Source organism: Suricata suricatta, chromosome 9 (assembly GCF_006229205.1).
Source record: "Suricata suricatta isolate VVHF042 chromosome 9, meerkat_22Aug2017_6uvM2_HiC, whole genome shotgun sequence".
In the NCBI taxonomy this organism is placed as follows: Eukaryota; Metazoa; Chordata; class Mammalia; order Carnivora; family Herpestidae; genus Suricata; species Suricata suricatta.
This window is the reverse complement of record NC_043708.1, coordinates 21,333,326-21,405,414: the sequence shown is the minus strand read 5'-3', so window position 1 is coordinate 21,405,414 and position 72,089 is coordinate 21,333,326. Positions and strand designations below refer to the sequence as shown.

Sequence of the window (72,089 nt, the reverse complement as noted above, 5' to 3'; positions counted from 1 at the left end):
ATTTTCCACCACAGGGAAGTACATATTTAAAACTAGGCTCTCAATTGCCCTGTGTCAATAAGACCACATGGAATTCAGCCTCTTATTACAGTATTGCAGTCCTACCCCCCCATCATTGAAAAGATCAGATTTAGAGTATCTTTAATTAAAGTGCTATCAATAAATAAAAAGACTGAGTGACACTGGATGGTAGCAGAGGCAATTAAAACAAAGTTACTTGGTGTCCTATTTATCTGTCATGGGGGCTGATTTATAAGCTTCCTACAAGAAGTAATTTAATGACTCTTTAATAGAAGGAGGCTTGATAAAATACCAGCAGATGGTATTGTGGGTAATGACCCAGGCTATAATGATTTTAGTAATGACTTGTCTTATCTATTTACCTGTACTCAAACAAAGGCTGAACTATGCACAAATACATGCATACACATTGCCTTCTGGTGGACTAGACTGTCTAAAAGCCATTTAGTAGAGAAAATGTAAATATAATTAAGTAATTAAAGTATATAAAACTCAAGAAACATGCAAAACTGGGAATGCAGTAGTAGTAGTAGTAGTAGTAGTAGTAGTAGTAGTAGTAGTAGTAGTAGTAGTCATAATTGAATATGATAGTAATGATGATGATGATACAATCCAAATAGGAACAACTTAATACTTTCATTCTCACTTACCTTCACTTTTATATAATAAATTATATATGTCACCTTCCTAGAGTATAAGCCTTTTAACCACTCCCAGCAAGTTTCACAAGGATCCTGAGTTATCTACTGCCAAAAAGGATGAATAGAAATAGCTTATTTCCTTCAAATAGCCCTTTGGCATCCATACACAATAGAGGCAACCCTTACAAGTGGTAAGGACTTGCACAGGATTCATACCAAATAACATCTCTTCTACTGATTAATGTCTCCTTGTCCCTATTGTCTCAATTAAAGATCCTAAAGCTACAGCCACATCCTTAATGGCTTCTCCTGATCTTGCAGAGATAAATGTACGAATGGGAATGACACAATGACATCCTATCTACTGTTTCATTTTAAGTATTGGTGGTTTCTAAGAACCAGAAGTCTAGATGCAATCCAGAGGATCAGTCAGGAGCAGGAGGCCAGGGCATAAGAAAGAAAATCTACAATGACCTGATTCCATGACAGCTCTAGATAATGGGATCAAGGAGCTTTAAGGACCTGTTGTCTCTTATATCTTGGCCAGAGTTGAGTCAGTTTTGGGCACCATCTATGTCTAGTCTCTATGGGTAGAAATAGTGCAGGATTTCAGGGAAGTTGAGCTCACCTCTGACCTCTGCTCCTGGTGCCCCAGACAGTTCTAGTCGCCTCTGGCCATAATGAGAAGGCCTGTGAGCTCATTTCTGGGCAAGTTTTCCATGGAACAAAGACAGGGTCCACTGGGGCTAATATGTGAGGGAAATTTTAGGGCCCTGTTCCCTAAGAGAGCTGGAAAAGACATTACTAGGTACTGAGAAGAATAGCCTGTGGGCTTTTAAAATAAAATTAAAAAGGGAAGGCAAAATGAGAATTTTCCCAGGAAAACTTGACTTGGCATACTTTCTGTGGGTGGAGAAGCAGACACCAGCGCTGACCTTGCTCGACGTCTTTGGATCAGGAAATAAGCAGAGCTAGTCGTCTGGGCTCTTGCTATGCACTCTCAGTCGGCACTCCCTCAGCTTCCACTGGGACCCATTCTAGGTTTGCCCTCCCTGAGGGTGACCCACCTTGCAAAATTTACAAGCTGGTTTTCTAAGCTGTCCAAACAGTAGCCATAGCCACATGTGTCTATTGAGTATTTGAAATGTAGTTTGCTGGAGTTGAAATATGCTATGAAATATAAAATATATAACAGGTTTCAAAGACCCAGTACAAAAAAGAATATAAAATACCATCTAAATGTTTTTATATTGATTACATATTGAAATGAAACCACTTTGGATATATTAGGTTAAACAAATATACTATTACAATTAAGCTGTTTCCGTTTACTCTTTATTAAAATGTGGTTACCATAAATTTTTAAGATTACATTTGTAGCTTGCATTTGTGGCTCACATCATATTTCCTTATGACCACACGGATTTCTATCCTCAAGACTTCTGTGTCTAATATGGTAAATTCAGCCATGAAAATGACAAGGATGAGTTTTCTCAAATAGTTTTCTTGATTTTAAAAGAGTTAATGTAGACAGGTATGTGGGTGAATAGGTAATTCCCTTGTCCTGGAATTGCTTCCTTCTTCCTCATTCTGGAAACTCTTATTCATCTGTCATGACCCAGATCAAATGTCTCCTCCATCAGGAAGCTTTCCCTAACTCTCCCAAGCAGAGGTAGTCCCTTCTGTGTTGTTTCAGCACTCCATACAAATCTTCACCAGAACACTCTAAATCATACCATGATATACCTTAATTTGCATGTCTTCCCTTCTAAGCTATGAACTCCTTCAAAGTAAGGATTTGAAAATAGTAATGCAATAGTAGTCATATTAACAGTGTTTTCTGATACCTTAATTTACTCATTTATAAATTTATTCATTCATCCTAAAATCAAGGCTTCTAGGCCATATAATCAGCAGCAGGGATCTTCCTAGACCCTTTGTTCTTCAAATAGCCTATAATTATAGACCTTGAAGCGAATTTTCCTGTGATGAATTGCCATCCCAGCTACTTCCAATGAATTTACCTAGAAATAACTATATTTATGATACCTGATCACAGAGTTTTAGTCATGTCCCTTGATGGCCTATGTAAGTGTCCTGGGTTTATCTCCTTCTACGAGTTACACATAATCTCACCTAGGCCAACTTTGTGCCCTGTCCCTGTGCTGTTTCCTGCTCTCTTCTTTCTAGTGCAATTCTCAGAGTTCTATCATAAACTGTCTCCTTACCTCAGCCCTGTCAATACTCTCCTGTTTTGTTTTGTTTATTACATTGCTTTGATGTTGACTTTCCTTAAAGATAGTGAAATATGGGATTCATTAAGAAGATTATGAAACCATGCTCCAAAGACTTAATGATTTAGCTCCAAAGACTTAGTGGTTATATATTTTCCTCTTTTCCTACTACTGCCAATCAGAGGGCTGATAAGTCAGCCTTCTAAAACATCCAACCCAGGTTGTTAATTTGGTCCTGCCCATGACTTTTTTAGTTACTGTCACATGGAGTGGCGTCCTGTGTGTTGGAAAGAAGTCATGACTTTGCTTAACTAACTGGAAGTATTTCTCTTCTGCATAAACATGCCATGGAATGCCAAAGAACAGATCATGCTTCTGCAGCCAGCATCCCTTTTTCTAAAGTTTGCTGTGTAAGTAACCCATATCACTTGGCTTTTGAAAAAATAGGTTCCAGCCTTTGTAAAGGGTTGCCTCAAAAAAGGAAGCAGCCTCAGAGTTCTTGTGAAAGGTACACAGTCAAAACTTTATCTTCAATTATTATTGAGGTAGTAAAAAGAAATTTGATTGCCAAACAATTATCATTAAGTTAGCAAAACAAAAGCAGAAACAAACGAAAGGCCATTTTTGAAGTGTTTAACTTTCTTTAGTCTTGAGAAGGTAGTGACAAGAAACTTAATTTGACTCTCAAAGGAGGAAAAACATCTAATTGTTGCATGTCTTCATGTTTTAAAAATGAGATTGCACAATTGTGGAAATTTAGTTCCTAGCTTCCTTGCCTAATATCTATTTCTCAGGTCCACTGGGATAGTTTAGAGATAAAAATTTGGTCTGCCTGGAAGTCTCCCAGCCCTCCCACTTTGCCTGAAGAACATCTACCACTCTTCCTTTCTCAGCTTGAACGCCACTCCTAAAGAAAAGTCTTCTCTGATTTCCCAAGATGGAGAAAGTGGTGTATCTAATTCTGAGAACAGTGCCACATGGGCATTCAAGACATGCTTATTGAGTGAAGGAATGAGTGGTAGCAAGATATACACAAAATGTACTTGACCTGGAGATAAGTCAGGTCACCATTAACCACCATTAACTTTTCTGAGGCTTGTGTGGTCATCTGTTAAGCAAAAGAAATAATGATATCTATTTCATAGACCTTTCTGAGAGCAAGTTTATGTGTGCAAAAGCATTTTGTAAATGAGAATATCTTATACAACTTGAAGCTATAACCTCCCTTTTCCTTTTACCTACATGTTTGCTATGAGGGTTTAAATATAATGCATCATCTTGGCATGTGAGCCAAAACTATCTGGGAAGAAGGTTGGAGAGCCTGACAATCATATTCTCTGCTAAATGCAGTTCCACAGCAGACTGCATGCAATCCATAGCTAATATAGAGAGAATTCCTTTTGGGAAATCCAGCAGCCCAGGCCAGAAGTCTTAGAGAAACAGAGCAGCAGGAGTTGGATAAAGAAGATGGTTTTGTGCCTCTCATCACCTGTGACTCTGTCCAGAGTTAGTATTGACTAAGTTTTGAGACCTGTATTCAGTAGGGGAGCCCTGAATACTGTTCAAATGTCCACTGTATGGATAGTTTTGCCAAATGATTTGGTAGAGTATGAAGTTTATCACCTGGTGTGCTCAGAAAGCAGTTTCTAACAAAGTCAGAAGAAAGACATGCATACAGAAACTGTTCACTGGCCTCTTCATTCAGCATAGCATATAGAATTATTTAAGAAAGAGAACTGACTGTGAAGAAAAGGAGAGGAAAAATTGGATTTGCATGTTGCACCAACCAGCTTGTAGATAGATACTTTTTATAAGTTGTTGATCACATTTCAATTATCAGTATTTATGAAGTAGAACTGAGTTGTAGAACAGAGCTTAGTATTAAGACAGCTAAAGAAAGAAAACCAAGTCAAGATAGATTCACCACCCAAATCTGCTTAGTTGTGTGCATGACCCTGGCAAGTTATTTAACCTCTTGTGCCCCAGTATCCTTATATGAGAGATGAAAGGTCAACATAAACAAATCCAGTAGAATCGACCATTGGGTCATAAGGATAAAGGATAAATTCTCTCAAGTTTATGTAGTTGACATAAGTGTCTTTGTGATTATCTCTTACAAGGAATAGAGTATACAAAAAATTTGTATTATAAAAAGGCACAATATATTTTACATGCAGTTGAGAAAAGACAAAGAAGAGCAGAGTTACATGAGGACAAGAAGTCAACTGGGAAGTCCAAGAATGGGGCAACATTTTTGTTTCTCTTGGGCAACAGGGGTATCTGTATCTTGACCTCTCTTTGTATCTATTTTGATCAGCCTCCTTTGCTTTCACCTGTTTCAACATGGCATTTTATGTAATCCATATCACTACTTCTTAACACTCAGGAATATTGGCTCAGATGCCTCTTCTTTAATCCAACCAGTTATGTATGCCATTAAATAAAGGATCTCATATTTTTTATTTTATTTAATTTTTTTGAGATAAAGTGTAAGTGGGGGAGGGGCAGAGGGAGTGGGAGACTTAATCAGGCTCCACACCCATTATGGGAGCCCAACACGGGGCTTGATCTGAAGACTAGGAGATCATGACCTGAGCCAAAATCAAGAGTCAGAAACTTAACCAACTGAGCCACCCAGGCACCTGTAAGACCATAAGATACAAGAGGGTAGTAGGGCTTAGTGTTCAGGCAGAGTTTTTAAAAAGAGGATGGTGGCAGACATAGAAGTCATTTTAGTTGCCAAATCTAGTCTTTAAGAGCAGTTTTGGGCTTATGAATGGTGCTGAGGATTTGGAAGGAGGCATGAACTGAGGAGAAACATGAGGAAAATGGTTTTCTTTATTTAGGAATGAGTCCAATAAAACAGAAAACCAGGATTAACCAAAATGTGATACATCTCCTCCCTTTTCTTGTGTCTTCCCTCAATAGGAAATGATGATTTCAGTCATGTATGACTCACAAAGGGAAAGGAAAGTCTTCAAGTGGGTCTCTAATTGTGGTTTAGGAAAAACGGTTTATAAAAAAATCTGTACCTGATTTTCCCCTTACCTGCTGGTGTACTCAGCTGTACTCAGTCCTTAGCAACAATAACCAATATACTTATTTACTCTTATATTTTAAATGCCCTTTAATTGTCCTGTGCATTGCTTCTGCTTACCCTCTGCCAAATAGATTGCATGATTCATGACAAAAGTACAAATGGTCCTGCCCCATACTGTGGTCCACTCACCTTCTTTTCTCACAATTGTCTCCATCTTTCACCACAAAGAACCTTAGTCACATAGAGAATACACTCACCTCAATCCATATTTCTCCCCAAAACAATTCTCCTTTGGCTACCCTGTGGATCAAGAGAAACAGAGCCATAGCATAGCTCACTCTTGAGAGGATTGTTGGGGAAGAGGACTGAGCAAGCTCTGAGAACTGGCTTTAGCATCTCATGTTCCAGATCAGTATAGAAATGGGGGGAGGTCTGGTGGAAGGAGCACACCCTTGGGCTCTACACACTTTTCACAGGACTCTGATCCAGGCGGGACCTTTGGTATTGGGGCTTCTAAACTCAAGGGAGGGAAGGAAGCAGGCACTTGCATAGACATCATTGGCCTTATGGGATGGGGAGTCTCTGGAATTCTGCTCATGCTGTCAAGCAAGAATAGAAAGGATCATTCAGCAAGACCAATATAGCATAAAAGAGTATTTTCTAGATGGATTCAGCCATTATTATATAGTACCTCAAAGATGTGATGTCATGTCAACACCAGAAATTTAACGTATTTGAAATCATATTCATCATCCTGTTTCTTAAACATTTTCCTTCTTCTGCTTCCCTTCACTATCTTATCCCTGCTAAGAGTATCACTGTTCTCCCAGTAACTTTGATTTCATATCTCTTTGGGTTCTCTCTTTCCTCAACTCTCTAACATTAAGTGCTGTCACCAAGTCTTGATTGTTCCTCTCTTTTACATCAAATACCTCTCCTCTTTCCTGTCCTTGCTGCAGAGATGTAGTTTTGGCCCTTATTACTTCCTGTCTAGACCATTACAATAAATTCCAGTCAATTTTCGAGTTGAATCCAACCTAAACAATAACAATACTTCTGTCTTAATCTCAGGATACAAATCTGTTCACATCATTTCCCTTCTTAAAAAGCTTCAGTGACTTCCCATTGACCAAGAATGCATCCCAACCTCTTACCCTGTTATTCAAGTCCTCTATAATCCATCCCCAGCCATGCTCTAGATAGCATTTGTTTTAATTTTTTAGGGTGATTTTTATTATTATAGAAATCACTCCAGGTAATTGTAAAATTTTGTGTAAAAAAACATGAAAAATGATATAAATCTTAATGTTAGTTTATCATTCAAAGATATTTTGGTCTATCTACATATGTCCTTCTTTACAAATATGGAAATACCCTTCTTTATTGCTAGTATATTGGTAGCAATTTTTCATATTTGAAAATAATTCTTAATTATTAAATAAATATTAATAATTATTATTAGTATGTAATAAATCTGTGCTTATGTAAAAGTGTATGAAATTTATAAAGCATAAATAAGCAAACAAGTACATTTATTCTATACTTAGATAATATAAAACTAAAATTATTGTCATTTTAACATATATGGTTATTGCTTATTTTCTTTAATTATTATATAATGACATTTACCTGAAGTTATCTTTTCTTTCCTTTTCTCTAGTGGTTTGTAAGATTTGCATCATATTTTCCTTCTAGCACTGACAAAAATATTAATATGTATTTTAAAAATACATTAGAACTTATTTTCCCTAGTTATTAGTATCATGAAAGAAAAGCATTCATTTACTTTATGATTCTTTGATTTTCTTATCAGTTTCCAGTTATTGTTGATTCAATCTGAATTTTTAAACTGAATTATTATTTGGTTATTTTTGCTTACTATGAATCTTTTATTTTAAAGATGATTTTTGATGCTCAAACTATTTCATCACCAATAAATAATTATTGATATTCAAATGGTTTTATTGCTCAAAATTAATCTTTTTCTTATGTTTACTTATTTATTTTGAGAAAGAGAGAGTAAGCACGAGCTGGGAAGGGGCACAGAGAAAGGGAGACAGAGAATCCCAAACAGGCTCTGTGCTGTCAGTACAGAGCCTGACACAGGGCTTGAACTCACAAACTGAGAACTCACAAACTGAGCTGAAACCAAGAGTCAGATGCTAAACTGACTGAGCCACCCAGGCACCCTAAAATTAATCTTTTTAACTATGGCTTTCTTATTCTTGAGTTTATTATTTTATTTTAACTGTCAGTTTCAATTCTCCCCCCAGGATGTATGTTCGGGAAAGGTACACTGATGACTATCCTAGTCCCTGTAGATAGGAAGTATCTCTCACTTGCCCAAACACATTCCATTTGTGAAACACATGGTGGATATAGAATTCTTGTGTAGCAATGTTTCAGAATCCAAAACACTTTTGCTCATTCTCCATTCTTACTGTCTTTAGTATTTTGGAAAAGTATCATGACAACCTTATCTTAGCTCTTTTTAAGCCAACTTATTTCAAATTCGATGTTCTAAATTTCTTTATTTTTGATTTTTAAAAATTTCAGCAAGCTGTTTCTAGGTGTTAGTATATTTCCATTAAATCTGCCTGATAATTGTTGAATCATCTCAATCAAAACCTGGATCTTTCTTCAGTTAGAAAAAAATGTCTTTCTTTACTTCTTTACTTACTCTTTCTGTTCTTTTATTCTGTGCGTTGCTGATTTCCATTCTATCATATGAAGCTGTTTTCCTAAATATGTGTTCAATTTATTTTTCTTTCTCTCTCTCCCAAGAATTCCATTTTTTTATCCTATAGGTTCTTAGAGAATTTTTCAAAGTTTAAAGCAGCATTATTCAGTTCTCAAAGTATTCAATTTTTCACTGACTCTTTTTAATTAAGCATTTTTTAAAAAATTCCCATGAAATCTTTCATGAGTTCAGAATTATTTCCTTTTCATAACTTCTTACTCATTTTTATAGCTGTGACAACTTCTTGAATCATCTTGTAATAGGAATAAGAACATTGTTAAATTCTTCCTCATCCACTTACAGAAAGGTGGTCTTATCCTCTGAAAATCATTATCATTTTGATATGTTTGGTGACATTCCCTATGTATACCCTTTTATAGATGAAGAAAAAATTCTATTGTACCTGCCCTTTGCAAGAACAGAAGCCCAAGGAGGTAGAAGTTCCTCCATTTCTTCAGGATAAAGCTTTTGATCTTCTGGATTTTGTTTCTTGTGGCTGCCATTCTGAATTAGCAGCCCATCAATAGTAGACCCTCTACTAATCTCTGCTAATTTCCACTTTTCCAAGTAGAGGACACTTGCTGTTTATAAGAAGGGAAGATGTAGGTCATTATTCTATATTTTATTTAATCTATCATTTTTGGACTTTAGCTGAAAATTTTTGACATTTTAGGAATGTGAATTTCTCAGTTTCTAGTTTTCACACATTTTTGCATGACCTTGGCCATTTTATTGGAATCTGGTGATGAGGGAGTTGAACACCTCTGCCAATGCCACCATCTTTCCAAAGCCTTCCTTTCCAGTATTCTTTTCTTTCCTCTTCCCATTATATTTTCCATCAATGTGTTCATTATATGCCCTATGATTTCTGGAAAATATGCATTATTCTTATGCTTTTACCTTCTCCTGGGAGCTCTTTCTTGGCATCTTTTCTCAATCTATTTCTTCCTACTGAAATAACCAAGACTCAAAAACTTTTCAATGATGAGTATAATAAAATTTTTCATAAAGAAGATAATATAGAATTCTCTTTTCTGTGTGCTCTTGTGCTCTCTATTTGTTAATATACGTTAGAGTCTACCATGAATGACAGCTATTGTGGTTATACCTTTTTCTCCAATTGGAGCATTCAATCGTTAAGAGTAAGAATAGTGCTTTGTTCATGTTGTTTCCTCTATTAGATACAAACAGAAACTGTCACATAGAAGAGACTCAATAAAGAAGTATGTTAAAGTTCAGCTTTTATTTATTATACACTCTATATCAGGACATGTGTTACTTCTGTTCCCCACAACAAGCATTAGAGGTAAGTATTATTGTACCTTTTTGTAGAGAAGAGATAGCTGAGACAAAGACAAGATTAATAATTTTCAGGTTATACAGTTATGACTGAAATTCTATCCACACCAAAGTCTGACTCCAGGGGCCATGTGATTTTCTGCCACACCATTCTGATTCAATTAAATTTTAATTAAGTTTAGATGACCTCACCAGGCATAAAACTTGCAGAAGGAATATAATTGGATTAGATATGCAAGAACATTCCTCCCTCACTGAGCCTATTTTGATCAAAAATGAGAATTAGACACCAAGGTTTCTACTGAGTTGCTGTCTCTAGAACTTCTGAAGCCCTTTGTAGATCTCTCTTTTCTTCTCCCAAATAATCTGGTAATTCTCTGATTAGGATCTATATAAAGTAACTAGCCATACTATACCTTGGAATCTTGGAAATCTGAAGTAAGATTTATACAATATAGTTTTTCCTCGTATCATAATTACAGTGTCATCCTGGAACACTAAGCCTACACGTATTATGATCCAACTCTTCTGGGCTAGACCCACCCTTTGTGGAAGTAGCAGAAAAATAATATGCAGCAGCTGTTGTTCTCTGACCAGAAAAGTAGTAACTGAAAATGGTAAGGTCAGAAAAAAATCCTCCACAGCATAAATGGGCAGCCTGTGGGTTAAATCCAACCTCACTATTGTGTTTTGTTTGGATTAAACAGTGTTTTGAGGCTATTTGACTTTGTGGCTAATATTTAAAAGTTTGAAATTTTATAAAAATCTAGATTTCTGATTTCTTTTTTAAAAATATGAAGATCTGATCATACCAGACTTGCGTTCCTTCATGAAAACCATGTACTTAGTTGGAGAGCAGCAGATCTCCAACTGTGGACCAGTGTTTGCAATATACAACACATGTGGAGTAAATATAAAATATAGAAAGTTAGAGCTGGAAAGAACCGTCACAAAACTAAGGCAGCCTCTTCATTTTAAATAAGGAAACTTGACCAGGAAGGTCATACCAACCAAGGTCATATAACCAGCTAACAATAGGCTAGAATAAGAATCTAGGTATTCTGACGACAGGCCACCAATTTGTTTATTGAAAAACTTTATAATGCAATACATACCTCTCATTAAATTACACTAGTTGATAATTTAAAAGTGAGATGCATTTTAAAACACCTATATGTTGTTCCCATGTTCCCTTGGCACCTCCCCTTTCTATTTGAATTAGCTAGCATGTTGATTTACTGAATGACAAATAACTTCTTTGACACAGGGATGTTAAATTATTTGAGTGACCGTATATCTACATAGTTCTGAAAATAGAATACTGTACAAAATTGAGAGTATGTAAACAAAAGTGTTGGTCCTGTATAAATCTTATTGTAAATATGCATTATTTTGTTCCTTTGTTCAGAAAACACTTATTGAGTATCTACCATGTTCAAGAAACTATATTGGACACTCACTGGGAATAAAATGAACAATATGAATTAGATCTCTGCCATTATAGCCATAAATTTAACTATCATCTGTGATAGAATCTCCAACAGTGAATTATTTAAATATGTGTTGTCTAGATCCACATGTTTTTATAGATCACAGATATAGCAAATATAGCACACATAATCCATGATGAGTTTTTAAACTTATTATTATTAATGTGGTAAATTAAAATCAGAATCTCAAACAAAGGCAGTGAATTAATGAATCAAGTGATAGAACAAATTCCCTGGAACTCAGTAGAAATTTTAACATATAATAATCTACATTTCTAGCCAATAATTTGATTCTTTGTGTGAAGCTGACTTTTAAGACACACCATGATGCAAGAATATTTATATTGGAGCAAAGAGTACCTGGCCACCCATCAAGTCACAGAGTAGTTATTTTCTAAATACGCATGTTGAATCAGAGACTTCACCATAGTTGGTGGCAGATGTAATAAAGGAATAAACTCTTTTTTTTTTTCATTTCTCAGGAACAGTTCTCTCTCCACAAGATAAAGTCTGATAAACATGTATTGAGCACTATGAATCAGACATTATGTTAGCACTGGGAAAATAAAAGATGACTAAAATAGTTACTTTCCTGTATTAAATATTCATCAGAGAAAGAGATTAGGGGAGATAGAAAATATGCTACATGTTGTTTTATTATTTTTTTCAAAAAAATAGAAAATACATGCAATAGATATCCAAGAAAAAAAAACAATACTGAGTTAGAGAATCCAGGGCACACTTCAAGGGGACAATGAGTCTTGAGGAATAGATAGTAACTATAATCAAGAAAAAGAGGAAATCTTGGGATACTACAAGATCAAACCCTCACTGAGGGCGGATAACTAGGATTCTTTTTATTATAGAAGCTAAGTCCCAACTAGACCCCAAAAGGGGAATGAGGGATGGCTGAAAAAAAAAATAGGTTTGTTCTTTAACGGTGAAAAAAAAAGCTTAGCAAGAAAAAACTAAAGAAAAAAAAAAGATGGGTATTTATTGACTTATTTAGCCAGCTGATATTTAAGTATGACTAGGTGCGGGCACTGAAATGATGTCATTTGTTATCAGTAAAGCAGCTCCTTCAGTTTGCTTTACTTTGTCTTCACTGTCATTCCTTAACTCCAGTGAACATTGCAATCTCTTCTTTCTTGTCCCTACTCACACAAGTATTTCCTGATGCAGACAATTAGGCAATTGATTATATTTAGCCAACACTCAATTTAAGAATAATATGTATGAATTTAGTAAATAAATTCTTTTTTATTAGCTGTTTGAAACCAAGAATCTTGAAGAAAGAGCCAAATAACACATCTTTTATCTCAACTGTAGCAGCTTGCATATTACCTTTCACAAAGGTGATCAATATATACTAGATATATTGAAATTCTATCAGATTATTAAGTGAAGTAATTAGGATCTGTATTCTGGGTAGGAATTAGGAATGATAATTTATAACAACAATATTGGGACAAGGAGAGGAGACAGTGACAGACTGCATAATGAATATGAGGGTGCTATAACCATATCTAGTATTTTCAAGGTTTACAGGCTAAAATCTAGGAATAATGTTGACCTGTTAAAATGACAAAATAGCAATGCTTGATAGGAGAATCAGTTTGTGGAAGAAGATAAATTCTACTTCAGACACCTTGAGCTTTAACAGCTAATGAAATATTCAAGTTGTTAGTTCATACTAATAAATGCCTATGGTAAATAGGAAGCAGATAAGACTTTAGGTCTGAAGATCTAAATTTAGGATTCACTGTCATTAGCATAGAATTGATGATAATGATCATTAGATAAAGGATAAGATCCCATAGGAATGAATAGCAGCAAGTTCTGCTTTCAACAATAGAAATTGGCTACACATTCCAGAAAATCCTTTTACTACAAACTCTGAGAAATTACGGATAAAATAAACAAATTGACTTTAAAATACATAGATGAAAAACAAAAAAGTAAGAGAAACTCACAGGTTACAAAAGGAAGGAGGAGGAGGAGAAGAAACAGAAGAAGCAGTAGCAGCAAAAGAGAAGAAGAAGAAGAAGAAGAAGAAGAAGAAGAAGAAGAAGAAGAAGAAGAAGAAGAAGAAGAAAGAGAAGAAGTAGCAGAAGCAGCAGAAACAGAAGGAGAAGAAGCAGAAGAAGCAGCTGCCTAAAAGAGCCTGAAACTGAGTGTAAGCACGTGCTAGAGTCACAGACTGCCAGGGCATCTCCTGACAGCAGGAACCTAGAGCCCCAGTTTTAATGATAAAGACCTGGAAGGGTGCGAAAGGCCTCAGTCTGGATCACGGTAATAAGACAAATCTGAGACTCCTACATAAAGTTGGTTACTTGGAAGGATATTCCCTCAATAAATATGTAAGCCAGAAAAGAGTTCATCCACTGGGTAAAAGAGCAACAGAGGAGCCAGTTTGCCTTGGGTCTTGGTAGACAAGAAAAATGAGTCTCTCCTGGAAATTAATAGTGACAACGCTGCCCTCACAAAGGTTAGGGACTTGAACACTTAGTATCTTTACATGCTAGTAAACTGCAAGTAAAATTAATTTTTAAGGGCATCCAGGTTATTAGTGGCCCAGCACATGTGGCAGAAGGAAACATGGATCTTGTCGAGAAACAATTCCCTTAACCAGGTTCATCATAATCTCCATAAATTAATATGAGCCAAGAGGAAGAATATAATATAAAATGATCAAAAACACAAGTAAACAATGCACTAACAAAAATCAGAGTAAAACAGCCCAAGGTCTTCAGATGCTAGAATAATCAGATACAGATTATCTTAAAATATACTTTAAAAGTTTTGGCAGAAAGAATTAAAAATAAGAACATAGAACATGGTACTTTCAAGAAATAACCAGGAACATTTGAAAAATAAATCAGAAGAGCTTTCATAGATTAATAATATAAACTTTGAACTTCAGAGCTCAGTGGATTAAGCACAAGTTACACACAGTTGAGGAGAGAATCGGAGCACTCATAAAAGAGATTTGAGAAAACCAAATACAATGCAGCACCTTTGAAATAATAAAAAAGTGGGAGACTTGAAAGATAGACTAAGGACACACATGTATGTGTTTGGAGTTAACAAAGGGAAAACGTAAAGAAATGGAGGAGAATTGACATTCAAAGTAGACGTTTGAATTTTTCAGATTCATTTAACATAATGTATCTTCAATTCAAGACCAGTTAAAAGTAGATTAAAAGATACCCCCATTTAAGTACATGATGGTAAAATTTTAAAACCACATGACAAAGGGAAAAGCTAAAATGCAGCCAGAGAGAGAAAAAAATTAGAACAAATGGGTAATAGACTGTCAGCAGATTCTCAACAGCAATATTGGAAACACCAACAGAATAACATCTCCAAAATGTTATCTATAATTATATCCCTGCCTAAAATTTTATTCAAAAACAAGAGTGACAAAAAATATCCATAAGAAAAAAATATTTATCATGAATACACCCTCACTAAAAAAAAAATCTAAAACATGTACTTTAGGAAAAAAAGAAACTCATCTCATGAGGTTGGGCTAATATTAAAGAAGGACTGATAAGCAAATAAATTGGTGAATATATAATTAAATAAATACAAATGAACAAGCTCTTGTATGAAATGATAGTAATTTGAAGAATAACTAAATTATTGAACCAAAATAACATGTCAGAATATGTGTGAGAAATTTATTGAGAAAATTACATAACTTCATAGCAAAACATTACGGAATATCTAAATAAATGGAAAGATATATCCAAGGGATACAGGTGTGCTGTTCAAAGGGACACATGCATCCCAATGTTTATAGCAGCACTATCAACAATAGTCTAAGTATGGAAAGAGCCCAAATGTCCATTGACAGATGAATGGATAAAGAAGATGTGGCGCACACACACACACACACACACACACACACACACACACACAGTGGAGTATTACTCAGCAATCAAAAAGAATGAAATTTTACCATTTGAAACTACGTGGATAGAACTATAGAGTAAAATGCTAAGTGAAATTAGTCAGTCAGAGAAAGACAAATACATGACTTCACTCATATGAGGACTTTAAGATACGAGACAGATGAACATAAGGGAAGAGAAGCAAAAATAATATAAAATCAGGGAGGGGGACAAAACATGAGACTCTTCAATATGGAGAACAAACAGAGGGTTACTGGAGGGGTTGTGGAAGGGAGGACGGGCTAAATGGGTAAGGGGCATTAAGGAATCTATTCCTGAAATCATTGTTGCACTATATGCTAACTAACTTGGATGTAAATTTTAAAACATTAATAAAAAATTTTAAAAAATAAAAATGTTCTTTCTTGGAACTTGGAAAACTGATTCTAAAATTTATGTGAAAGAGCAAAATGCCAAAAAAAAAAAAAAAAAGATCCTCCTTAGAAAGAAAAGTATGTATAAAGAAAGTAGGGAGAGGCATTTGTAATAAAAAGCTTATTATTAAACTTAAGGGTTAGTTTTAATTCATATGAAACTGACATTTTTAAAGGTTAAAAACAAATATTGGTAACTTCTCATGGATCAACCTAATAAAGAGGTAATGCATTATTGGCTTAAAGAAAGACAAATAGACAAGGAAAATCAGAACAGAGAGCATAGGGACAGCCCCATGCAGGCATGGAAACTTGTCATAACTGGCATCATAGGTCATTTGGAGAAAAGGAATAAAGGATGCTGCAATAATTAATTATCTAATAGGAGAGTAAAGTCATATTATATTTCTTATACAAACAAACTTAGCTCCAGGTGGATAAAACACATACTTATGTTAGTGAGGTGGAGAAACAAGAACCCTCTTACACTGCAAACTGGTACAGCCATTCTGGAAAACAGTGTGGTGGTTCCTCAAAAAATTAAAAATAGAACTACCTACCCTACAACCCAGCAATAGCACTACTAGGAATTTATTTAAAGGATACAGGAATGCTGGTTCATAGGGGCACATGTACCCCAATGTTTATTGCAGCACTTTCAACAATAGCCAAATTTTGGAAAGAGCCTAAGTGTCTGTCAACAGACACATGGATAAAGAAGATGTGGTTTATACAGATAATGAAATACTACTTGGCAATGAGAAAGAATGATTTCTGCCATTTGCAATAACATGGATGGAGCTTGGGGTATTATGCTAAGTGAAATAAGTCAATCAGAGAAAGATATCTTATGTTTTCACTAATATATGGAACTTGAGAAACTTAACAGAAGACCATGAGGAAAGAGAAGGGAAAAAATAGTTTCAAACAGAGAGGGATGCAAACAATAAGAGACTCTTAAATACAGAGAACAAACAGGGTTGATGGGGGGGGGGGAGATTGGAGGAAATGGGTGTTGGGCATTAAGGAGAGCACTTGTTGGGATGGGCACTGGGTGTTGTATATAAGCAGTGAATCATGGGAATCTACCTCCGAAATCAAGAGCACACTGAATATACTGTTAGCTAACTTGACAATAAATTATGTTTTTTTAAATAGACAAATATTAAAACTGCTAGAAGAGAATATAGGAGAATACCTTTATAAATGTGTTTCCCCTTCTTCAGTATAGAATTTTCTGATAGGCTTATAGTTGCCTAGAATAAAGACTATGTTTTCCAACCTTCTTTACAGGTCAGATTGTCTTATGACAAAAGTTCTGGCCAAAGGTATATAAATGGAAATGTCCATAAAGCAGTTTCTGAGAATCTCCTCTTAAAAAGCTTGCAGACACATACTTTGCCCTTTTTCTTCTTTCCCTTTTCCTATCCTTCTGCCTGGGAGAGGCGTATATAAGAACTAAAAGGTATCATGAGGGTGGAGCAGAAAGCTGGAAGGAGAGCCTGGATCTCTAAGGACTTTATGGAACAGAACTTTCATACCAGCTGCAGGTTGCCTACCTCAGAACTTTTATGTAAGAGGGAAAAATAAGCTTTGTGTCTTACGTAATTATTATTTTAGGTCTCTGCTCCTCGCAGGCAGACCTAATGCTAACCAGTGCAATTTGCCACGACATTTCCTCTCTTCTTCTTGCAGAAAGACTAAAAGAGAGAAAAAAGAATAGGAATAATCATGTGGGAACATCCCCTTGCAGTGGACTAAATGAGAATAAGGAACAGTAAAAGAGAAAGAAGCTATAAAAGTTAGATGTGCCAAATGCTGTGAAATACAAAAAGTGAGTACTGAAAAAAAATTACTTCTGGACCTGTCTAGATTAGAAGGAGGTCACTGGTGGCTTTAGAGGACTGTTTCCAAACAGTGACTAAGAAGCCAGTGAAGCAACACAGCACTCACAGGATTATTGCCACTTGCACGTTATTTGGAGGCCTTCCAGTTCCACACAAAAGCAGCATACAAACACGCTTGGTGTTTCTGGGCTACGGGTATAACTAGATGTACCTGAATCATCAAGAAACAGAAATAGCCCTTACCCTGGATAACTTCCTGATGTCTTTTCTCACAATCATGACATACCCATCAGGAATATGATTGGTCTACTCTCGTCTGGTCACTAGAATGATGACTGACAATTTAATTGGGATTCGACGTATTTCTTTCCTTAAGGATATGAGGGGATTCTTTTTTCTCTAGGGTTTAAAAGATAACTGCCCTTTTGCCACGGAATAAAATACACAGATTACTATTAATAATATATTTATAAATGTGTGTATAAGTGTTTACCTATTATAGAAAATGACAAATCTTCTAAAGATATAACTAAAGTATTGACCTGATTATTATTCACCAATCTCCTAATAGAAGCTCTGAGCACCAGAACAAGAGAAGTTGCGGATGCAGGCCAGAACTCTGAACTTTGCAAAATATTAGTAGGCATTCCTTGATGTACCCAAAGGAGATACTTTTAAGAAGTCTGCACAAACTAAGAACACATAATCCAAAAGAAATTTTTTCCATAAGAAATGGTGGTAAAGAATGAATTCAGGGGATTTCAGTTACTACAACATATAAAGAGCCTATAGTTACATCCTTAAAATGTAATAGGGAACACACTTAAATAGGTGGAGTCAGTAGTGGAGTCAGTTCAGTGTTGGGTTTGGCAAAGGGGACCATAGCTATTACAAAGGCAGGGAGGTTTGTTTCCATTGGATAATGATAGTTGGAAATGGATTCGATATCCCTAGTACCAACTAAGGGTAAGAATTCCTAAAATTGTCCTTAGGATTTTTTTTTTTCACTTAAAAAAATTTTTACAGGGCTGCCTGGGTAGGTCAGTTGGTTGAGTGTCCAAATCTTGATTTTGGCTCAGGTCATGATCCCAGGTCATGGGATCAAGCCCCACATCAAGCTCCTTGCTGAGGATGCAGCCTCCTTAAGATTCTCTCTCTATCTATGCCCTGCTACACCCCAAGTATGCTTTCTCTCTTTTTAAAAATAAAATAAAATAAAATAAAATAAAATATAAATAAGTAAATAAATAAAGAAGGCCTTACTAAATCAAACATTTACAATGCAATCTTTCTCCCATTAGAATTGATAAAGCACCTAAACCTTAAACAGTTTAGAAAACATAGGTAACCAAGGTGTAAATGAATAGTAACACAAAGGTAATGAAAATTTGATGGCTGAGTTAGGTCACCTGATGAATAACTGTCCTGCAGCATTATGTGCATCTTCCACTTCTTATGGGAGTGGCCTATGAGGATACCTAGACCTGTGCTGTGTGCACACACTAATAGATTGTCTAAATTGCCTCATATGTGTTGTCTAAAATGAATAAATCAAGATTTTTATGCCTGAATTACGTACACTATATCACTATACAATCCACGCCATCCTATCCCTCTCATACTCACTGCAGTCAGACTAGAGTTCTTATCTGTTTTGGAGGCTAAGAGGAAAGATAATGGGAGTGGCAAAGCCAGAGAGAAAATGGAAATTAACCTTCTTTTTCTCAAGAAGGAGTGGGAGTAGATGGATTCCTGAATCCCTAGAATTCTCTTAATCCACTCTCCCTCATTTAGATCAGTTGGAATATAGTGCTGGAAGTCCTAGCATCAGCAATCAGACAACAAAAGGAAATAAAAGGCATCAGAATTGGCAAAGAAGAACTCAAACTTTCACTTTTCGCAGATGACATGATACTCTATATGGAAAACCCAGCAGACTCCACCAGAAGCCTCCTAGAACTGATCAATGAATTCAGTAAAGTTGCAGGGTACAAAATCAATGTACAGAAATGAGTTGCATTCCTATACACCAAAAATGAAGCAGCAGAAAGAGAAATCAAAAAATTGATCCCATTCACAATTGCACGAAAAACCATCCAAAACATAGGAGTAAACCTAACCAAGAAAGTAAAAGACCTATATGATGAAAACTATAGAAAACTTATGAAAGAGATTGAAGAAGACACGAAGAAATGGAAAAACATTCCCTGTTCATGGATCAGAAGAATAAACATTGTGAAAATGTCATTACTACCCAAAGTAATCTACACATTCAATGCAATCCCCATCAAAATTGCACCAACATTCTTCTCAAAGCTAGAACAACCTATCCTCAAATTCGTATGGAGCCACAAAAGACCCTGAATAGCCAAAGTTATATTGAAGAAGAAAACCAAAACGGGAGGCATCACAATCCCAGACTTTAGCCTCTACTACAAAGCTGTCATCATCAAGACAGTATGGTATTGGCACAAAAACAGACACATAGACCAATGGAATAGAATAGAGAACCCTGAACTGGACCCACAAATGTATGGCCAATTAATTTTTGACAAAGCAGGAAAAAGTATCCGATGGAAAAAAAAGACTGCCTCTTTAGCAGGTGGTGCTGAGAGAACTGGACAGCAACGTGCAGAAGAATGAAACTAGACCACTTTCTTACACCATATATAAAAATAAACTCAAAATGGCTGAAGGACCTGAATGTGAGACAGGAAACCATCAAAACCCTCGAGGAGAAAGCAGGAAACAACCTCCTTGACCTCAACCGCAGCAATTTCCTACTCAACACATCCCCAAAGGCAAGGGAAATGAAGGCAAAACTGAACTCTGGGGACTTCATCAAGATAAAAAGCTTCTTCAAGGCAAAGGAAACAATCAAGAAAACTAATAGGAAACCGACAGAATGGGAAAAGATAGTTGCAAATGACATATCAGATAAAGGGCTAATATCGAAAATGTACAAGGAACTCACAATCACAAAACAAATAATCCAGTGAAGAAATGGCAGAAGACATAAATAGACACTTCTCCAGAGAGGACATCCAGATGACCTACAGGCACATGAAACAATGCTCAACATCACTCATCATCAGGGAAACACAAATCAAAACCACACTGAGATACCATCTCACACCAGTCAGAGTGGCTAAAATGAACAAATCAAGAGACTATAGATGTTGGCAAGGGTGTGGAGAGACGGGCACCCTCCTACATGGTTGGTGGCAATGTAAACTGGTGCACCTGGTCTGGAAAACAGTGTGGCGGTTCCTCAAAAAAACTATCCATAGAACTCCCTTATGACCCAACAATAGCCCTGCTAGGGATTTACCTAAGGGATACAGAAGTGCTGATGCATAGGAGCACATGTACCCCAATGTTCATAGCAGCACTGTCAACAATAGCTAAAACATCGAAAAAGCCTAAATGTCCATCACCTGATGAGTGGATCAAGAAGATATGGTATATATACACAATGGAGTACTACATGGCAATGAGAAAGAATGACATATGGCCATTTGTAGCAAAGTGGATGGACCTCGAGGGTGTCATGCTAAGTGAAATAAGTCAGGCAGAGGACAGATACCATATGTTTGCACTCATAGGTCTAACAGGAGAACAGGAGAAACCTAATGGAGGACCAGGGGGAGGGGAAGAGGGAAAGAGAGTTGGGGAGAGAGAGGGACGCAAAACTTGAGAGACTATTGAATACTGAAAACGAACTGAGGGTTGAAGGGGAAGGGGTGGGGGGGAAAGAGGTGGTGGTGATGGAGGAGGGCACTTGTGGGGAAGAGCACTGGGTGTTATATGGAAACCAATTTGACAATAAACTATTTTAAAAAAAGAAATAGTCATAATTTATCAAGAGATACCTGGAAAGTTTGCTACCTCTCTAGTAGACATAGGTTATTGCAAAACCCAGAATTATTCCTCCCTGGATATTTAAGCTACAAATATCAGCACATGTTCTGTGAGGAGCCATACTGTAGCAGTGTTCCAGCTGAAATTGGCTCCTGAGGGTAGATCCCTTGAATTCTCAGTAGCTAGGTGTGCAAGCTCACCCAGGACGTTTCATCAACTTTGCCACAGACCTTGCACTTTCCTGACTAAAGGCTACCAAGTTGTGTCACTAGCATATGTTGAGGGCTTGTTCTATGCTTCTTTCCCCGGTACATCTTTTGTCTATTAGATAAAACTAGCCCACAGCAATGGACTGGATAGCTAAGCCACAGTGAATCCTCACCAATGAGAAAATTGGAAAAGGATTGTGAATTACTTTGCAAAATGCCTCAATAAAAGGCACTATATTAAGGAGTTTTATTACAAAATTTCCTGGAATGTCTGTAAGAGCTCAATGGCAGAAAGACTATTTTTTAAGGGCCCTTCTCTATCTTTTTCCCCTCTGGTTTCTTATGAAGGTCCTTCTAGATGGAGTTAAATGGCAATACCTCAAGGTTTTAAGACTCAGTACATTTGGAGTCTGTATCTGGTACATTACATACCATGATTAGATTTTTCATTTACCAGCGAGACTGTAAACACTGACAGTGAGGAAAACCATATTCCATACCATTTGTGTATATATCCACCAAATGTAGTATTTGGATGGCTAGTGATTTATCACTTAGTAGGTACTTGAAATATACATTGGTGGTTGTATTTTAGATATTTAAATGCCTGCTTACCCAAGAGAGGGAGAAATACAAAGAAAAAACATAGCTTTCTATTCTCAGTTCTCTCAACTTTCACTAAATTCTATTGAATTCTCCCTTCTAAAAATGATGGCCATTTTAGAGTCTTATTTTTTGACTGCTTTGGCTTTTTTAGTTACACCTAATGGACACTTCATAAATACAGATTGGCTTTACTAAATGAAAACAGTTCATTTTCCTCTCTAAATCTTACCCTTTCTCCTAGGTCACCTTCCTTTAAACTCCACAGAGCCTCCTCTGAGAGCACTACCTAGAGTTCTTTCCTTCTTTCTTCTGAACTTGTTCTTATTGATTGTACACAACCAATCACTTATGTAACCCTCATTATAAGGGAAGTTAAAGAAATGGCCACTGAGTTAACTTATGATACCCTTGGACATTCCCAGTATTTCTTGTTCTCCTTTTGGCAACAGAGTGGGCATGTAACACAAGCTGGCCCAATTCAAGTCCTTCTCTGGGGATGGGTCAAACTCTATTTGAAGCATCTTATAGTTAGAATACAAGTAATGTATAGTACAGTAACTATCATTATTGATATTGTATTACATATTGAAAAGTTGCTAAGATAGTAAATCCTGAAGTCCTAATAATAAAAAACATTTTTTAAACTACTGCCGACCTAAATAAAGAGGTAAACTGAGGCAAGCTCAAAAGTGTCAAAAAGATGTATTTATTCAGGCATATAGCAGAGGAATTGCAATTAAATGTAGCAAGGTACTGGCAAGTCTGTTGAGGGTTTGACATAGCTGTGTTTATGGGCAGGAAGTGCAAATTGGGGAGCACTCCATTAGGTCTGTTAAAATAAAAAACCAATGAAGACCAATTTTCAAAATTCCCTAAGCAGAAGAAACCAGCCCAGTCATACAAACAAAGCTCAATTCAGCTTATCTTGCAAGATCAACCTCACCTGGATCATTTCTTACTCTGACTTCTGGAAACCATAATTGAAAATTCCCAACATTGCTTTGAGGCAACCCCTGACCAACTGCCTATCATTTAAGAAAACTCCAATATTACCAGTTCTCCATAAGTTAGACATTTATGGGAAATTGTCTCTCATTTGTTAAGTTTTGTTTTTCTAAGGGCACAGGCCTGAATTTTCCCATTTTCTATATTCCAGTTCCATTTTAGGTTGACGTTCTTTAACACTATGTATAATAATGAATGTTAACTAATTCACTGTGGGGATTTCACAATATATACAAACATCAAATTGTTACGTTGTACATCTGAAACTAAAACACTGTATGTCAATTATATCTCAATAAAATTTTTAAAAGAATGTAAGTGAGGAGATTCCCCCAACCAGATCATCCAACATGAGAAGCTGATCTGAGAGAGAAAGCTGATACCCCAAAAAGAGCAGAGACAAAAGACTTAGTTAGCAAGCACTGAAGGTTTCTAAGTCCTTGGATCCATCCAACTGTCCCTGAGGTAAGTACCATCCCAATCATTTCTAGTGTTTAGTTATATTGGCCAATAAATTCTACATTTTTTTCTTTTTTGAAGACTAATTTGCATTTATCACTTACAGAACCTTGATAAATTCATGACAGGCTCCTAAAGGGAGTCATATCTTTATGAATTGTTTCATGGCTTTTACACATCCTATTGCACCCAGCACAGGGTACACCCTCAAAGAATAGAATCTCAATCAATAGTGTTAAAGTCATGATTCTTCAAATTTCCATTAAAATTCTGGAATATTATATAAGATACTACAAATATTAATGAATTATAATGCATAGGAAATCATGAGCAAGTTCAGAGTCTCAAGATATATTAACACATTGGATGAATCACCTGTTTCCAGGAATATAGTATACATATTTAACCATGTCCTAAATACATCTCTTGTCATTAACAGAGCACTGCCTCCATAAACCATTCATATCCTTTATACTTTCTCATAGTTCAAAGTACTTGATAGAAGTGTGTTCAAAATTTTTTTCATTACACAGTAATACACTGCCAAGCATATTTTATATAATATATATACATACATATATATATGGCTTTAACAAACTCCTGGAAAGTTTATTGCACATAAAAAACCTGGGGCATAAATTTAACAAAGTAAAAGTTTGTTCCACAGTCTCAATAAGGCCCTTCCCATGAATTCTGTGTGACTTGTTCACAAATATGGAAAGTATCTTAAGATTTTCTTCTAGCTTGTCTTGATTTCCTTGAAGACTCTGGCACACAGCATGAGATTAAAATAACCTGGCATTGCAGGCGTCTTTACCCACAAATACCAAGAAATAAATATTAGAATGATGGATTCTCTTTCCCTTGTCAACCATGAATGTGTTTCAGCCAGGGGCAAGGTCTAGAGAGTAATTTAAAAATAAACAAACAGAACCAAAGAGTAACTTTATTCTTTTATTCAAAGTTTATTAAAATACAAGAACAAACTTTAAAAGCACACATACCACTCAGCACCAAAATAATAACACTCGTTCTACCAATAATCTCCAAAGCATTTCTGTTTCTGCAACTGAGCAGCAAAGAAATACACACGTGCATTCTTACCACATTTACCCAGGACCCATAGCATCGTGCCCCAAATATCCTCCTTGCCAGGAAGACGAAGATGGGCAGAGGAAAACTAATGTGACGACATCCAACCACTAACTGAGCCAGCGACTCTTTCATCAGTAGTTATCATTTGCACACTGGTCACCTCTGCACATCCCAGCCTTCCTCTCCAGGTGCCCGACTGCTTGGGTAGTGATAGAATCTGGTGATAATGTGATGCAAAACTAAATAAAACTGGCCAACATTCCCTATCCAATTTCATTTAATTGCTTTGGTTATAAAGTACTGGATACTTTTGTCTTCACACTCTCTCATCCTAACACACACAAAAAGTGCATGGGCCAGTGACATAGTCTGGAGAAGGCTTGACAGAATTTTTTATTTATTTCCCCCCCTTCTGTGGGGTCTTTCATTTATGTGTTTACCTGTTTGCTTTGGGGGGAGAGGGGTGAACCCAAATATTGACTTCATTTAACATCTCCTGGGTCCTTGAGATCTCCCCAGTAAATATTAAATAAACTCCCTAGAGCTCTGGTACTGTTCCCCAAGATGAGCAGCAAGCCCTGACTTGCATGAGCAGTCTTGTTTGGATATCTCTACATATTTGCTTCCTATTGGTTCAGAGTCACCTTAGAACTGAGCTGGGTCACTTAAGTCTGAGACCTTACTTCTGGTGCTATCCAGAACATAAGGCATTAAGAAGTGGCCCAATGTTTGGCTCATCTTAAAGTGATTCACTGACACCTAGCAGCCCTCTTCCAATGGTGAGAATTTTCTTTTCAAACCTTCCCAAGTCAGTAGACCAAATTTGTGGGGCCTTGTTCTTCCAGGTTAGCAATGTCCTGGCTTCCCCAGGCCCTACTACCTTCTTTCACAGAGGACCTCAAGACACTACCAAGAGATTGCAGATCACAAAGCAGAGATTGATACTTATGCCCCATTCTAGATATAAATATGAAGACTAGGTTTGGATTATATTTTTTAAGATAAATGAGAAAGTAGGGAGAAAGTTGGAATATAAAAATTTTTTATCTTATTTTTGGCAATATCATTTTAAGTTCCTGGAATTAGAATTCTCACTGTTAATCTCCACTGCTGAGAGACGTGACATTGGACATGTTCTGAAAATCTCTGAATGCTGGAGAGGTTTTCATGAACCTTTCAATGGGACAGAAATTGGTGTCTACATTTCCCCCCTTGTAGGGGCCATATGATTCTAATTAAGCTTATTTTCCAAACCATCAGTCAGATTTCCAGAATGGGAAGTCCTGTACATCAGTGCATTCCTTTTGCTGTGGACATAATCCATAGAACATGCTAAGAGCACCCTGTGTTCAGCTGGGAATTCTCCCAAAGGCATAGATATTGTCTTTAATATGCCCCTCTGGTATTTTATGCAGCAAGGCAGTACCCACACATGACCTCAACATATTTCATATTTTTTTATTCAAGAGCCCAAATAGTGAAATACACTTCAGGCAAAATCAAAGACAGCAGGCTTTTCTTCTTTCCTTGGTCATAGAATAGGCATTTTCTGCTTAATGGCAGGAAAATTTAATAAATAGACCATTTAGAACTTGATATTACCAAAAATCAAGGGTAAATTCTATAAACAAGGTGAAGACATAGTACCAGAGATCCAAAACATGAATATAAAAAGTCATATAAGTTAAATGGCTTCACTTTAGCTATACAAATAGCAGTTACTAGTCTGTCTCTATGGAGGTCAGTTACATTTTAATATCTATATCAAACATTTCTACATTATTGTGCAGGCATCTCATTCATGCCCATTCAAGAAAGTCTTTGTTGATTCCACTAATATTTTCTCTAGGCAATAAAATAAAGTATGTTTGAATAGTTTCAAGACATAAGTCTTTCAAACACTAAATGTTTGAGTAAATCCAGATGCTATGATAATATCTAAAATTGCTTGAAAACTATTTCAATAATAGATAAGCTAATTCAGTTTAAAAGGCTAAACTGATAGCTCCATGTAAACACAGCCTATGGGTGGGGGGAATGTTTAGGTACTAAGAAGAACTCATTATATATACATATATATGTATATACATATATATACACATACATATATACACACACACACACCACACACTACAACTGTTCAAAGGAACATTCTTTATAAAAGACAAGATAGGTAGGATGGGTATTGGCAATCTAATAATTTCTCTGAGCATACCAGCTAAGCATTGATTCTCCTTTACCTCAAATAATGAGTTCTTGATATGTTCATAAAAGATACATCATAGGAAATCATAAAAAATCATGTTGAGATAAATAGGAAATAGGTTACATAATTCTGAAAACACCAAACCATTCTACATACTGTAGGATTCCTGAGCTTTGTCAATTCACTTTCTTCATTGGCCCCTAACTGCCTTTCTTCCAGAAAGTCTTCTATGTTCTATTGAACTTATCTTTTTCCCTGATATTCAGCCTATGCCTTTGCATATTTACTTCCACTGCTTCATTTCTCCATTGGAGTATCCTCATGGAGAGGAATTGCACACACACAACCTTCTCTTTCCTTAAAAAATATATCACGACTGGATGCTTTTTCCATCATCCTTTTACCCAGACAACTAGCACTGCCTTAGCCAAATCTCATCCCCCCACCAGCTTCTCTAACATCCTGTTCCATTATTGTACATGTAGAACAAAGGGGAAGTTTAAGGACAACAGGGTGAGTGCACTGCAAACAAGTTTTCATTTTATGTTTCCAGGGGACCACATAATCTTAACGCCATTTTAAAGACAAAATACAATGGGGCCAACTGATCATTCTGGAGTATAGAGTTTAACAGCTGAGATCTGAAATGATCTATTCTCCATGTGATTTTCCAGAAATCTCACAGATGATGCCACATTTTCAAAATTTGCTTTGTTTCTTTGTGGGTGTGTTTTATAGGCTTTAAGACACCGGAAAACTTAAATGTTGCTATAAAAAACAATAGCCGCTTGAAATAGTGCATTAATAGCTAAACAGTAAACTAGTATTATGACGATATATTGCTCCAGCTTTTTTCTTTTTTAGTGTACTTTTGGTTCTTACATACTCAGTTCCCACCTTTTTCTTATTTCAGCCAACTAGTTCCAGAAGATATTTTCAACTTGATATTATTTTTCTATTACTTTTATTCTATGATTCAACTCTTAATGGAATGGTCATAAGAACCTTTGATTGTACATATCAATACAACCATATACTGTGATTTGACAGCATACTCAAATTTACAGTAAAAAATTTATGATATAAAATTAGTTGGTCTATTCTTTGGGGGTTATGATATTTAGCTATTACTTATATTGCAGGTAAAACCATACTATCTTTATTTTAAAGATAAACATGGTATGTGTATATATATACACACACATATATATACATACATACATATGTGTGTGTATATATATATATATATATAAGAATGTACAATCAAGGCCTTAGATTAATAGACCTCAGCTAATTGGAACAAAGGAAAAGCTCAATCCAAATTCAAATGTAAATTGGAATTCCATTTCACCAAATTCCATGCCACCAAGGGTTGCCTTATATCAAAGCCTCTAAAATTACTAATGAGAATTGTCTCAAACTAACTTTGCCTTCCTCTATTTTGCAACTGAAGAAATCTTGTTTGTTTGCACCTATTATTTATTATAGTTCACCTACTTTGGGAGAACAGTGACATGGCTGAATGGCCAGGGCACCTATCTCCCACAGCAGCTAAGAATAGATTTTACTTATATATAAATAGAGAGAGCTGAGTCCAGCTCAGCATTCAGAGAACACCATTATGGAGACTAAGACCAAGAATAAATGGGGCCACATCACAATTGTAGGAATGGAGAAGGATAGACCCAGTACCACTGGACCTATTTGCTTTACATTTAATCTGTGTTGTGGGGTATAATAATCAACTGAAAATATACATACCACAAATATGTTTCAAAAAGTAATTATTTCTACCAAAAAAATTCTCATAATTGCAACTAACGAAGTGTGGGTTTTTCCCCTTTCAATCCTCCTTTCTCCCTTAGTCCAGGAGTAGATGATAGATTCATTGATTTCATATGTATATTCTCAATGCTAATTTAAGTTGAGCTGTTTCTTTTTCTGGCCCATGTATGTTTTATGTTTCCATGTTTCTATGGCTAACCAATTAGTCCCACTCTCTATAGCTTCAAAGTGAAACTCTGTGAAGCCTCCTCATCTTTCTGCCTCCTTTCCTAGCTTGTCAATTTGATTTTCTTCTAGTGCTTTCCCACCTGCCTAGAAAGTAACCCTCAGATTTCAGATAATCATTCTCACCTTCCAGAGATCATTCCTGATATCTACCAATACCGCTGTGAGTTGTGGGATATTTAGACTGGCATAGAGCACCACAGGGCTAGAAACTAGAACAGCGGAACCTACTCAAACATTGTTAAACATGAAAGCCCCAAGCACAAGGACTGGGCTCAAGGATTCATTATAAGTAAATATTGGGGAATTTTCCAGTTGGGCTCTATCCATGTTGAATAAAGCGTAGGCAATACCCCTTATACTAACAAGGACAAGTAGATCCCTAACATAGTAGTTATTCAGGTAAGTCTGTTCTTCAGGTCCCAAAGCTTCCATCAGCTGTATTACTTCTTTCCCAAGGCAGATGAACACAAGTTGAAACAGGGTTTCTTCATCTCCATCTTGGGGTCTTTTTACTCAGGGCTTTATACTAGGAATAGATGTGAGGGGGCTACTATTTAGCCAAAGGCCATTTGAGTGGTAAAAGAAGCATGGAGATGTTAGAAGCTTATGTTCTTCTGACAGGTAAATTCCTGTCTTTCATGGAGACAGTGAGACTCAGTTGAAATAGTGGATTCAGTTCTTAGTTTCTTTTCCTTTACACAATTTAAAAAAAAAAAAAACTCTTTTACAATCATACCTTTGACCAGCTAATCTAGATTTCATCTTTTGCTGAAATTCTTCTCCAGCCAATGCCGGACTTCTTGAAGGTTGTAGTAGAAAGGCCCCTTTCCTCCAAGATAAGCAATTTTCTGTCTCTGCACAATACACACACGTTCAAAGGCTACCCCATAAGCTACATTGGCATTATTGTCCATGCGATCAGCCACAACACGGCACTGGGGCGGCAAGGAGAAATGCTCCAGAAGCTGGTGGGCTGCTGCGCATCGGTCTTCTTGGTTCCGGTGCTTCTTCACTTCAAAAGACAAAGAAGAATCACCAGGCACTGCCCAACCATCTGAAGGATGAGCCTCATCAATGTAGACCAACAGAAAGTCAGCCACTGATGAGAACTCTTCCACCAGTTTGCTGAAGGCTGGCAGCTGGCTAGTAAAAGGAGGTCAAGTGGCTGAGCCGAAATTGACCACTAGTGGGCGCTCAGAGCTGGCAAAGTCAAGAAGGTGGCACTCAGCTCCATCCACTATCTTCACCGGGACACCATTTCTACTATTGTCACCTCCTTCAGAATTAGAGACATGCACCACACTGGAATTGGGGGCATCTTCACCCAATTTTACCTGGTGGTGAAAAAAAAGAAAAGGGAGGGAATACCATATGAAATGCAGTGCCATTCCAATTCACTCCATACAGAAACAATTGGCTCTAATGCAATGTGGTATTTCCTTCATAGGATATGATAAACATATATTGATCTGAATAAAGAGGGATTGTGGCTGGTAATGTAAAAAATGGACCTAAAGAGTAAAATCTTTTGCATTCTATATAGTCACTGAAGGTAATTATTTTTATCATTGAAGGCACCACAGTTAACTCTCTTCATAAGTACAGGGAGGCTAGTATTCTTTACTTGCTTACGTTGTTGTCAATGCTTAGCACACATTATACAACAAATGATTAATTGACTTCATTTTAAAAGTTAAAAGTGAAGGGTCTACTTTAAGTGAAATTGTCATTGCTGTGGGGGTTAGGTAACTCTGTTTTGTATTCCCACTTCTGAATTCTAAAATACTCAGGAAGGACCTTTATATTCTTGCATGATGTTAATTTACTTAATCTCCACCAAAGGATAATGATACCAATGGGCTCAATTCTCAGCCAGATCTAGAAAATCTGAGGTCCACCATTTACGAGAAGGTCTACTCCCACTTTACCTCTTCAGTGCTCCAGTTTTCCCAACTAAAGTGCTGATGGTAATAATGCCTATCTTCCTCAGTCATAAGGGCCACAACATAAGAAAAGGAGCCCTTGCACACTATAAATCATTGTGTGGGTATAGGTTCCATTATTGAATGCCACCCAACCATGTGAAACAGCATATCCTCTTTCTGGAAAATTCTATGTTAAAAAAAATGATTATCCTTAAAAAGTAATTTGAGCTCTTCTCAGGACGATGTCCTTCCTAGAGGTTTCTCAAGCTACTGCTTACTTTTGGGTTCCCATAACCCAAATGTAATGGAAATGGGTTAACTTCCTTTAAACAAATGAAATAACAAAAACATACAATTATTCCAGAATTCTTTTAATTCTTCATTTTCATATGTTTTTATTTTGTTTTCCTGTTTTTATCTAGGAAATCACAAACCATTTACTTTTCTATCATACATTCTATTTTTAAATTTTTTTTAAATGTTTTCAAATTTCCTTTTGAGAGAGAGAGAGTGTGAGCAGATGAGGGTCAGAGAGAGAGGTAGACACAGAATCAGAAGACAGGCTCTGAGCTAGCTGTCAGCACAGAGCCCGACGCTGGGCTCGAACCCACAAACCATGAGATCATGACCTGAGCTGAAAGTTGGACGCTTAACTGACTGAGCCACCCAGGCGCCTCTATCATACATTCTATAAACAACCTCCTCTGAATTATAAAATACTCAGGCAGGTATAGAGGAAGGTATAGAAGAAATTGTTCCACATACCCCTTTGCAAATGGTTTAAATAGCTGAACACAGAATGAAGGAAAGTTTGCCGGCCTTTGGATCTGTAAATTTATAATAAAAAGCTGGCAACATAAAAGAACCAATTACTTCAGCTTGAATTAACACAATCGGATCTTCCCCTAGAATGGTTTAATCAAAGCCAATAACATTAGGAACAACTTAGGACAGCCCAATTGATTTTTATACGCTATACTTAATATTACAAACACTTCCAACTGGATCGACTTATTTCCCTCATATAAATACAGCCACATATAACACTGCTAGTAATTGAAGTCACTTAGAAGTAAATTGTTAAAGACTCAACAATCCAAACTGATGTAAAATACTCAAGGGCTTTTATTCAGAAGCTTCTATCTAATGTGAATGCATAACTCATTTTAACTGTAGAAAGAAGGAAAGAAGTTATTTCTCTCCCTTCTGAAAAACCCTAGCAATGCAGATTTGAAAGAGTACTATTAGTTTTCTAAAAAATCTTAAAAATAACAATCTTCTTTCTTAGAAAAGGAAGCTGTTGGTATGATTTAAATAGGTACATTTGTTTTTAGTTACTATAAGGGAGAAAGTTACTTTGTTTATACTAATTTTATTGATTAATTTACAAGTTACCCTAGATGGAGAAATCTAATAAACCACTTTCATCTGGGTTATTTTATGTGAGATAAAATAATACCTCACTCATCTCTGAGGTATGCAAATATACTTAAAATTTAAAGATACACGCTTGATAGATATTATACACCTTTTAATCTACAGGTTCTTCTTCTACTTCTTTGTAGATCTAGGGGGTGGGTAGCATTACCACTGCCTTCTCGTTAGATTTTTCCCACTTTCTCAGTAACAGTAGAATGGCCACTTTCAATGATACTGTGTTGTGCTCCTCAGTGTACTGTGCTATAAAAGTTCTGAATGCATTTACTCTAAATCCATTAAATGTTGTAGAGACTTCTTGTGAAGTGGACAATCCATTGACAGAATAAAAGTCATCTCCGTACTGCAGACTTGTAGGTTCTTGGCAGGTGGAAACAACCATCTGCTTTTTGGAGTCGTGTGAGAGACCTCTGCTGCCTCTGACTCTCACCCAAACAGAAGTGCTGATTTTGCATTATTCCTGATCATTCAGCTGAATGATCTCATCTGATGCTTCAGTCCCAGGTGACTCTCATATTACCTAGTTAATTTTCTTAGAAGGTTAAAAGCACCTTCTCCTGCCTCTTAGTGACAATGTCTACAGTTCAGCCACATAATTCTTTTCAAAATACAGACTAGTCTACCTTAGAAAATTTCAAACAAGCACTACACAGGCACTCTAAAATTAAAAATTAGAAAAGTTACCAAATAAATAATTGTGTGTTTGTGTAGTGCCAAGTGCAGCATTGGCATTTTATTAAGCAGGGAATTTTGTTGAATGAATTACCGAATAAATGATAGCTATTATAATCCTAGGGGTAGGGGCCAGTGAAGAATTTCACACTTAACAGTAACCTAGACCTGCAATGAACATCATTATATTTGGATGATGGATATGCTCACTGAGTCTGATAATTCAGAAATGTGAATCCTGGGGCCCTAGTGTAGAGTTCTGCCGTAATCAACACCAAATACTGTTGATATGTTCTTGATTATCTTGGCTGGCCAATGTATGAAATGAAAGTAGCCAATTTTTTTTTATTTTGCTTGCAGCCATAGGACCCTACTGTAGACTGGAATGCCATAAACAGATATCATGTTCATGAAGGTAACTAGGCTACCTAGTTAAGGTAAGACCAATGATATTAATAAACCTATGAGGGAAAAAAATACCCATTATTTGTAAGCCCCCATGTGAGTAGACCAATAGTCTACTTTTATAAACATCATCTACTAATCATAAAACTTGTCCATCTTTGCTACAACCTGCTGATGACACATTAGCAATAATAAAGAAAAAACCCTAGAAATTTAAAAAATGAAAGTTCACTTTAAACAAAAAAATAAATAAAATTTTAGAAGGACATTAGTGTCCTTTCTCAGTTGCCATTTGAGACCAATCTCATTTCTCATCTTCCCATTTAATCTCTATGAAAATTAAGTTCCTATTATGACCAGAGTTTGAAATGGAGAATTTCTTGGTTTGCTCAGTTATATGCCCTGCTGAGATGGAATGGAGAATCACCATTGTCTTCAATGATGGAAGATTCTTTGCTTTCCCCAGGAGCAAAGCATTCCTTGACAAAGAGCCAAGATGATGAAGAAACTAAAGTTGGTCCCATAATAACATTTAGGCTGCAGGAAAGAAGCTCAACAAAAACAAGTTATCCCCTGGTACTCCCAAACTTTGTTTTAATTTCCCACAGTGGCACAGAAAGTCTCCTGGCCACAAGTTACCTATCATCTTAATTTCTCCTTCTTAGAGGGTTTGTGTTTGGTTTTTGTCCTTAATGAGACATATTTGCCAAAGAGGCATTCAAAAGGCATTTTTTACTCTTGCGGAAGAGTAATTAGGTCGGTACCTCTTTCCCTGCCAGCATGAGCTGCTCTAAAGAGAACCCTGCCCAGTATTTAATGCCCAAACACAAGAAGCATCATTTCCACTAATTGGTCTTGAAGTTCCGATGTTCCCAAAGGGTCCCTTTATTTTGCAAGGATCAGAAAGGACATACGTAAAATGTAATATCGTCATCACTGACTTTATCTCTCTCATCTGCGCTATTACAGTTGTCCTTTCTTATGTTTGTGTAATCAACATCATCACAACACCAACAAGGGAGTAAATAAAGGGCTGTATTTTTATAACATGTGACCTCTCTAGGCAAAATGCAAGTGTTGTGATAGCCATATTTATAAATATGAACTAGAGTGTAAATATATGGCATATAAATTTGATTCCTTTAATGATAGGATTCCTTTTACTGACAGTGTTCAGTGCATGGGGAAAAGGATAACACTGCTTTAGCATGTGGATTGTGAAATGCAGGGCAAGAGAAAAAATGAACCATTCATCAAGCAGAGGCTGGAAATAGAGCATATACTACTAACCTTGTTTTGCTGTTGTTGTTGTTTGTTTGTTTGTTTTCCTTTCTCTTTTCTACAGCCTGAGAAAGGCTTCTGGATAAAATATTGCCTCATCTCATGATAGGAAGTAAGGCAAACAATAAAAATGGGGGTTGGGTATGTGGCAGAATGATATTCACACATCCTTCTTGCTACCCAAAGCCCAGGAATGGATTTATTAACCATCAAGAAATTTCAAATTCTTTGCCATACTGACCTGGCTACATCAGTGTCCTTATAAACATGGCCAGACAGTGATTAAACAGTGATTTACCTAGGTACATTCCAACTGGCCAAATAAACCAGAGTTGAAGAATGAGCTACCAACTCTTTCCTCCAAGTTGAATTCCCTTTTGGTCCTTCTCTTTTTGATTCATGCCTTGAAAATGCAGCTCTAAGCTATATCATTTCCTAGTGTTTTATCAAATGATGGACAAGCCTCCTTTCTGTTCTTTTGGGAATGTTTCTCTCTTAAAAGGGCTATTTTACATTGTAGAAACTAGTGTCAAAAGGCTTGAGGTGAATGAATAGGCGGAGGAGGATGTTAGAGACCCTCTCAAAACCAAAATTATACGTTCAAATGAATATGTTTTCTGTGCTACTGCGATATTAATTGCATAGAAAGTAAACTGCTTGTCAGCATCTATACTGTGTGTTTACTTTTACACTTCATTTAGGTAGGAGCCCAGCTCCCAGTCAGGGGAGTTCGCTTATTGCTTGGGTTTTCGAGTCTAGGAGCATGAGTACAAGGATGCAGTGTTAGCTGCAATGACACAGATTAGGAAAACTTAAACATCTGTTCTTCACCTCTGTCTGTCACAAGTTTCTGTAGACCTTTTTTCCATCAAAACCCATGCATGGAACTCCCTATAACCAAGTGCAAATTATCTTTAAAGATTTCCCTCTGGAATTAATTTTAAATCCCATTCAACATTTTAAGGATGAAGGGTTGTTTTATTTTGTTCTATTTTATTTATCACCTCCTACAGGAGCCAAATGCAGGAATAACACTTTTACTGCACTTTTTCTAACTATCTTCCCAAATATTTGACCGTCAATGAAGAGAATTAGAAATGACGTGTTTTGTGTATGGCAGGTGTGCAAACCCCTCATCCCAGAAATCTCTGCTTCTGAGGGTGGAGGCCTTGAAATAATGTAAGTCGGCATTGTGAAATACCATAGTGCTGTCTCACACTGAACTTCCTCCAGTGTCTCTGGAAATGGCCACACCCAAAACAGTGTCATGGATGAACACAGCAGTCAAGGAAGTCATTCAACCTGTTTTAGAGATTCTGAGTGACCCTCAAATGCCATTATAACCACCACCACCCTTGTCATACTTGGGCGAAGGAAGGAGACCTAAATTCAGTGCAAGCTGTGTTCACAATGTTTCTATTCATTGTACACCCAGTCCAGTCTTGTCTCTGGATCTATGGGTTCCTGGTTTGCCTCTTCTCATGGTATCTATTATATAAATCATAAAAAGCAAACCTAATAACATCAACTATGAATTTGGTCACTGATCTAATCAATAGAAAATACAGGAGAATAATACATAACGCATATGCAGAAAAAGAAAAAAAAGAAAAATCACTTGTCCTTGTCAATTTCTTAGACTACAAGTAAAATATTTCTACAGAATAGAGCCCTATACATTCGTGAAAAAAATAAATAATAAAGTTTACTGAAGAGGCATCTGTTTGTTTTTCTCTTTTTATTTCAATAAGCTGCTTGATAGGAGAAACAATCATACTCAGTATTTGTGGGTAACAGCACAGCCCCCATATTTTATGTGAGATATCTATGTAAGCATATATGCATGTAAGTAAAATTCTCCTAAGCAGTGATTTTTGTTTTATAGGCAAATGTCAATTATCTTTCAAAAAAGTAAGAGTTTCATAGGCTGAGTTCAAGCCATTGGCATCACCATGTTGTCTCCCTAACACCTACAAAATATAGATGTAGTTGAGGGAACTTCCTAATTCATAATATGCCTGACAATACTTGTGCATTCTCCAGCTTCTTTCCAACTCTTTACTCCCATATCAAAACTTGAAAATTTCACAGTGATATATTTGTGGGAATCAAATGGTCATCTCAGTATCTCTCTCCGTCATCTCCCCTTTGCCAGCATACATCATATAATGGAGATTTTATGGTTGGAACTTTAAGTATAGCTTCATATTATCATTAAGGAATTTTCACTTACTGACCAAAGCCCTTATTATTCCCTGACCTTTAGGACACAGGCAGGTTACTTTTGATAACAAAGACATGTGTTATAGCAAACCTTCCTGAATTCACGATGAATATTTCCTTCTTGAATACTTGTTTAATTTTCAGTGGAACAAACCTACTCTGGATTTTTTGTGACTAGAAGCTACTCATTTTCCTTTCCTGGTGCATAGATTTATTTTTCTAGGATTTATTTATGGAGGACTTATTCCTTTCCTCCTCGTTGATTCTGAGTTTTCATCCTGTTTCTGTGGTGCTGTTTGTCTATAGTGTACTACGTCATTGGCTTCCATATGCCTCTCAAACTCCCTTCCCTGCCATCTTGAACAAGGTCCCCCGGTACAGCTGGGGAAAACCAAGACTGTCTACTTTGACAGCAACTTCTGCCAAATGAGTTCATTCTTCTTAAGCTTAGAGATATTTAGGAGTCACGTGGACATAGGTGGAGGGGCCAACTGACAAAGGACCAGTGCTAAAATGCTCCCCTTTGGCCCTTGAGATCGGAGTTGACGATGTCCTACCAATATCTCCAAGCAGCCAAAAGGCTGGGATGTCAGCAAATCTTAGAAACAAAGGTCACCAGCTTTGGTTTTGAGGAGTATTCTTGGGCTGTGAGTTCCGCAGCTAAGCGAGGCCACTGCTCCAGTGCCCAAGGCGCGTGTTATAACAGGTTTGAGACTATAATGAACCGAGACTTATCTGCTCTTTCTAGGACAACTTGTTTTACTTTGGAGAAAGCAAATGTGGTTTCCCTTACAACGTCTGGATTTCTGACAGCTAGTTCACAGCTCTTTCTTTTGCAAATTGATATCTGGTGACCCAGTACTCAGTGCCTGATAACTACTTCAAAAGGGTTCAAATCAAGTAAATCATGGGGATGAAAAATAGCACAGGGAATACAGTGAATAAGTTTGTAATAACTTTGTACGGTGACAGATGGTGACCATATTTATCATGGTGAACATTTCTTAATGTACATAATTGTCGAATCACCATGTTGTACACCTGTACATTGAATGTCAACTATCCTTTAATTAAAACAATATCCATGTAGAGGATGACGCTGCACAGAGGACTGCTTTCATTAACTCTTACCTCTACCAGAAACAAGGGGGCTTTTGTACCAAATTTCACTGGCTGTGACCATTTTGTTAAGTCTTGCTAACTGAGGGTTCTGAGGAGCATTTCTTTTTTTCCCTTTGCTTTTCAGTGCCCTGCACAGAACTGCCTTTCCTAATGCACTTCAGCTTCTCATCAAGCAAAAACATCAAAATCCAAATTTGTGACAAGAGCAGGTTAAATACAACAGTCTCCTCCCCTCTCCCAACATTTTCTGACTTTTCCCAAAGTTATTCAAGGGGCACAAATACCTTCTCTTCCAAAATTGCACCAAGACATTAATGGCCTTATTAGAAAGCCATTATTGGTCACACGCAGAGTTATTACAGCTTAATATCTGCCAACCCCAAATCTAACCTTTGTGGCAGGTGTGGAAGGTGCAGGAAGGAGCGCCCTTGAGCATAACCACCAGGAGCCCAAGGAGCTCCAGGATCCCAGCCCAATGCTCCCCAGGGCCTGCGGTTCCTGCCTGCCAGCCCCTGCTGCCAGCCCCTGCTGCCCGTGGGAGAAGCCCCTGTCGGGGCAGCTCACCTGCTTGTAGGCATCAAGGAGGAAGCTCTTCCAGATGCAGCGCATTCCCTCTGAGGTCAGCATGCGCCTCCACTCCCCGCGAGTGGACTTGGAGCGGCTCAGCAGCAGCACCACGTGCTTGAGGAGAATGACCGAGTCATAGAGTGCCAGGAAGAGGCAGTTGGAGAAAAAAACTGGCAGAATTTGCAGTGTGATCAGCAAGTCTACGCTGAGGATGCCCATCTTCTCTGCCTCCCAGTCAGTTCCCTTGTGCGCTCTGGTTCCCCTTCACCCTCTTATTTAAAAGGGGGGTGGTGATAGAGGGGGTGGGGGAGATAAAGGGGAAGGCCGGGGTGGGGGGAGAAGGAGAAAAACTAAATTAAAAGGAAGCCCAAGTTGTCTCCTCTTTCAAAGAAGCAGAAATGGCAAGACCAAGTGCAGTCTCTCCCAGCCCAGCAGTTGGAGTGTGCCCATCAATTCATTCAATTCGGAGCTGCTGCTTTTTTTTTTCCTTTCAGGATTTAAGATGTTAAAAAAAAAAAAAAGAAAAAGAAAAACCACACACAAACTGGCGTCCCGGTCCCTAATCCAGTCACCCCTCTCAGAGTCGGTGAAAGACAGGCAGCTCTACTTTCATTTCTAAGCACCTATGAGACTGTGGCAGAGATTGCAAATTTTTCTTTAGCTTTTCATTGTCTCTAATGTTGAGAAACGTAGCCCGTTTCTTTCTTGAATTGCCAGAGTTTTAAAAATGTGCTTGAAGGGTAGTTTTTACCCTTCTTTACTCCGTTTTACACACACTTTCTGTTCTCCTTCTCCCAGCCTGTCTCTCTCTCCCTTCCCCAGGAGCGGCTGGCTCCTCTTTGCTCCACTCGCTCTGGCTTTTCCTTCCTGCTATCTGTCCATGGTGCAAAGTGCCTCTCTCTCTCTCTCTCTCTCTCTCTCTCTCTCTCTCTCTCTCTCTCTCTCTGCAGACCAGTGAGTCTCTCTGAAGCCTTTTATACATTCCCTGGCTAATTGCTGCAATAGAGAAATGAAAGCCTAATCTTGGTAAAGATCTTGACGTCATTGAGAAAGAGGGCTTTACTTTGGCCAGAATTGCAGTGAATAGAAAAGCAAAACTCAACAACTTTTTTTTTTTAGAAGTGGGGGGGCAGAGGGACAGTGGAATTTTGCTTTGTGATTTAAAGAGAGGGAGAGAGAGAGAGAGAGAGAGAGAAAAAAAATTAATACCTTTGCCAGTTTTCAGGAAATGTTTCCAGACTTTGAGAAAAGTAATTTAATGTAATGTGCAGATTGATAAGGAAACACTCTCCTCTGATTATTATTATTGTTATCGTTCATTTATGAGGGATTTTGGAAGGAAAGGATTCTGGAAGGCAGGTAGAAAAAGAGGAAGAATCCTCATGAAAGGTCTCTGCTCTACTTCTTGGAAGATGTAGATGCTTACATTTGGTCTTATAGCTTTGTACTCTTGAGAGTCTCTCATCAGATTTGTGACCTAGGTTCTTTAAATATTTTTGAGTCATGATCTTATTTTAAAAAATTCAAGGTGAGTTCTGAGGTGGAAACTTTCAAACTCTTTGAGTATCATCACAACATTTCTCTAAAGCTTCTTGCAGAAAATCTATACAAGTTTTCAGTTTTACTGAAATTTCCAGTGCAAAAAAAAAAAAAAAAAAACAAAAGGAAAGAAAAAGAAAAAGAGAAAAAAATCTTCCACACAGACATAAAAGTAGCTAGGTGATCAGAACTCCTTTTTTATTTGTTCCATTTTGCCTATATGTAGATTAAATTAAAACTTTCCATCAAATGGCAAAAATAAATTCTTTCTGAGGGCTCAAATTCTGTACTTGCCTGCTTCTGTTAACATAACCCGTAAGAGACCTGAAACATTAGGGACTCCTTCCTTTTTCCTTGCAAAAAAAATAACAACAATTAAGTTTGCAGGTGGTTAGGAGAAGACTTTGAATTGGTTCAAGAGCCACACTGAACACTGTTCACCTCTGCCATTTGTCTACAAGAGTGGTGGGTATATAGGCAGACAGTGATTTGGCAGAATGCCATGACCCCCGCCTCATTCTAGTTTTCCTTCCTCACTTGCCTAATAGATCACCTTAGGAATTATGTTTTCATGGAAGAAGGAGTAGTAAGTACAGACCCTGGGATGGGGAAATTGAATTTAAATTGAAAACCAATTAGCTGACTTTTCTATATACCTACTGCCCGCCTTAAGCAATATGTACTTAGCTCTAAGCAAAAGATGCAAACCTATGGGTCAGTACATTTCTGTGTTTTGTCCCTGTGGTAAAAACTTGCAAGATCACAGAAATAATTTAAAAGCCTAGAGGAGGGGTCATGATTTGGTGGGCCAATGGGCCAAATTTTGTACATATATGCATTTTATTTGGTTGGCCTGGTGCTTTTTGCCTTAAAAAAATAATACAGTGAGAATGCTTTTAATTTTCATGAGACCAGGGATTCCTGTCTGTTTTCTCTACTGCTATCTTCCACCAGTTAGAACCATTCCTGGCACACAGTAAATTCAAGGTAGATGAACTGAATGGACCAATGGGCAGGGTATGCATTACTCCACACTAGGGGGCACCACTCACATACAATATAATATGACTGTGGTGCCCCCAGAATTGTATTGCTGGCTGGCCTTGGGGTGGCCCTCCCCATAGACACAAATCTGGCCATTCCTTATTGTCTTAAAAACCTGATTCCTTCATCTTTCTCATCAGGTTAGCCCATTATGAATCTTGGATTTACATTCCATGGACAAAATTTTGAGGGAAGATTTCAGAGCTTAGAGGAATGAATATAAACCACATAGAAAAATACTTTACCCATAACTAGTATACATTGTTAGCAAAAGAATATTATTCATATACATGATATACATTTACTCCATTCATTCTCTCAATCTTCTCAATATCCTTATGGGGGGGGGGGGGAAGAGAGATGACAACATGGTATTTTCACTAGTGTAGATGTGAAAACTAAAGTGCCAGATGAAGTCCCACTCCACAATGATGAAGGTGTGGAGTCAGAAAATGACACTTCCACTCACTACTCAAGCCTTAAAATCTCATCCCCTCTCAGACATTCATTTTGACCCATTTGAATGAAAGCTGTGCCCATTTAAGGCAGAAAATTTAGCAGCCATAAACCAATTTTTCCTCACTTGTCATTTGCTTTCAAGGAGAAAGGTATGATTAGAAATGGCAAGCTAAGGAGGCGGATTGGTAGAAAATCAGATAAATGCTTTCTTTTCACATGTGAAGTTCAAGGTACATCCAAACTACAAATGATTATAACTTAGATTGACTTCTTTTTTCTTTTTTACTTTCCTTTCTCTTTCTTTCTCCCTTCCTTCCTTCCTTCCAAAGTCAGATGTGTTTGAGGATTGTTTGGTTTTTTAAATAGAAGAACAAATAGACACATAACCAACCTGATTGTATCATTTCTGAGATGTCTTCCATCATTTTTTTAAATGGATGAATAAATGAACTACAAAACCGAGAGCCATTCTTTTACCTGTTAGACAATCTGTCCATTCTAGAAATTACATTTCTCCAAAGCTACTTTTTTACACATGGTTTGCTTGTTCTAATTATTAATAGTTATCCATCACTTTAATTTTCCAAGTTCTTTTATACCCATGAAGTAACAAAAATAATGCATATAGGGACAGAGTATGATTTGTCCCATCATAGAGATGAGAGAAAACGGGTCATGAAGACTGTATTCAGAGCTGATGTTAGGATATTTTCCCCAACACTGAACCTCACTTTTTTCTTATATAACTGTTTTGTGGGTCCTGGTCATACTCCGAAAATTGAAACCCTTGCCAAAAGTGGTTGTGCTAAATTATTTAACCTTCTAAATTGCAAAGGATATCTGGGATTTCACATCTGTTTAATATTGCCCCAATTCAAGCTCCGGGTTTGGATTTCCTATGGTCATTTCAAAGGTTTGGATATCTCCTTGGCCATGTAAGCTTTCTTAGCAATCAACTTTGTAATGAGCTAATCGCAAACCAATCTGTGGCATGTTAGTTGAATTTCTCTATACAATGTTGTATACAGATTTTAAATTCTAAACAGAGGCATCCTGGGACAAAATGCTTTGGGTTTTTTAATAAGTATAGAACCACTGTAAAATTTCGTTTTTTTTCTGTTTCCAGACTAAGAGAGCATCATGTCTACCATTGCTGCCTTCTGGTTAGAAAAAACAAGAATATGAGTGGTTAATGTTCCTTTGGTCTACTTTTTGACTCAAATTGAGACTGAGAGCATGAAGCTGGATAACTTGAGAGCAGACCTGGACATTTCAGGGATAGAAGCTGTTCCTGCTATCACATTATTGTTCTATGAATGAGCCAAAGAGCATCCAAAGAATTCTGTCAAGTTACTAATTCATGCTGTGGCAGTTTAAGAAGTCTTAGAATTTTATTTCTCCTAATTCAAACAATTTGTTAAATATAGTTTAAAATGGATTTTTTATTTTATTATTTTTTTTTATTTTTTTCTGTCTTTTATTTATTTTTTGAGAGACGGCACAAGCAGGGAAGGGTCAGAGAGAGAGGGAGACACAGAATCTGAAGCAGGCTCCAGGCTCTGAGCCAGCTGTCAGCACAGAGCCCGATGCGAGGCTCCAACCCACAAACTGTGAGATCATGACCTGAGGCAAAGCCGGATGCTTAACCGACTGAGCCACCCAGGCGCCCCTAAAATGGATTTTAATTATCTCTTTATTAAAAACTTGTCAAATAAATAGATTATAAATCAAAAAATTCCTAATCAGGACAGGTATGTTGATTTGAGGTTTGGGAATATACTTGCCATACATACCATTTCCTTATCAGAGAAGGGAATCAAAAACTGTGCAACCTTCTGTCTCTAGTAACTCCTGGTTGTTCCCAAGAGGGAGTTATAATGAAGGGTTTATACCACAACTACTGAATCATTCAAAATTCCCTGTGGGCCCATCCATCTACAAACAGAACCATGTTCCCTGCCTTGTGATGAAAGCACCTCAAGGGATAAAATAGACAACCCCAGAGTAAACTCTGACACACCTTGAGCAAAGCAATTTAGGGCTGGGGCAGGGAAGGCAGACGCTGTGGGAGGTAGGAGCATTCTATCCCAACAGCTCCTCTTAGGTCCCTTCACAAGCCCTGGCAGAAAACACAGCTGAGGTGTTTATGTATTCTTCCCTCAGGAAAGACTGCTACTCTTTTGCTTCCAGGCCACCTACTGGTTAGGCAGAGAAGGAAAAGAAAAGGGAAAAGACCAGAGGAAGAAGAAATGAAGAGAAGAAAGACGAGCACGGTAAAGGGGAGAAAGAGGCAGGGAGAAAAGAGAAGATCCAATGAACTGCCTGCAGAGGCTGTAAGCAAGAGAGCCAATTCATGCCAATTGTGGCAATGCTTTCTGTGAGGAAGACAGCTGTCCAGAAACTGGAGGGAAGCCACCACTTCATTTCACAGAGGCCACTGAACAGCTGTTACGAGACAACAGCCTTCATTTGCTATTGACCTGGTCTAGATCTAAATTGATGGCCGAACCCACCCCCAGCAGCCCAAATGCCTCTGGTGCTTTGAGGGTCTCTGAGTGTTTTTTAGTTTTGAGAATAGTATATTAACCTCTGGAGACACCCAAGGTTGGTGGGGGAGGGCTGGGGAATAGAAAAGAACACTCTGGTACAGTTATGCAAGATGAATTCTTTTAGGACAAAAATCCATCAAAATGAATACATTGAAACTCACCCTCTTTTCCTAAAATTTGACTCAATGTCTTCATTCTCCCCTAAGTCTTTGACCCAATGCAATAGACCAAAGGAAAATGGTCAATAAGTCATCATCTTTGGAACATCTTTCCCTCTACTTTTCCTCTGTAGCTCACAGGAAACCATCAGTGGCCATTAAGTGTTAAAATAAAATAGGCCATTCTTTATAAATGGTTTTACAGTTGTTTTTTTTTAAATCACTTATACATTGCCTCACTCATATACTGAGTACATGAACAGAGCATGACAAAATATATTAAGATTCATGCTGGTTCTTGCCATTCCAGAGGCGATAGTGTACTTTGTTTCCACTGAGAGCAAAGGATGCCACACCTCCTCTCTCAAGAATTGGTAGACACTAATGCACAGAGAAAATAAGCTAGGTGTCCCAATCTCACTGGAGATAGTGAAACTAATAGAATTACTGTAGCATAAAAAATCCACATTTGATATGGGGATAAAATACCTGCAGTGAGGATGAGTGTGCAATGAGCTATGTTACCCAAGGAAGTTGTGAAAATCCTATCAGGGGACTTGTTTTCAAGGTAGGGAGGAAGGCCAATAAGACAATCTCTCAAAACTTTTTATAAGCCCATGTTTCTATTAAAATAATAGTTTAAAATAAGTTAATATGTAACCCATACCGAAAACCACCCAATGGGGCTCATGGCAGAATAGCATGATCATAAATTATTGCTGTGTCCATTTCAATTTTGAAGACAAATTTTTTGTCCAATTAAATGAATTCTTATGATTTTCTAAAAGGCAGGTAGGAAAGCTTCTGTTTGTCTTCCCACACAAAATATAAGGCAGGAAATTCATATCTATTTTTTAAATCTAGCTTCATTTAGTAGATGGATACTGGTAGTCTTTTATCAAGACACAACCACTTAGGTAAATGATTATTTTAAAAATAATTGTGTACAAATTCCTAAATACTCTTATTCTGTTTCTCAGAATTTTCTATCATGATTTAAAGACTCAAAATCTGTTTTCCCAAAATAAAAACAATACACTTTATGATTTTTGTATCAGTAATGAATTAAATGATGCACAAATCTAAGTTGCTAAACTCCTCAGCATAAATATTTCTAGGTCTTCTTGATAAATGTTAAATAATACCAGCTTACTCAGCAAACTGGCATTCACCTCTTATCAAGAGAAGACTTGTTCTGACAAACTTAAATCATCAGACACAGAATCTATTTCTGGGGCCATACAGGCCCATAGGATCAGAAGCAAACCTCTGAATTGATATTCTATCTGTAAAATGGAGCTTAAAAATGTCTTTCCATACTTATCTCATGTTGTTGGCTAATGTATGCATGTTTTTAAGAAACTTAGTCTTATTCTAAAAATACTCAAAAGCAATCATGGCTGACCATGAATCTTTACCCAAACTCAACCCTGGACTGAACCTGTCTGAGACCCTTCGAGGGAGGCATGTTCCTTAACTCTAAATTACTCACCATATAACACTCTTGCATCTTTTATAAGTCTAAGGAGACTAGAAAGAAAATCTACCCAAATACCCCTAATCCTAAAAACACTTGTTCTCCTAAGCTTCCAGAAAGGGGTAGAATCAAAAAGGGGTAGAAAAACATTCAATAACAAAGGAGGAAAACCACTGACATTTTAATGGACAATGTGTTTGTCAAACAGAAGCCTCAACAAAATCCAAAGCCTGTCACTATGTGTGGCACTGGTTTGCATCTTCTTTAAGAGACTATTTTATTGCAGTACCTGGTTGGCTCTGTCTGTTAAGCATCGAACTCTTGATTCCGGCTCAGGTCATGATTTCATCCTTCCTGAGATGGGGGTTCCCTGCTAGTAGGGCTGAGCCTGCTTGGGATTCTCTCTCCCCTTTCTCTCTACCCTTCTCCCCCTCCCCACTGCTCACAAGGGTTCATGTACACATGCTATCTCTCTCTCTCTCAAAAATAATAAAATAAATAATAAAATTTAAAAATAAACATTTTTTAAAAGAGAGGGAGACATTTATTCATCCTGCACAGAAATATTTCTCTATAATCCTGGGACTTCAGAACTATGGGTCTCAAAAGAGCTATCAAAGCTATCTTTTTGAAGTTTATTTATTTATTTTTGAGAGAGGGTGTGAGAGAATGCACACACACACAGATGGAGAGGGGCAGAGAAAGAGTGGGAGAGAGTCCTAAGCAGGCTCCTCCTTGCTGTCAGCACAGAGATTCACAGAGGGCTCAAACTCACCAACTATGAGATCATGACCAGAGCTGAGATCAAGAGTTGAATGCTCAACCAGCTGAGCCACCCAGGCATCCCTAAAAACTATTAGATTTTTTATGTAACAAAATGACTCTTCTAGAAGGGGGACAAAGTGGGGAGGGAGACAAAGATTAAGGCAGAAAAATAAGGCTGGTTTTGGAATAATGAATAAATAAGGGCCTGATGGAGTAGTACACATTTAATAACATTTGATTCCTTGATAACAATAGATATTGAATCTATTAATGTACTAAATATATTAATATATAAACATATATTTAAAAAGTAGAGAAATGTAAAGAATTTGGAGGTTAGTTCAATGAAAGGATGTGACATTGGAAATCAGTGGGTAAAATATTTTCTTCTATATGTACCCCCAGTGAAAAGATATGGGAACTGTGAGAAAAAGGATAGGAAAAAGCCAAGGACATCTGCTTACATAATAAACTAAGCTCAAATTCACTCAAAAGACCAGCCACCAGCAGACCTTTACTCAGTTCACCAATCCATTTACAAGAAACATTATTGGTAATGCTGGGCACTGAAAAGGATTACTGGTCTCAAACAAATTTGGATTCCAGTAGGGGGAGACAAACATGTAAACTAAAGAAGGCAATGCGTAGTATAGGTGCTATAATAAATAAAATTGCAGCATACAGTATGGTCTAAAAGAAGAAGTAGCCAGTTTGATGTGGGACAAGAGTCAAGAACGTGTTAGTGAAGGAAATGCACAAGCCCTGCTAAGTATAGCGCTGCAAAATCAAACTTAGAAATGTGATATTTGATAACAGAACAAGTTCAAAACAATGTTTGCATAGACCTCTAATAGAGATGATTTTATCAATAAAAATTTATCAATAATCTCTATTAGAGTAACTTATGTAGTATTTTTTTGACCTTGGAACATAAATTATTTAGGTATAGATAACCTTCTTTTTGATAAACAATAAAGTTGTTATAGTTACACAAAATGAAAAACGTTTGATTAAAGTTTTATTCCAATAGATTCTACCAGAAACAGCAAGGAACAGGAAGCTAAATATATCTTTTTTTCTCCTTTTATAGTTGACGGAAAGTTAGTATGTTCAATCTTGATATCTGAATGTTACGGATATATCATGGAAGTTAGGAAGCCCTTCTTGGTAATGCTATTCACTTCCAGTTAATGAATAATCAGTGATGGGCATAGCAGTGACCAGGTCAATTCTAGTCTTCCACTACCACATTCGTATGATTTTTAGCCATTCATTTCATTTTTAAGATCTCTAGGTACACCACGAAGGCAAGCTCAGATTCCAAATTAGTGACTATGTAATATTTGAGGCTTTGAAAACTTTATGCTGTTACAGGATACAAATGGGGTGAGTAACTCAGAATCCAAATTTCCATTCTTCTGATTCTCTTCAGTCTATAGCCTAGGCTGTCTTTCTTGCTTCTGTGTTTATGATTTCTATTGCTTTTGTCTTCTCATGACAAATCATCCTGATAGAGAATAGGATGCAGGGTCAGAAACATTGAAGGTATTTAGTTGTTGGGGAGAATTTTATGAACCAGTACAATAAAGATGCAGAAATCAAGATTTTGTGGAAATAGGAAAATATTTATGAAATATAGAATCTGCAGTACACATGAACAGTTTTGTTTCTGTATATAGAGTATAAACTCCTGCTGGGAAATAGTTAAATCCTAGGATTTCAAAAAAATACATTATGAAAAAATTCAAATAAAAATGCAAAAATGCAAAAGAGGGATCCCATGTATCCATCAACCAGCTTCAACAGATATAAACTCATTTCCAATCTTGTTTCATCTCTACCACCCTCACCCACTACACTGCTTTCCATGTAATTCTGAAGGAAGTTCAGATCAGATTTTTTGATTCTCCCCAAACATCTACAATGTTTCTTTGTCGACAGAAGGGATCATATAAATTAGCTAGCTAATTGATTTATTCTCTTATATCTACCTTTTTACTCACAGTGACATTTATCTGTCAAGTCGCTAAGAAAGAAATTGAAAACAGACATTCCTCCCCATCATTTTTGAGCTTGAATCCAATTTTTCGTCTGAGTACCCTTGTGCTATAGTGATAGGTGTTATTAAAAAAAGGCACAGATAAACAATAAAACTGTAACATTTTTCAAAAATCGTTGAACCACAGTCATTTCCTTTTTGCCCCCATTTTAATGGTATGCAGTACACCTGTTGACTCAGAGTGAGATTGCTTTTTAAATTATGAGGTGGTCTCAGTTTACTCATTTACATCCATCTCCAAATGCAATGTACTACAAGGTACAACATGAAATTGCCAACTGGGTCATAAGAATGTGATGACTGATGGAACAAAAGCTGGTAAGAATTCATGAAAGTGAGCAATGACAGGCTGATGTGTTTCTTAATGTGAGATTTCTCATAGGGAAACTTCATTATTCCATAAAATCATGGTATTTATCATGAAAAACAAAAATCATATGAATATAAAACTTAACTTCTTAGTGAAACCCATAACAGGTCTTTGTGACTATTCCCTAAAGTCATTCTCCTTCCCTGAGTTATCAAACATTCTCCAAAGGTAATAACCTCTTCCATTAGAGATTATTCAATCCTCCCAACCACTTACTATTCCAGAACAACTCCCAGCCTAAAAGTGATGAATGGATGTTTAGAGGGTTTTATAGAAAATATAACACCTTTCCCATATCACTGATCACTGAGGGAGTGTGTGGAGGGTGGGAGGGCAGAACTGTGTGCATCTATTTGAGTCTGCATCTTTTCCAACAGAAAGAATAAAATTTTACCTGATGCTATGCCAGAATAGTATACTTGCATATGCATGTACATTAAATTTGTAGGTGTGCTTTGCTATATTGGAAAACATATTCAAATAATAAATCTCAATAAATGAAAATGACTTTCTTTTTCTACAGTATATAAAAATGCCAGGGCAATCTGCTTTCCATGTTCAGACACCAAAGAGCTAAACATTGACTGATATCCAACTTTATGAGACACATAAAAATGAAATAAAAATGGGTGAGAAGATAAACATTTAAAGAGATAAACACTGTCAAACAGAAATGATTACAAAGTTTGTAACAATCTGCAGTTTTCATTGTTTTCTGTTTATCTAGCTTTCCATACTATGAATTTTGTTCGCTCATTTCCCTTCTTTTAATAATACATGTTCCCATAATCATTGACATTAAAGTAAAGTATGTGAAACAGGACTCAGTTTATATTTATTGGGAGAAATATCAGTAACTTGAAAATGCAAAAATTTTCTTATATACTTGAATGTTTCATCTAGCTACTTCCATTTAATAGTCTGGAAAATTGAGCTCCTTTTTCACAGAGGTACTGTCTGTTTATTTTTACTATATGAAACACCACATTCAACCTTTTTTGACCTACTGTAACAGCAATTTCATATTATTTAACCTAATAACATTTCAAATGTCAAAAGGTCTACAGATTGCCATTGCACTTGAGCATAGATGTGGTTATTTCTTGGCGAAATTCCCAGAGAAAAATGGAAGTATTTCCATTGGGGCACACATGACTTATTTGAAATTTTATGTTTTTTAAAATCATATTAATAATGTAAGATAAATTTATATTATTTTTAAGTCTGGCTGGTCATTGTCTCTGTCAGTGGCCTAATGTAGCCCCTGGAAGAAACTATATCTCCTACCAAATAGTGCAATATGCCCAGTGGTTCCTTCTGCAAAATGATGACACCTAATGTGTGTGAGAACATAGAGTATCACCAGAAAATCCAGTAAAACCATCAGCTAGAAAATATTTTGTAGACAATATGTTGCTTAGTTACTAACAAATTAGATGTGCTTATACTGTGATAGTGATGGGGAGGGGGAGAAAGGACATTCTAAAGTGTTAGAGGTAGAAAGGCCAGCTTAAATGGGACACTGATACTAAGCCAAGTAATGTAAGGATAGTATTCAATTTAGCAGGAAAGGATTTCCATTACAATCTAAAAATTTGAGATTTATTTATGTCCACAAAAAGCTGAAAAAGTGACTCAAACACTTTCAGAGTATAGAATTATTCCTTCTCTGAGAAAATACTACATCTTTGCTATTCCTAAAGCTATTGCTCTTAATGGGAACTTGGTTTCTGAGTTGCCCTCTCAATTTGGGGGTTAGCTCAGTCGGTTTCTATTGTAGAAAAAGTTAAATAAACTCCACAGAGCAGAGTAAACATATTCTCTAGACACTAAGTCACCACTTTACCTCTGTGACTCACCTTCATTAAATAAAGTTAACAGTAAAGAAATGTGGATTATATCACAGGCCACCAAACAAGTGTACAATTATTTTCTCACATAATCTTTTTTTATAATATTGATAATATCAACACAAACAACACCAACAAGTAATAATAGCTGACACTGAGAACTTCTTATATAACAGTAACTCTTCTAAATGTTTTAATTGTATTAAGTCAGTTAATCTTCTTAACAATCTTATTGGCCTAAATACAATTATTAGGCTCATTTCCTAAGTGAGAAAACCAAGGCTCAGGGAGGGATAAAGCAAATTTCCAAAGGGCACAATCTTTGGATCACAAATTCTAATGCTGGAAGGGGCCCATGAAGTAATCAACCAGTTTATCCCTCAATTTGTGTGGTAGGCTAAAAAAAAAAAAAAATGTCCCCTCCTGAGAAAAGAATTTTAAGTTCTAATCTCTGGAATTCATAAATGTTACTTTATTTTTTGCAGATGTGATTATGTCAGGGACCTTGAGATGGAGAAATTATCCTAGATTATTCAGGTGGGCCCTAAATGCCACCTCACACATTCTTATAGAAGAAAGGCAGAGGGAGATTTCACACAAGTGTGTGCATGCGCACACACACACACACACACACACACACACATGACAATGAGAAGACGGCAAAAAGAGATTTGAAGATTCTTGCCCTGAAGACTAGAGTAATGTGATCACAAACCAAGGAATGTTGGCTGAAAGAAGCAAAAAAGAATTCTTCCCTACCACCTCTGACTTGACCAACACCTTGACTTGTGACCCAGTGATACTGATTCTAGGCTCTGGACTCAGAACTGTGAGAGATCAATTTCTTTTGGCTAAAGCCAACCAGTTTGTGTTAATCTGTTATAGAGGCCATTGGAAAGTAATACAGGCTACAGTTTAAAAGAATATCTAAAATAAGTGATCACAAACCAAGGAATGTTAGCTGAAAGAAGCAAAAAAGAATTCTTCCCTACCACCTCTGACTTGACTTATTTTGAAAATAAGTCAAATGTTACTGTTTTCAAAAGTTCTAAAGAAGAGACTTAAAAGTTTTCCTTCAGTAATATGCTACAACATTTGACCATCCTACTCTCAGAAAATAAACCCGTCTAATTTACAAGTCATTCATTTCCTTTTGCTCTGCCTTCTAAAGAAACAGGTAGTTTACTTCTGTCATTTATGATATTCTTCCATACACTAAGTAACTTCATATCACTGTTATATTCCATAGGATAAATAATGCTTATTCATTTAGTCCCTTTTTTTATTATAGGACCAATTTCTGGTGTTACGATTATCTCTTTAGTTTTCCTCCGATATCCCACTGTCGTTGTGAAACTCAGAAGTGATTCCAGAATTCAAATGGATTATTTTCCAAAGCTTAAGTCAAATAGCAAGACATATGGAATGGGATGAGTATGGCTGCATGATTTTACAATTAATAATGGATGGTTAGCTTAAAAACACTAGATTAATTCAATTGAAATCCTCCAACATTAACAGTGATTATTTATTCCATAAACATTCCTGTAAATTCCACAAAGTTGCTTTTAGTCACCCATGTGGATTGTAAAAATTTATTAATTAATATCATCTGTTATTTCTATATTAAGAGTTTAGTCTATAAGTTAGTATTACTAGTTGAAATAACAAATATTTACTTAATAGTGATAGACAAGCATTTTTGCATAACAACAAATTCAGGGATGATCAAGACCTCTAGTTTATCTATAAAATTATAAAAATTATAGGTACACTTACTTGACCTAAACTCTAGCATATTGTATACCTTCCTGACTAATTATTCTAAAACAACAGCTAGATCACTCCATCATAGACTAGCAAGCAGAGGTGAAGTTGTCCACCCCAACCCACCTTTCTTTCTGAGTCAAAATGAAAATAGGGCTCAGCAATCAGAACCTGTTTTACTCAAGCCAGTTGATGTAGCCATAATTAACAATGACAGAAGAGATTTGGGAGCTCATGGTAGAAGGGATGCATTTTCAGGATGCCTGCAAAACTTTTTTAACACATCATCTTCAAAATGAATTCACTTTTTCTACTTTATGTAAACTGTTTTAGTCCAGGGTTTCTAAAACTCAGCACTATTCACAATTTGGGCCAGATAGTTCTTTATTTGGGGGTCAGTCCTGTGCACTATAGGATATTTAGCATCATCCCTAGTCTCTACCTACTGTATGCTAGTTGTAACACCTCACCCAATCCCCCAACCAAAAATGTTTCCAGATATTGTCAAATGTCCCTAGGGAACAAAATCACACCCAGTTGCTGTTTCAGAACAAGCATAAATGCTAGTAAATATAACCAGTTGACTGAAATGAAATAGTTAAGAAACAAAAGTTGAACTACTATGCCTCTTTTACATTGGTCTTGTTTTCAACAAAATCGTAAAGCTGTAAGGCAGGCCCGCAAGGACCCCCTTTCACAGTAAAAGATAGACTTCTTTGAAAGAACAATTGAGAGTCATTCCTAATCAGATAATTTTGTGACTGATCTCAAGGCCAAAGGACAGCTTGTTCATGTTCCATATCTCTCCAATACTTCTTAACTCAGGTTTCTGGGAATGAGGATTTTAAAGCCAATCCTTGATCTACATGGATTACACTGACATTCAGGACAGGTGTTCATCTATTCATATATGTATCTAGAGCATATGGAGGTGATGTTCCTGCATTAGACATTAGCAGTTTCATTAATTTAAGTGGCCAGCAGGCATATTTTTAATTCTCTCAATTATTTAGAAGTGGAGGTAAGGAGAAAAGGACTTAGGAGAAGGCCATCTGAGAGTCTTTTCCCTTGTTTCACCTCAAAATGGAATCTTTGTTCTTTCTATAGCAGATAAAAATAAAACTAAGGGATACGGGTAATACAGCTCTCAACAGTAACAAGCTATCATGACCCATAAGAGAAATAGAAACTTGCACAGATTTTCAGCCCTTTATTTTCAAAATAATAGAAAAAATGCATAAGAACCAAAATGTTTTAAATCCATAATGGAATGATTTTTGTCAATGTTTATAGAAATAACACATTCTAAGCTACTAGAACTTTTAGAAATTTCAACTTGCACTGTGATTCCCCTTTGAGTCATGTAAATACTTGATATTTTTAATAATACCAGTGGTTACATGATACTCTCCAGACATCTATTTTATTTGCATTAGGGTCAAAAAATTACAACTCTGCTTTCAGATCTAAATAATCCTCACAACCCCAAAAGATAGTCGATTACAGTCTTCCTCCTATTACCAAGTGAGGGCAAAGCTTAATAGCTGGCTTTCATTTCTAATACCTTCAGCCAGCAATTCATTTCTACTCGTCTTTCAAAGATAATGCATGTATAAACAAATATGGGCAAGTGTTTATTGTTATTTTTAATCAGACATCATTTGTGAGAGAATATGGGCAAAGTTGTTGTAACCCTCCTATTCCTGGCACCACAACCACTCCCTCCCAAGGCAGAGGACGCAAGCCCTGCCCCAGCTCTTGTACCAGCAAGTCAAAGGCTTCTTCTCAGGATCACGTTCACAGTCATGCAAAAATTAGTATAAGAAGCTCTATAGACTGAAAGTAGATGGGGCCAGTTTTGTTGCCAGAGATATACATTTCTGCCCCTCCTTCTGATTAAGTGTTGTGCTCTTTTGACTGAGGAGTTTCAGTGGGTGAGGAAAGCTACCCTTGAATTGTCATATCTTAAGAGGAAGCTGACAGTGCTAATAGTTCAAGCTCAGGTTGATTGATGAGACTGTCCCAGCCTAAAAGGCTGGCAATCTTTGTCATTATCAGGATCATGTAAGGAGATTCACCTGCCAAAATTCTGGTCTCCCTCTACTTTGTCCTACTCTACCCCAAAAGGAAGAGGAGCAGTCCTGTTACTGAAAATAGAAGTCTCATGTGATTTGAGTTTTGTTGACTTTGCAGATCCAAGGACTTTGGCTTGCAAATTGGGAGAGTACTGTCTCAGTTCTTTGTAGTGAGTAAGGTAGCATATGAAAGAACACGGAAGTAATTACAGATTGTATGATGCCTGAAGTTTCTATAGCTTGGGAGGGCCCTCTTTAAGAAAAAGAACATGTAGTTCTAAATACAAAAATTTTTAAAGGCTGAGAGATACCACAAACATCATAAAATCCAGAACAATAGCACAGCATTTTTTATTAGTTAGCTACAGGACACATTTCTTAAATTTTGTGACTACATATTCTTTGATCACCTCTTCATAATACAATATTATATTGTCATACAATTTTATAAAATAAAAAGATAATCGTCTTTTATACAAAATTGCAAACAGCGATAAAATTCCTTATTATTATTAATCACTTAGAAGATTTTCTTTCAACTTTACAATTCATTAAAGTCAACATAAAATTGTAGGAGGTATGTCAACTGTTCTTCCATATGAGAGTTGTATGGCTGGATTTTTTCAATAATGGGTTTCTGATTTTATACCTTTCCAACCTTATTTTTCCTCTACAATTACATCTTTAGTCCTTTGGTCCTGTACTTTGCCATCACAATATCAGTTGATTTGTTACAGAGGGCAATATTCCTAGAAACAATTCCACTTTAGGACAGCTAGGTAGCTAAACCATGCACAGGTGACTGAAAATAACATAAATACATCCCATTAAATCTGAACTAAATGCATTTCTACTAAAAAAGACTGCTGCTTTCCAACATAACTGAACACAAAGGTATGAAAGAATAAAAGTCAGGATGTAAAGAGGTAGTTGATTTAACCACTTTTGGTTAAAACGCCTCACTTATGTAAAGTTTGCAAAAATACAGGACTATATGAACACATTGCAAGTGAAGTGCCTGAGGCTGAGCTTCATTAGCAAACCACAAACTGCCTTGGGGAGAACTGTGAAGGCTGTACCCTCTGTCCACACATTCCCATCCCTCCCTTATTTTTTCCCATATACTGCACAACTCTTTGGCCCACAAGGCAACTGGCAAAAAACTTAGTTATGTAGCTTTCATTAGGGAAATTCTAATACTAGAATGACTCTATTAACTGTAAAAAGAAGATGATCATGATGATTTACGCACACATTCATCAAACACACAGGATCTCAGGAACAGGGTAAAGCAAAGACAGAGATGATGTAGTTGAAGAAATAAGTACACGAAGTCAACTTCATCTTGTACACATTCATTAAGCTACAGGTACTATGTACCTGTATAGTATATTAAATACTGTACTTAGTGTTAGAGATATAAATATGACTGCAATCTGGACCTTGCCCCATGAGGGGTCCTCATTTTATAGACAATGTGTATAATCAGATTCACATTGTGGAATATGTTTTTTTATAAAAAACACATAAAATCATGAGAAAAAACTATGAGAAAAGATAGATAAATATTTAACTCATCTCTTATGGAGGACGGATAATTAAAGTATATAATGGAATAAATCACAAAGGAAAATCTATAGATATTACATTAAAATACAACCCTATTTACAAACAATGATCAACCAAATTAAAGGGCAAAAAATAAACTGGAAAAAAAAGTCCAATATATTTATTGCAAATAGAAGGTAAATATAATTTCTCTATAGAGTTATTTAAATTACTTGAAAAAAGATCTATCAACCCAATAGAAAAATAGGCAAGAGACATGAATAGGCAATATAAGAAAATATATAGCCAAAACCAATATATGAATATATATTCAAAACAAAAATTAAAATACATAAATTAGAGCAGTTCATAATCTTTCACTTATAAAATTACAAATATTATTTGTTTTAAAGACAGAAATTAACCCTGATGAGCATATGTTGGGATCACAACTTTAACATATTATTAAAACAGTGTCAATTAGCAAAAATATTGTGTTAGATTGCATAATGGACCCCAAATATAACTAGGTCAAAAATAAACAAATACCTCAACTTTTAAAACCATTTTAAGAAATAATTAAAAATATTTTTTAATGGAGAAATGCTATCCATAGTAGCATTACTTCTAATGGCAAAATAGTAGATAAAAACGATATGCCCACTACTAGGGAATAACAAGGTAAATTATGATGTATATAAATAAATATTTTACAATCATGGACTTTTTCAGAAATATTCAATATTAAAGCTATACCAGAAGTACAATATGAAGATATTTTAAAATAGATCATAAGAATATATATGTATGAAAAGTTTTACAGAATCAGATTCATCACAGTATCTTTATAGTGATGGAAAATATGGGGAAAACATGAATGTGCAAACAATAAATAAGTTATAGTTCACCACATGATAGGATACTGTGGACCCATACCAGGGAATACAAGTTGTTTGCCTAATACCCATTCTACCCTACTTGTATTTCTTAGTGACATAGCTCCATTTTATTTGAGACTACCTACCAGATAAAATTCTGCATTTACCAACTTACTTTACAGCCAGGTAATCATGTCACTACATCCTAGCCAGTGAGAGAAAAGCAAAATTTATTGGGTGGAGCTTCTGAAAATATTCCCTAAAAGGTTAGATAACTGGTGGGTTTTCTTTTTCACATTCTTCCATTTATGATTCTAATGAGGACATGGTGGCTAGAGTCCTGGCAGCCATCTCAGATTCTGTGACAAACTTGAAGATGGAAAGATACCACATTCTAAGTCTAGTGGAACAGAAATATAAAAATGTCCTGTGTCTTTAATGACCATAGAAATGCCAAACAAGCACTGGATGGATTACTTCTGGTCTTTAATATGAGAGAGATACAAACCCCTCTGGCATTTAAGCCACTGGTTTTTTTGCTGTTATAAACATCCAAACTTAACGAACACAATATTTTTAAATTGTGTTTGACTGTACTGCCAAACTAGGTAAGTCAAGCAAAACCCCCCACTGAAAACAAATAGAAAAGTTAGAAAAACAAATTTTTTAAAGATTTCTTGAAGTTATGAGACCTAAGGAGATAGAAAAAAAAATTATAGGTCAAAGATTTAAAAGAAAATGTCCCAGAGAGGTGTATCTGGCATTTGGAGCCATTTAATTATAAGAGTGTTTGTAGATTCTAGAAAAGCAGCTGAGAGTCTAAGAACCTAAGCAGAGCTTTTGCAAAACTTTTAGGATAGAGAGACAAAAATTAAAATCCAAGACCCCAATGCTTTATACTAAGGCCTCAAAAAGCTGCACCATAACAGAAAGAATAAATTCAAAATGTAACGACTCTCACAGGGAATAAAGACAATAACCCCAAACCCTGATTAGATTAAAATTGTTCCAGATTGTCTGAGCCCTGAGCCATTTGTCAAACAAATGTAAAGCCTTGCTGAGAAAAAGTAACATTATACTACCTTACAAATTATTTAAATATAATGCCTTACACTCAATCAAAAATAAACACACACACACACACACACACACACACACACACACACCCAAAAATGTGATGGGGGCTAGAATGATAGTCAAAGAAACAAATCAGTCAAATATCTAGATGATGTGTTTATCAAAAATAAAAGCTGAATCAAGTATCAATAAAAGACATTAAACATTTGTGAATATGTGTGAGGAAACAGAATGCAAGATTGGAAGGATTTTTTTTAAAAACCTAGAAGTTTTGAATCAAATCAAAATTTCAGGAAGCAAAAATACAATAATCAAAATTAAGAACTAAATAGATAAATGTAAGAAGAACTAAATTGCAGTTGAAGAGAGAATTAGTGAATTCAAGGACAACTGGGTGGAAGGAAAGGGTTCAGAATAAAGCACATAGTTTTAAGAGCATGCAAAATACAAAAGACACTAAGAGAATTAAAAGACTAAGGAGATTTAGATCATTAAGAAGGTCTAACTGTACCCTCAGGACTACTAGAAGAGAAATAAAGAGCTGAGAATATTCCAAAAATGATGAAAATGGCATAGTTTACTAAGTTCATAATTTTTCTCATGTTAACTGGAGAATGCTAAACTTCTTAAATCCCTGGAGTGGTACTTTTTATCTGTTTTAAAAAATTCTTGCCTATTATATCTTCAAACATTGCTTAAGTATCATTCTTTTGCTCCTTTTATTTAGACCCTACTTATACGTTGGAAGTCTCTTAAATTCTTATTCATTCATTTCAATTTCTATCATCTTCCCTTTGAGTTCACTAATCTTATCATCATGTACAACTTAATACTAAGCCATTCCAATGAAATCTTAACAGATACTGTTTTTATTTTTAGATCTATAGTATCCGCTTGGAAAAAAATTTTAATTATATTTATCTGTAGAAACTCTCCATCTTTTCATCAAATTTGTCCATTTTTTTCTATTTTCTATAACAAATTTTTATAGTCATTTCAAAGTCCTTGTCTACTAATTCCAACATCTAGATCATCTGAGGATCTGATATGTATTTCTCTTTGATTGTGGGTTACATTTTTCTCCTTCTTCATGTTGCATATTTATTTTATGTGTGCCAAAAAGGATAATAGAGACTGGACTCAATGTTATTTTCCCTCAGAGGGCATGCCTTTCCTATGTCAGGCAGACAGGGTAACTGGCTTTTTTGAACTAACTAGAACTTGAGCTGGGTAAGTGTTGCTACCTTAGTTAGACTAAGGCACAAAGGTGTGAGCTGCTCTGTTTATTATAAACTTTGCAGCACGCAGAACTTTGGTTTCTAAGTATCAGGACCTAGAAGTAGTTTTCATGGAGTGTTTCAGTCCAGTATGCCTCCTGCAGAACTCTAGACAAGAGTCTTGTGGAGAAATATGGTAGGGGAAACAGCTATACACTTAGGACTCATCCAGTTTCCAAGTGGCTATGCCATCCCTCCATTAAAACTCCTCTGATCTCTCTTTCCCTTAGTAACATTGGCCTGTCTGTTTAAAACCACAATCTATGACTGGACTTGGTAAAATCCCCCAGAGGGACATGGCTGCCAAACTCTATCCATACAGAATATCTCTTCAGTCTGGAAATTAATTCCTCTAGACCTCTATACATTCACAATTTTCTGATGACTTTTACAGACATAGATATAGAGATACAAATAATATGTATATATAATTTCCAAATTTATCCAGGTTTTTCTAGTTTTTACAGAAGAAGCAATGTGCTGCCACTATTTTATGTATCCTAAAGGAATGTAGAAGTTCCTGTAAGTATAAAATAATTAAATTAAAATTTTTGCATTCAGAAAACTCCATGCCTGCATGACTTCATAGATAAATTATACCAAAATTTTAAGGAAGCAATAATACCAATCTCACATAAGCTCTCCAAGAGAACGGAAGAAGAAACATCCGCTAACTTATATTTTGAGGCAGCATAACCTTGATATCAAACCTTATAAGGAAGGGAAATCATAGCCAAATCTCTCATGAGAATAATTGCAAAAACAAAACAAAAACTGCAAGATTTAAATCTAGTCTAAATTTATTTGAAAACAAACACCAAAAGAATATTCATCACAACGTTGGATTTACTTCAGTAATGTGAGGTTTATTATTTGAAAGCGTAACATAACTTCCCATATTAACAGAGAAAGAAGTAAAATCATATTGAACAGCTCAATAAATTCAGAGAAAATAATTGATAAAATTCAACAACAGCTCATAATAGAAGCTCACTGAAAACCAGGAGGCGAGAACAGTCTCTTTAATCTGATGAAAATTATTTTAGTAAAATTATAGCAAATGCCTTATGTAACTAGTATTTTGAAAGCTCTCCCTCTACTATCAGCAACAAAATGAAGATTTCATTATCACCAATTTAATAAAGCTATATGAGAAGTAGCAAAGAAAAAACAAAAAGGATAAGATTTAATACATAGAAAGGTGAAATGAATCTAGACTGGGTACAAAGTAGATAAATATAATAGTTTTTTAAACATCAATAAATAGAAAATGTAAACAATAATTTTATCATCTATAATAGCATTCAAATACATTACATTTTTAGGAACTAATCTATGGAAGTATGTAAGAAGTTCCACACAGAAAAATATAAAATATAAAAGAAGAAATAAGCAATATCCAAATGAGAAGTGAGCCAATATTTTCTGTAAAGAGTTAGATAATAAATATTTTTAACTTTGCAGGCTAGATGGTCTCTGCCATCACCACTACCCAACTCTGCACTGTAATGCCAATGTGTTCCGGCAAAACTATATTTTCAAAAACAGACAGAGGACCATATTTAGCAATGGACTATAGTTTACCAGTCACTGATTTAAATAGAGTAATAAAATATATTAAGATATGATGAAAGTATAATAAGCATATCTATTCTCCCCAAATTGACCTTTCCATTCAAATTTCTTGCAGTCAAAATTTAAGAAGTGGGTTTTTGTCATTGCTGCTTTATAGACATTGACAAGCCAATTCTAAAATGAAGTGAATTTACAAATGGCAAAAGTCTGCCAGTCTTGAAGAACAGAGCTAAAAGACTTTAACAGATGTTGAAACTTATTTTAAAGCTTCAATAATTAAGAGAGCATGTTATTGCCAACAGAAAAGATGCAGAGATCAGCAGAACATAACAGACAGTCCATCAATATACTTATATATACATACAATAGATTCATGACAAAGGTGGCACTCTCCGAAGCCATGGAGACAGAATGGTCATTCTAATAAATTATTCTAGGTCATCTAGATAGGCATATCATAAAAGAAAATATTTCTGATATTCTGTATAAAAATCAATTATAGGTATATTGTAGATCTTAATATGAAAGATAAAACAATAAAGCCTTCAGAAGAAACTGTGCAAGAACATCTTAGTACTTTGAAGTAAACAAAAATGTCTTAATCCAGGACACATAAAGTACTAATGCTAAAGGAAAAGACATTAAAGTCTAGAACTTCCATTTATCAAAGGACATTTCAAGAGAGCAAAAAGATAAACGATTGACTGTGAGAAGATATTTATAGAGACTCAGTACATAAAAGAAGATCTCAAATGAAAAGATGCTCACCATTATGACCTTTTAGGTAAAATGTAAGTCAAAACCACAAGAAGAACACCTGAGTAGTTAAGGGACTAACTTGATTTCAGCTCAGGTCATTATCTCATGCTTTATGGGATCAAGCCCCATGTCAGTCTCTGTGCTGACAGCACAGAGTCTGCTTAGGATTCTCTGCCTCCCTCTCTCTCCCTCTTTGCCTCTCCCCTGCTCACACTCTCTCAGAAAACATAAATGTTTTTAAAAATGAACACAAAAAGATATCAACACACACTAGTTGAAATGGCTAAAATAAGACTAGTAATCCTAAGTATTGATGAGAACATGGGACATCTAAAATTCTCATAGAGATTGGATGGATTCTAATTAGTAGAACCACCTCAAAAATATAAAATCTATTCTAACATTAAATATATATATGTCCTGTTAACAATTCCATTTTTAAGCATATTTCAAAGCGAAACATATGTATGCATACATAAGAATGTTCATGGAGGTACTATTCATGATAATCTCACACTGGAAACAACCCAGATATTAATCAATTCTACAGTAGATAAATATTTTGTGACATAGTCATCAATAGTATATTACACAATAATAAAAACAAATAACCTGTCTCACATATGATGTGGATAGACCTCATCAACATAATATAGAAAATAATTTTCCAGATATATTTTTATTTAAATAAATATTTAAAAATAAACAAAACGAACTATAATATTCTAAGTCACAGTAGAAACCTTGGAAGAGGAGGAGAAAGAAGTCACAGAGAGAACATATAAGGGTCATCTGGGGATTCACTATACCGATTACTTAACATGAATGATAATTACATACTTTTTAATTATGTGCATTCACATTATGTGACAGCATTTGCTTATTCAGGTAGATAAATAAGGACCATTTTTCCTAATGCATGGAACAATGACCAGAAGGATAAACATCAAATATTAAATGCTCATTTCTAGATGGAGGTTATGCATACTTATTTTAATTCTTACTTGGATCATTATACTACTAATTTTCCTCTTTTTATTTATTTTAATTTTTTTCTAACATTTTACTTATTTTTGAGAGAGAGAGAGAGAGAGAGAGAGAGTGTGAGCAGGGGAGGGTCAGAGAGAGAGGGAGATACAGAATCCGAAGCAGGCTCCAGGCTCTGAGCTAGTTGTCAGCACAGAGCTGGCACGGGGCTCAAACCCACAAACCTTGAGATCATGATCTGAACTGAAGTCGGTCACTGAACCAACTGAGCCACCCAGACGCCCCTGCTCTTTTAAAAAATAATAGGATCGGGGTGCCTGGGTGGCTTACTTTCACCAAAGTGTCCAACTCTTGATGTTGGTTCAGGTTATGATCTCAGGGTTCATGAGATTGAGCCCTCGCTCTCTCTCTCCACCCCTCAAAATAAATAAACTTAAAAAAAAAACAGGATCCTACATTCTTCTATACTAAGAAAAAAACAATATGATTTTTTAAATTAAGAAAGAGTTACTTCAAGTTTGTCAGGACTGAATGTCTGAGAGGATATTAAAGGCATTCAGCAGTATGGGTAACAATAAAGGGAAAAGGGCACGTTTTGGCAAAAAGAACATCTTGCAGAGAGCTTAGTTTTGTGGAGACTGAAGTAGGGGTCAATCACAGATAAAAATTGAGTCAAGGATGAAGTCATAGATTTAGGTCTTGTCAACAAAGATGTGACATTTCATGGTGAAAATGACTGAAATTTTAAAGAGAAATATGGATTGTAAATCTATGTGCTAATTTTTATCAAATACCAAGTTTTTTATTATGAGTGTATTGATTTGCAGAGAAATCTTTACTCTTGGATATCTCCATTTTAATATTTTTGTTTACTACTGGGATGAATATTGCATTACCTTGCACATTACCTCATATATGGTAGTTTTTAAATGACTGTTTGATTAATAAAGTAAATGTTAACCAAATTTGCTAATAATTCAAATCTAGGAAGAAAAGTAAACAGGTGTCAGAATCAGGACTGAAAAAAATTTCAATAGGGTAGAACAATTTCAAAGATTAAACAAATTTCAAGATTAAACAATAGGAAAAACTGTGAAGTCCCAAATACAGTTTCAAAAAATTTACCTCACAAGCATAAGATGAGAAAAAAAATCAAATTACATAGACCTGAAAAGACTTGAGGTTTCAAATGACACAGAGCCCAAGATAAATTCATGAGGTGTACCAGGCTACAAAAACCTAGGTCAGTTTTAGGCTATATCAATAAATGTAGTGTCCCAAACAAGAAAGTTAATAGTCCCACCAGACATTTCGCTGGCCAGAACAAACTGGAATGTTGCACTCAGCTCTGGCTGCATGTCCGGAGGAAGGTAGCCAACACGGTGAGGTATCTGGAAACCTGATTTAAGGATGGTTGATTTTTGGAAAAGAAGAAACCTAAAAGGGGACAAGGCAGTTGTCTCTGAGTACTTAAAAAGCTGTCATGTGTGAAAAGGTTTTGGTTTTCTATGAAGCTTTATAGACCAAGTAAAGAATAAGTGCTGAATACTTCAGCTTAATGTAAAGAAAGAGATTACAAGGTAGATATGTCCAAAACCAGGATGGATTATTCATGAGATCGCTCTGTCACTGAAACTTTTTTTTTTACTATGTTGAAACACTTCATAAAGCAGTACGTTAAAACAAATTACAACCATTTAAACAATAATAATATAAAAAATCCATGTATTTCACACTAAGATTAAGGAAAAATATAGTATTTTAGAAGATATTTCTATCTTGAATTCATATCTATCCTGTGTTTTCCTTAGAGTTTTAACATCTATGTAGGTTTCCCTAAATAATATATTGTTAGTATTACACTATATAGAGATTAATGGTGCTGTATATATTACTCTGCTTCATATTTTTTCCCTTAACAACCGAATAAAAGGTTAGTATCTAGTTATCAGAAACAAAAGAGAACTCAGCAGAGAAATAGGAAACAAACAAAAGCCATAAAGAGGTTTATACAGAATATAAAATATAAATGGTTCACAAGCCTATGAACGCAATTCAGCCTCATTTGCATGAAGGGAATAACAGATGAAAGTCCCAATTAGATACATTTCCCAGAACAGCATCCATGCTGATGATGATGCATAGTGACGGTTTGTTTTCACTATCAAATAGCACTCCATTTGTATGACTATCTCACAATGTATTCATCCACTGATGTGCATTTCAGATGTTCCCAGCCACTCTCCAGCATGACCCTGCTAAGAACATGTTTGTTTTGTATATGTTTCCTGATACACAGTAAGGAGTGTCTTGGGGTTCTAAGCAAGGAAGATACACACAAGTTCACCTTCACTTGGTGACCCCAGACAGTTCCAATGTAGCTGTGACAATTTACCATCCTACAGCATCGGATAAGACTTTCTATGGCTTCAAGTTATCACCATGCCTTGATATTTTCAGACTTTTAAATTAGCCCATCTGGTGTGTGAAACGTATCTAATTGGGATTTTTAATCTTTTATTCCCTTAATGCAAATGAGGTTGCGTTGCTTTCATATATTTATGAACCATTTGTTTCATATTATGTATAAACCTCTTTATTGTTTTTTGTTTGCTTGTTTTATATTTTTCTGCTGAGTTTTTTTCTTTTTCTGTCTGATACCTAGATACTAATCCTTTTTTGATAGTCTGTTTTGTAAGTGTTCTCCTGGAATGTGTCTTGCTGTTTTGCATTTGTTACACAATTTTTACATATTAATTTAACAACTTTAAATGTTAATTTAGTACATTTATCTGTCTTTTCCTTTATGGTTTGTCTTTATTTAGCTTTGTAAAGAATTCCTTTTCTTCCCTGAATTAAGAATATGTTCTTCTTTATTGAATCCTAAAGTTTTCTCTAATTTTGGCTTTGGCATTTAAGCCTTTTTTAAATCTGGAATTGATCATTGTTAATGATATATGGTAAGGATTCAACTTATTATATCATTTTCATATGATAATCATGGATAGAAAAGGTCACCATTTAATAAAAACTATTTATTATGCATGAATGTGAGGCTTCTCTTTTCTGTTTCACTTGATATATATGAAAACATTCATATATATCATATTTTCTTAATTATAGCCTTTTTTGGTGTTGACATGTAGCAGGGAAAGATGTGTACACACACACACACACACACACACACACACACACACACACACACACACTGGCTTTCTTCTTTAGGAGCATAGAGCCTTAGTTTCTTGGACATTTGCTCCACAATACCTATTTTAGAATCTTACCTAACACCATAAAAACAAAATAATACAATATAAGAAATCTTACTGAGGTTTTGTAGTGAATTCCTTTTAAGCTATAAATCAACTTGGAGAGAACTGACAACTTATACCATTGAGTCTTCCTATCCAAGAACATTGTTTGGGTTTGTTTTACTGTTTTTCAATAACTTAAAAAAATTGTTTCACAGAAATTTTAAATACCTTCTGTTAGATTTCTTCACTTTCACACCTTTCATTGGTTAAACGCCTCTTGGCCCCACCTCCTATCCCAGTCCTTGTGACCTATCGTGTCTAAGCAGATTTGGCCAGCTTAATCACATGCAACCGTACGGGGTATAGAGCCTTTGTTCACGTTTCACATGGGCTAATGCCTGCCCTGAGCCTCTGTGATGCACGCTGGAAGATACTTGTGGAAACTCATCACACTCGTCTGTAGGGAAACTGGAAACACAAGGGAATGAGCACTCATGGGCCCATCCTTGAGGGCTGGTGGACAGGAACATATGGGTAAATGCTTCCCCCTCTCACACCACAGTATGACATTTCTGAGATGTACTGCATCAGCTCGTCAGAAGTTCTTGTGGTCAGAGGCACTTAATCTCCAGGTTGGGGGGATTGAGCCCGAGGCCAGGCTCGGTGCTGACAGCTCAGAGCCCGGAGTCGGCTTCAGATCCTGTGTCTCCAGTCCCTCTCTGCCCTCCCCTGCTCACACTCTGCCTCTTTCAAAAACTGAATAAACATTAAAAAATAATTTTTAAAAAATTTCCTGTGGTCAGATTACTAATACAGCCTTATCTTGGCTTTCTTTTCATGTTTATTTATTCCCTCATCTCTCACAAGTGCTACAGGACAACCACATTTTCCACCTACCTAATTACAAAAAAACTTTTGTTTTGGGCTCTCTTTTTTTAAATGTTTGTTTACTTTTGAGGGAGAGAGTGTGGCTTGAGCAGGGGAGCTGCAGATAGAGGGGGCAGAAGATCTGAAATAGGCTGTGCTGACAGCGGAGAGCCCGTTCCTGGGCTCCATGCGGGGCTCAAACTCACAAACTGTGAGATCAGAACCTGAGCCCAAGTCGGATGCTTAATCTCCTGAGCCACCCAGGCATCACACCCTGCTTCTAAGGAAACCTAAGCTAAGGCAGCAATTTCAAATGGCATTATCTGGTTGTTGCTGATGTACAGGGATGCAATCGACTTTTTTAAACATCAATAACAATTCTACCATTTGAGTTTCAAGTGATAAGTGCTTTTTATACATTACCCACTTTAATCCTCACAGACTCTATTATGCAGTTATGTGATTATACCCAACAATAAACTTGAGTACAAGACTTTTGTATCTAACAATATTGTTAAATTCATATTAATTGTAATAAAACGCCCATAGAATCTTTAGAAGTTTCTACCTAAACAATTTTTTATTTCATTCTTTTTACTTCATATTCTTCATTCTGGATAAAAAGGAGTGTATTCAGCATTTCGTGGTTAAATATAATGCTTACTATAGGATTTTAAGAGATCTTTACATTAGATTAAGGAAAGTTTCTTTTATTACCAGTTTGCTAGCAATTTTTATTTAAAATGGATGTTCAGTTCCATCAAATATTTTCTGTTTCTGTTTTTTTTTTTTACTTATTTAGTAATTTGACATTTGGTTTCCTCTACTCTGTTAATGTGATAATTTGCTTACTTGATCTTAACACTTTTTTTATTTTTTAATGTTTTACTTATTTTTGAGAGAGTGAGAGAGAGAGAGAGACAGCATGAGCAGGGGAGGGTCAGAGAGAGAGGGAGACACAGAATCTGAAGATGGCTCTGAGCTAGCGGTCAGCACAGAGCCTGACGCAGGGCTCGAACCCACAAACCATGAGATCATGACCTGAGCCAAAGCCGGATGCTCAACTGACTGAGCCACCCAGGCACCCCTAATTGATCTTAGACTATCATTAAGATATGCTTTTACCTTAGTCATGACTGATTATCTCTTTTATATATATATATCACTTGATTTTATTTGCTATTGTTATTGTATCTATGTTTAATACTAAAATTGACCTACTACTTTTGAATAGTCTTGCCTGATAATTCAGTGAGCAAGGTGATATTTGCCTTATTAGATGAGCAGGGAATGATCTTTTTATCTTCTTCAAGAGTTTGTGTAAGTTTAAAATTATTACTGACAATTTAGTATAACTTGCCCATAAAGCTATCTGAGCATGATGCTTTCTCTATGGAAACATTTTTAAACTCCAGTTTAGCTTTCTGAATGATATATGATTAGTCATATATTTTTTCTTGGGTCAGTTTCAGAAACTGTATTTTTCTATAATCTACTGAATTCACCTAGGTTTTCAAATATTTTGGCATAGATTATTTATAATATCTTATTTATATAACATCTATCCCATTTTTTATTTTGTTTATTTGTAATTTCCACCAATTTTTAAATTAATCTTGTCAATGTTTCATCTAATTTATTAGCATTTTTCAAAGAACCAAATTCTAGTTTGTTGGTTTTTGTTGTTGTATTTTTCCTCACCTCTATTTTCTACTTTCTGTTCTTAATATTTTCTTCTTCTACTTTTTAAGGATTATTTTGCTATTCTCGTTAAGTTCAATGCTTAAGATTCTTATAATTTTGAGCCTTTCTTTAGGTCTAATAACTTCCTTCAAATACATAACAAGGTTATGACAATAGGAATTTCATTATTATTAAAATATAATTATATTCTAACTTTACTATTTATTTTTGATCCTGAGAATATTTAGTAACATATAATTTAAATTTTAATCACCTTCCCCTGATTTTTATGGCATTAATGATCTCTGACTTAATGGCACTACAGTTAGATAATGTGGTATTTATCCTATTGATCCTTTGAAATTTGTCATGGCTAACTTTATGGTGTGGCACATGACCAGTTTTCATAAATGTTTTATATGTGCTTGAAAAGAATGATTGTCATCTAATTGTTGCTTGCAATGTTACATATAGGTGAATTACATCACTTTTTCTGATTTTGCTGTTCTGATCCTCTATATACATAGATACAAAATTATTTTAGTTGGCTTGTACTATCAAAGACTTAGTATCAATGTTGATGGTTTTGCATACATTTCTCTCTTCAGTTCTGTCTTTAAATCAAACTTTTGAAGTAATTGTGTACATAAAAATTGAGAATGTTTTAACTTTTTCCTAAACTTATCCTTTCCATTTTTAGTGTTTCTCAAAATCACAAATAATTCTTCTTGCCTTCATGTTTACTTTGGATGATACTGATATTGACATAGCTGCTTTTTTTGGTTAGTATTTGACTTGAAATCCAGAGAAGTTGAGTGACAGGCCCAAGTTCACACAGACGGTGAAGTAGGACCCAGACTTCCTGCCTCCCACTACTCTTGTTAAGTGTCCCAAAAGAATGAGTGTGATATGGTAGAGAGAGCAGAAGAGAGAATAGAATGAATGTATGTGACAAGGAGCAATGGGGAATAGCAGTCACATAGAGGAGCAATGGGGGACAACTAAAGCTAGTGCAGAGTTTGAATTTTATGACAAGGTCTCATGACAAAATAGGATTTCAGGGAGCCTATAATGTTAGCAATTCCCAGGACAGAGAGAAGGAATTGAGACTGTCTGGGAGGGTCCTTGCCCTCCAAATCTCATATGATGTAATCAGAATTTGAATCAAAGTAGTGGGAATGAAGAGGAAAGGGTAGACCCAAGAGCCACCTTATGGAAAAAACGACACATCAAAATGACTTCATGGAGTATAGAGATGAAGAAAATTGTAGAGTCAAAGATGCTACCTCATTGATGTCTGTCATACCCTGATAGCTTCATTATTTCTTAGGTTTGAAACCAGAGTTGGGAAACAGTAGTTGGCCTAGAGGAAGAGAGAAAATAATGAGTTTTCTCTCCATGTAGTGAGTCTGGTATTTCTAGTAGACAAGTGGAAATATAGGACTAAGAACAGATCCAGATACAGATATGAAAAGCATTTTGTTATGTTTGCTGATGACAAAGTGCACTTCTTGCATGGAAATGGTAGTTTGGATTAGGCTCCGTGTTTCTTAAACATTTCTGTTTTTTGAACACCATGTATCTTTTTTTTTGCCAAAATTTTTAAATTCAAAATTTCTGTAATTTTTTTACTGTCGTCTTTTAAAAATTGGTATCAGGGATAATGGCTACATGAACAAACTTCTAGACAGCCCAGACAGCTTTTTTGGACAACCACTCTACTCCAGGTCGTTCTGGAGCACCACTGTTTCAAAAAGTAAGGTTTATTGCTGCAGACCTTTCATATTCCTTCTAGACCTCCCCTTAAAGTATTGACAAGGCTCACCCCTGTTTAATTCACAACCATTAAGATCAAAGCATTAAGTGCTACATCTGCTTGTGTAATTATCACTAATGCCAGAACACAGCTTTGTGAATTTGGTTGCAGTGAACTCTGAGGGAATAAGCGGCTGGAAAGGCTCTAAGAGCTTTCTCCCCAGAAGTTTAAAAAACTGTACTCAACCCAGTGAATATTTTTTGCAGTGGGTTTGGTTTTGTTTTTTGTTTTTCCAACTGGATATAATAAAAATGTCTGAGATTTTGCTACATAATATGATCTTTTTGGAAGGGTCAACACTAATGTTTTAGGCCAGTGCAGCAGGCTTGAGTTCAACTCTGGAAGTGTATAAGTTTCAACAGGATTCTAACAAATCCACCCAAAAGAGCCAGCATTTGTCCATAGATTATGTATGTTGACCTCCTCCACTGGTAGAATAATGGGAGTCCTGGGGGAATCACTTAGTTGTCTGAATATCAATTGTAAAACACTTAGAGGCTCAGAAATCACTAATTCAAATCCCCACCAGGCCTACTCGGCCCTCACTATAAGGTACATGTATGGAAGATAATGCTGTCTGCTAAGGAGGACTCCAGGATGAGACTTTTATATTAATGCAGAGCACATGGGACTCTGGTTTTAAAGATTCTGAGCCATTTTTTATATCAAGAGAGGCTTGCCTTAGCATTCTCAGCCAAAATTTCTGGGCCTCAGCTGAAGACTTGGAGCCATTGAAAACTTGGCTATATAAATGTAATCTCAGATTAATAATAAAAGACATATTTCTTTATTTAAAATATCAAAATGTATTAAATATCTAGAATAAATAAAGTCCTTCAAAAATGTCTCCTTACAACGGAACTAGAAGAATCAATACTGGCCAAGTTTTCACTTCTGAACTTCCTATAGAACAATAAAGCATTTCCAAAAATTTCAGTAAATATAAAGTCCTTTAAAACTTTTTTAAAAAAGAGGATTTTTTCCTTCTGTTTACTGAGAAACCTGCTAGCTATCTATGTTTGTCTTAAAGTGCCATCTCTTACTCCTCTCATCCGTTTTTCATTCAAGAATAAACAGGGCATGAATGAGACGAACTCTACTTCTGTGAAGTCTCTGTCTCAGGGCCCCTGGATGGCTCAGTCAGTTGAGTGTCTGATTTCAGCTCAAGTCATGATCTCAGGGTTCATGGGTTGGGACCCCATGTCAGGCTCTGTGCTGACAGCTGACAACCTGGAGCCTCCTTCAGAGTCTGTGTCTCCCTCCCTCTCTCTCTGCCCCAGCCCCACTTGCACATTCTCACTCTCTGCCTCTCAAAAATGAATAAACATTAAAATTTTTTAAATTATCCATCTCTCTCTGTATCTCTGTCCCTCTCTCTGTCTCCCTCTTTCTCTCTCTCTGCCTTTTCATGTGTAGTTCCTCCTGCTGTCTAGGTTGATCAGTCCTACACTCTCTTTTAATTAACTCCTAAGGATACTTAGCACTCTAGCTAGAAAGCTTCTAGAAAGCTCTAGAACCCTAATTGTCT

The 72,089-nt window shown here is 36.2% G+C and overlaps 1 protein-coding gene and 1 long non-coding RNA gene across 3 annotated transcripts; one reads left to right on the top strand and one right to left on the bottom strand.

Moving 5' to 3' along the window:
• Positions 1-29,441: 29,441 nt before the first annotated feature.
• On the bottom strand, positions 29,442-38,947 carry DIO2 (iodothyronine deiodinase 2). Of its 2 annotated transcripts, none has more exons than XM_029952833.1 (2): positions 38,726-38,947; positions 29,442-30,430 (listed from the first exon to the last, which is right to left on the bottom strand). In XM_029952833.1, exons 1-2 carry the CDS (start codon positions 38,945-38,947, stop codon positions 29,843-29,845), a joined length of 810 nt encoding a protein of 269 aa, XP_029808693.1. In that variant the 3' UTR covers positions 29,442-29,842. The 2 variants fall into 2 exon arrangements, with proteins under 2 accessions (XP_029808693.1, XP_029808694.1); XM_029952834.1 differs by having other exon boundaries at positions 29,855-30,430.
• LOC115302846 lies at positions 38,900-44,671 on the top strand. The gene is made up of 2 exons (XR_003913668.1): positions 38,900-38,962; positions 43,934-44,671. It is a non-coding gene; the product is annotated as an uncharacterized LOC115302846 (long non-coding RNA).
• The last annotated feature ends 27,418 nt before the right edge of the window (positions 44,672-72,089 follow it).